This window comes from Medicago truncatula, chromosome 7 (genome assembly GCF_003473485.1).
Source record: "Medicago truncatula cultivar Jemalong A17 chromosome 7, MtrunA17r5.0-ANR, whole genome shotgun sequence".
NCBI classification, from domain to species: domain Eukaryota; kingdom Viridiplantae; phylum Streptophyta; class Magnoliopsida; order Fabales; family Fabaceae; genus Medicago; species Medicago truncatula.
Window position 1 is genome coordinate 29,480,765 of NC_053048.1, and position 72,089 is coordinate 29,552,853.

The following is a 72,089-nucleotide window of genomic DNA, read 5'->3' on the forward strand; positions in this document are numbered from 1 at the left end:
TGGGAACTTGTCAAGAGTTTGAGAAACATAGCAAGACATGCGTTGAAAGCTTTGTTTGTGACTGTTATTTGTAGTTATTTCATGCTAGTATATATAATAGTTTGGGTTAATTAAGTTTTTGGTCCCTATAAATATCTGCAGTTTTGTTTTTAGTCCCTATAAAAATAAATCACACTTTTTAATCCCTACAAAATTTTCTGTTAGTGTTTTTAGTCCCTGTTAAATTAATTTTTTTTTTTTTAATTATGCTTAAACTTCTAAATTTTTGAAAGATTTTTTACATACATGTTCATAACATCATAAGACACTCTTTTGTAAAAAATTTTTTTATTTTTTTAACATGTAATGAATTAAATATGAATTTTTCTAAAAGCCAAATTTTCAAGATTATATTAATGAAAATTTGAACCTAATAATAAAATTTTAAGTTACTTTTTTGCGGAGGAACTCTGTATAATATTCTAAGTAAGTATGTGAAAAATATGTTACAAATTTAAATGTTTAAGCACAATTAAGAAAATTTTAATTTTATAAGGACTAAAAGTATGTGTTGGTCCTTGTTAAATTGAAATTTGTTTAATTATACTTAAACTTTTATATTTTCAAATGATTTTTAACAGACATGTTAAGAACATTATAATAATCTCTTTTATAAAAAAATTAAAATTTTTTAACATGTAATGAATTAAATATAATTTTTTTAAAACGCCAAAAATTCAAGATAAAACTAACGAAAATTTGGACCTAAAAATAAAATTTTGAGCTAATTTATTGTGGCGGAACCTTTTATAATGTTTTAAACAAGTATGTAAAAAATCATTAAAAAATTTAAAATTTTAAGCATAATTAAACAAATTTTAATTTAACAGGGATTAAAAACACTAACGGAAAATTTTGTAGGGACTAAAGAGTGTGATTTATTTTTATAGGGATTAAAAACAAAACTGCACATATTTATAGGGACCAAAAACTTAATTAACCCTAGTAGTTTTGTATAGGGAATAAGGGTCACAAATCATTCACAAAAACCTTAAACACTCAAATTATCCATGCTACAGCAAGAAATGATTCCTGCGAAAATGTATGATTTTGTGTACCAGTATTCATTTATTTAATCAAATGCTTTTTCACTAAAGATTGTTTGCATTTACTGTAAGTTTTCCTTTACTTTTAAACAAATTTCGACTTAGTTGAAATAGTTATTTAAATTCATCTTTTTGCATTCAAATCTATGAACATGATGAACATTCAAACATTTCTAAGAAATATTGCACAAATATGTCCTAGGATTTACTAGTTTGATCAAGCACGTAATAAATTTAAAACTAGTGATTGCTTACCAAAAACACAGTAAACAAATTGGCGCACCCAATTGGACCTTTTTTGTGCAAACTTTTAGTAATTTCATTTCTCAAAAAGTTTTTCATTTTGTTGGTGTATTTGTTCTTGGCATAACTTATTCTTAAAAGTTCATGTGTGTATGCGCTTAAGAAGTGGTAAATCCCTTCCTAAAATGGCTCGCCCAAACACTAATAACGCTTCTACATCCAACACACAAAATAACCTTCAAAGTACACAAGAACAATCAACCCAAGTGTCAGTTGGTGGCGTTGATGTTTCAAATGCAACGAGGGTAACTGCTCTTATGCCAGTTTCGAAGATTATTGGGGTAACTGCTCCTGTATCAGTTTCATCAATGGCAACCTCGACGCATTCTAAACTAGTGGCATCTTTGCCACCACCAATGAGTTTTCCAATAACACCTATGGTTACAAATCCCATAAATAGAAACTTTATTGATTCTAGATTCCCTTTTATGCCTCATTTCACTAAGACAACAAATAGATGGAAGTAACACTGATATGGTTAACATAACATGCTTACTCAGCAGATAGGTACATTGTTAATATGCAAGTTTTTATTGAAAACAACAGTTACTTATTAAAAAGTTATATATTTAATATCAATAGTGTACAAGTTCCAGTTCAAAGTTATTATTTTAAATTATTAATATGTGCGAATTTGCATATGATAGAAAAACTCTTATATTATTATGTTTTATTGTTTAACAATCTCTCTTGATGTCTCCTGTTGTTGGATCACGAGTTTTATAATGAGTTATTATATTCATGTTGTTGAGTCTTTTAGGTTTCAAGTAAATGAACTAGCTAGTCCATTAAGTATTATCTTGTAACTCTTATATTATGTTAATGTAATCTTATGAAACCCTAACCCTTTTTTTTTAATTAACAAATTAATTACAGGTTGTGTGGCTAGAGCTGTCAAAATGGGCCGGGCCGTAAGGGCCGGCCCGAAAGCCCGAATAAAATGTAGGGCTTGGGCCGAATAATTGGAGCCCGAAATTGAAGAGGGCTTTTTAGCCCGGCCCGTAAAAGCCCTTAGCCCGTTAGGGCTAGCCCGTCCGGGCTCCGGGCTGCCCGGAAGCCCGCAAAAAATACAACTTTTTTTTTTTTTTTTGTGGTCTGTGTGTGTGAGAGACTGATACGGGCTGGCCCGTTAGCCCGGCATATTTATGTATGTTCCGTACTTAAAATAATGGAAAAGGGAAGAAAAAAATACGGGCCAGGGCCGGCCCGTTAGCCCGGGAGCCCGTATAGGGCCGGGCTCGGGCTCATTTTTTGCAGCCCATATTCAAACCGGGCTTTTTAGCCCGGCCCTTAAAAGCCCTTGGCCCGGTCGAGCCGGGCCGCCCGTTTTGACAGCTCTATGTGTGGCACATAGCATTTGGCGATAAGATTGGGTTTACGACCACACAGTTCCTGACAACACATTATATATAGAAGTATAGTTATCAACAAGATTTATTGATACTTCTTCACATACAAAAACAAGATTTAGCTTTAGCATCTCAAGTGTAGTTATCAACCGAAACATGGGTGAAACAAAGTTAAGCAGCTTCAAGGATAAAAGATGGTCACTACATGGTATGACTGCGTTAGTGACAGGTGGAACCCGAGGCATTGGGTAATTTTCTTATTTTAACTCTTAATGGCAAAATTAGAAGGAAAAAAAAAAATAGATATTGCCTTTTAAATTGATTTTGTATTTTATTCTTTTAAATTTTTGTTACTAATTTAATATGTTTGACATGGTAATTGATAGATGGCTAATTTTTAAAAAATTATATTCCAAAAAAAATTATATTCTTCTATAAAAACAAATTTATATGTTATTTCTTACATGTGTATTTTTCTATTTTTAAATTAGGTACGCAATTGTTGAAGAGTTAGCTGAATTTGGAGCATCTGTGCATATATGTGCACGTAATGAAGAAGATATTAATAAATGTTTGGAAGAGTGGAAAAACAAAGGGTTTAATGTAACAGGATCAGTATGTGATATACTATTTCATGAACAACGCAAGAAACTAATGGAAACTGTTTCTTCTATCTTTCAAGGAAAGCTCAATATTCTAGTACGATCCATTTTTATTTTTATTTATTTGTTTTGTTCTAAGTGCTCAAAACATGTATATAATTCTTTTTTATTTTTGACAAAATATAATGTATATAATGTTACCTTTTAGGTAAACAATGCTGCAAAACCTACCAGTAAGAAAATAATAGATAATACTGATGAAGATATAAACACTACATTGGGTACAAATTTTGTGTCTGGTTACCATTTGTGTCAACTTGCACATCCTCTTCTAAAACAATCTGGATATGGAAGCATAGTGTTCACTTCTTCCGTTGCAGGTTTAAAAGCTATTCCTGTTTTATCTGTTTATGCAGCCACCAAAGGTATGTTTCTTCCTCTTAAATAAATTGAATTTGATAATTAAATTTGAGATAAGATATAAAATAAAATAAAAAATTGATTCAGGAGCGGTGAATCAATTCACAAAGAACTTGGCATTAGAATGGGCAAAGGATAATATTCGTGCAAATGCTGTGGCACCTGGACCTGTTAAGACATCACTTTTGGAATCAGTCATGGTATGCATTTGTTCATGTATATTTATATAGGACTAGGGGTAGTTCCAGCATGTTATGAAAGGTATCGAGCAAAGTCTCCGTGAGCTTATCTCATTTGGTTAAGGATAATGTATAGTATATGTAAGGGTAAAGATACGAACCCTGGATACTCCACTTATTTACGTTTAAGGTGAATTTTTTTAACAGTTAAGCTATTCTTCATTTAGTTATGAAATAATTTTTGGAGTGCATCTAACATGAACTTCTAAACTTTTACTATTTTTCATAATTATTTTTTTTAGCTTATAAAATCCACTACAAAAAGTAGTAATACTTCACGTTTAGACTTTTTTATTTAGCATAGAAAGGATTGTATAAATTTCTTTTTTTACAAAGAAAGGATAATTATTGAAAGGATTGTGTATAATTATTCTCTTATATTGATTTTAAATTATATCCTAAATACCTTGAAACTTATACAAAATGTAATAATTCTAATCATTAATTTGATGATAATATTTAAATAATTACAATTCATTATAGGCATATTTAAAATTGAGAGTTGCTGATAAGTATAAATATGTTTATACTGTTTCTTACAGGATTATGACTCTGAAGGGTATAAAGCTATAGCTGGTATAGTCTCTCAAACTCCTACAGGTCGTATGGGAGAGACTAAAGAGATATCAGCATTGGTTGCTTTTCTTTGTCTTCCAGCTGCATCACACATCACTGGACAAATTATAGCTATTGATGGAGGTTATACTTCATAGATGAATAAATGTAATAATATATCCTGCATATTCATGTTTCTTATGAATGAAGTTTCACCTTCTCTCTCCTTTATCTTTTCTCTCTCATTTCTCTTTCTTCATCTTTCATGATTTTGTCGTTTGAGTGCGACATTATTTTGGTCGACGTCTTGTTAAAACATTATTTAGTTTTCTATTTTATTATAGTGTTTTCTTTTTGAAGAAGCTCACATTTAACCAGAAACTTAGTCTCTTAAGCACAAGAGGTGCTCGAGGTGAGTCAAGAAAAATATTTGTTACATAAGGTTACCAACAAGGAATTAAGTGTTACATCCATAGAGCAAGCATGCTAAAAAACACAAAAAATATATTGGAGTTATAATTATGAACTTCCAAACATAAAAGAGGAATAAGCCACCACATATGATAATTAAAAACAAAATTTGGATCATTTATCTTCAATCACCAGAAGGATTGTAGATTAACTTTGGCCATATGCGTAGAAGCGATGTTGGAAAACAGTAGCAATGTTGTCGCGCCAAATTGTCCAAACACAAGAAAGCCAAATCAAATAAAAAGCAAAACAAATGTTCTTTGAGAAGCCACCTAGTGGTCGGAATATTGTAGTGTTTTTTCTTGACAAAAAAAAATTACAATTGTCGTTTTCATTTAATTCAGATTGACATAGTAACTTTGATCTAATGCATATTTAATTAATGACTTGAACGTCAACAATAACTGATTCAAAATCATGTATATTTTGATCATTTTAATTTTATGACTTTTATATGAATTTTGTTTATTTATGTTATTAACTCAGATGATGTATGTTTGACTGTGCTTATTGAACCTTCATCTTCCTTGATCATAATATTTTTTAAAATTGTCTTTTTTATTCATATAAATATTAGAGAACCCTTTATTATGGACTTCAATTCAAAGAGATGGATCTCGTTAACTTACCCGTTATATTTCATCACATATAATGTTCAACGTTTTGAAACCATCCAGTTCCAACGGTTAGATTTTTATTTTATTTTTTGCTTTTTAAATTTTATGATAAGTTCAATAATTGTTTACATAGACAGGAAAAGGGAGCAAAATAACTCCAAAGGCTTGGTCTAGTGGTAAACGAGAGAATCCGGGTTCGAACTCCTCTAATGCCTTTAGAGGGATGTAAATGTAATTACCTTTATAAGTGTTTTTTGAACCCGAAGGCCTTCCCTACCTTAGACTGAGACACCATCCTCTCATCCTAAAATTTTGTAACCAAAAAAAGAAAACGGGAGCAAAATAATGGTTTGTCAATTGCTGTAAAGAAGATTATGAAACGATTTTCCCTTTTTGTCGTTTGGTGTTCTTTGCTTTTAGTCTCTTTCAGCCAAGAAAAATTGAAAAAAGGGAAGAATCTAGATAAGGGGTGGATGTGATTGAAATTTCGAATCTTTTGAGCTAGGCAATCAATTAACGACACATGCCTGATGTGGTGGTTGTTGTAGCCAATCGGCATCAATCCCTCAAAACCTCTTGGTGATAAAAGTTTGAATTTTAGAATCATTCATTAAATGATGCATGAAATCTTTTTTATTTTTGTTTGAATAAGCTAAATTAGTCTCCTAAAATGATGTATGTATTATTTATTATAGACTACATATATCATTTAATGAATGAAATCTAAAAATCACAAACTTTTGCTTATATCACTGACCGGATGGTATATTTAGGTTCCCTCCTAAAAAAGTTTTTCCTCCTAGTAGTTCACCCTCAAATAAGTATTCCAAATCCTCCTAAAACTTTACTTGGTGTGTTTGGATTGAGGGTTTAAATAAGGAAAGGAAAGAAGAGTTTATTTTTCATTTTTAAATTTGTGGACACCATAAAATGTTAACATATTAACATGATAAACAGTTATATAATATTTCAATACCTTTATTTTAGAAAAACATGTTATATAGTCTATAATTTAAAAAAGAAAAGTAAACCCTCTCTTCACCTCCTAAACCTTCAATCGAAACACACACATAAGATAATCTAATCTGTTAACTCAACCTGAGCTGCTTAGACACTAATAGCATTAAATGTATCTTGTTACACCACATATTTTAAGGGTATGATATTATCTCCTACCCATATCTCATACCTGAGCTGCTTAAACACTAATAGCATTAAATGTATCCTGCTACACCACATATTTTAAGGGTATGATATTATGGGTCTGTTTGGTAAGACACCACAATGAGCTTATAGCTTATAGCTTATAAGCTCGTCTGACGAAAATTAGCTTTGTTTGGTAATGCTTTTTCACCATGAGCTTATAGCTTATTTCACGAGCTTATAAACTATTGTTCAGAAGCTATTCCAAGTAGCGTTTGAGCTTATAGCTTATAGCTTCTCAATATTTCTTCCAATTTTACCCTTAATATTTTATCTAAAATCCATTTTTATCCTTTATAATTTAACTAATAGATATAATTACCTTATAAATATCCATTGCCTTCCTTTGTTGTAATAATAGATATAATTAATTATGTTTTTATGCAACTGCAGTATACGTACATCATAATATATATATATATATATATATATATATATATATATATATATATATATATTACATAAATAAAATGATCATTGTCTTTTGTTTAAATAAAAAAAATCATGACTTACGTTATAATTTTTCATAAAAAGGGCAAAAAAAATGTAGTGACGTTTAAATTCTTTTGGTTAGGCTTAACATTATTTTTATTACTTAAATTTACTAAACTCGTTATATTTTATTTCCATACTTTTTCTTTACGTCCAAATCTTTTACTCTTTATATTTTGTTTTCTCAGTAGATACTCTTTATATTTTTCTAAAGATAATGCATAAAAATATATTAAATTAATAAATTATAAATACTTAAATATTAATGAATATAAATTTTAATATGAAATAAGAATGTCCTTTTATGTCAATTTACATTTATAAGTCAGTTGAACCGTTAATTTTACCAAACACTTCAACTAGCTTATCAGCTATAAATCATCAGCTATAAGCTATCAGTCATCAGCTATCAGCTAGCTTATAAGTTATCCGCTATTTTTACCAAACAGAGCCTATCTCCTACCATATCTCATACCTGAGCTTCTTCTTCTAGTCCTTGTCAATAGTAATCCCTATCTCATTCTTGATCTATCTAACTTTATCTTTGTGCTAAATTTTAAATTCTGAACTATCTAATTTTTTGCATTTTCGCATATCAACTTAGTTTCTTGTATCCACGTAAAATTAATGGTTTAATTACATTTTTAGTCCCTTAAGTAATTATGTGGTTTCATTTTTGTCTCATATTTAATTAACGTTACAATCCAGTCCTATAAGTTCGCTCCATCCATCACTTAAATCCATTCCGTCTGTTTTAATTCAAAAAACTTATACATTCCTAAGTGATCAATAGAAGGTATAATTTAATACTTTCATTTCTATTTAACTATATATAAATCATTGTAGATTATAAACTCAATCCATAAAATAATAAATATTTTTTTATGTAAAATTAATATAAGTATTTGGTAGAATATTAATAATTATATAAATAAAAAAGAAGGAAAAAATTGAATAAAATGAATTTAACATAAATATTAATAACATGTTATAAACAAAAAGAAAAAAAATTAAAAAGAAACATAAATATTTTTAATTTGAGTCAACAATGATGGTCAACTGTATTAAAACCTATTAACTTTTTAGAAAAAAAAAACTGACTATTTACTTTAATAAATATAAATATACTAAAAAGAAGATTTGTTGCTGAAGTGGTGGCAGTCTAGTCAATGTCTAAGCTCCACCAACCTCCAACATGAGGTCATTGGAGGATTATTATTGGTTGTTAGCCGCCACTAGTGGCTAGGGTTGGATATTGGCCAAAACCAAAAATTAAACCACTCGGAGAACTCCAGTTTGAATCTAATTTAAAAACCACATGTTGAATCATAAAATGCTCCCCTAGGTCATCAACATGTTTGGGGTAGCCAATGTTACCCTATTGATGCGAAAGGATTCATCTATTGTAGACTCCTACCCATGTGACTCACGATTAAAATACGTGTGAATTAAGTAATCATTATGATTACGTAAAAGAAGTATTAAAAAAATGGTCTTGTTAACTTGTGCCTAAGTGCACAAGATAAGAAACTAAATAAAGAAATTCAACTTTGAAAATTGTGCATTCACAACCTTAAAAACTTAAAAATTTATCTTTTTAATACAATATTTATTGTTCAATTCTATTTTAAGATCATTATCTTGTGCCCTAAGGCAGAAGTTAACATTTCCCTTAAAAAAAATATGAAAGATGGTTCCTGTTAGGACACAAGTTAACATTTCCCTTAAAGAAAATATGAAAGATGGTTTCTGTAGAGGCAAAATTAAAAATGAAGAAACCACGTTGTAAAAATATATATTAAGAAGAAAGAGAAATTGAAAAAATAGAGAAGAGGAAGTATTGATCTGCATCATGGGCGGATCCAAGGCCCAACTAGCATGAGTAGTTGCCCAGACTTTGACCCAAAATTTTTACAATTTTTTATGTAAATCCCTCTGAAATTTTTATATAAACCTCTATAAAATTTTTATGTATATTTTTTTGTTGGACAATTTCTTTAGATTTTTTGATTATTTGCTTGTAATTTTTTATCTAAATCCCTTTGAATGTTGATTATTTTCTGACATCTCAAAAATTGCAGAGAAAAAAAATGTGTTGCAATTTTTTTCCTCAAACTTTATAATAATTTTGGTTCCGCCATTGATCTACATTAAAGAAGATGGTGCTTGAAGTTGAAAGAGATTGGAAAACCGCGTTGAGGAGCATGGATAAAAAGGAGAAAGAGAAAAGCTTACTCATGTGCAGTGGATCGTTGCAATTAGGAGAATTGTCAAGTTCATGAATATGAATATGAATATGTGAGTGGGTAGAACTAACAATAAGATAATGCTATAATTAAGGACGCACCACTATGGTTTAGGAGGAAAAAAAAAAGAAGTAAGGTTTTGAGAAGTGATTTAGGAATACTTAATAGTAAAGATGTTTGCTGTGCGGTTTGGTTCAGTGTTGAGGCTAAAAGTCATCTGAACCGAAAGATAAAAAAGTATGTGGTTTAGTTTGGTTCGGTTGACTTTTAAAATAAAATTTGAACCAAACCAAACCAAACCAATGAGGTTTGGATTGGATCGGTTGATACTGTTTTTGCGAGACAATACATTTTTTTTGTTTTCAACATGAAAATTCAGTTAAAAAGGTAAAACACAACATATTTCCAGCAATACTTCCGACAATATTTTTAATTTCATTTAACATTACTATTATTTTCAGCAAACAACGTAAACCAAATTAAAAATGTGAACGCAAAGTAATTCTATTATGTAAGAAATATAAAAGATTAAGATTTTATCATTCTCTAAAGTTCAAGTAGCACATAAATATATTTTTGAAATAAAAAGTAAAGAAAAAACTTAACAAGAGAAAAAATATTTCATTTTGTAAGAGTTTCCGTTGAGTTTCTATGAGTATTGATCTAGTGTCATATGTTTAATTAAAGTTTTTCTTATGTTGCGGTTTGGTTTGGTTCGTAAAACCGCAAACCAAACTAAACCAAACCATGCTGTTAAGTAAAAAAGTGATATGAATACATTCAAACCAAATGCGTTTTTTTGCGGTTTCGGTTTGATTTGTTTGGTTTGTGGTTATTCTATTGGATTGGTTCAGTTTTGAACACCACTACTTAGTAGAATTATAATATATACATAGATAGATAGATACAATTCCAGCGGTATGCTTTTTATTTAATTTTTTGCTTTTAAATTTTATGATAAGTTCAATCATTGTATTTCCGTGTACGATTGATTAATATCAAAATCATTGCTTACCTTATTGCTTTCTGAAAGATTTTTTCCTTTGTTTGGTGTTCTTTGTTTTTAGTATCTGTCAGCCAAGAAAATTTGGAAATAAGTGGTTATTGTTGTCAATCGATATCAATATGGCACATTTTCTTAGTTGAAGTTGAATAACATAGTAAGCGATAAAATGCTCATCTTTTTTCTTGATTAAAAGTCGTTGAAATCTCAAATGTATGATTTGATGTCGATATGGAAATAGATTCCATCTCCAACTTTGTTTCACACTGTATTTGGGAATATATATATATATATATATGCTTACTTTACAAACAAAATCAAAGACCTTCATAAGGTAGAAAAATGGGTGAAACAAAGTTAAGCAGCTTCAAGGATAAAAGATGGTCACTGCATGGTATGACTGCGTTAGTAACAGGTGGAACCCGAGGCATTGGGTAATTTCCTTATATATCTAATTAACTCTTAATGACAAAATTAGTAGACAAATCAATTTCTAATTAAATTTTCTCTTGAGTTAGCTTCTCTCTAAATTTTCTATTCTTCTTTCTTATAACCATCGTTGTTCCCCTTTTTTTTTTTATGTAAATAATTGTGGTTTCTATATGACAAATGATATTTGTACGATCATTTTATAATAACTTTTGTGATAATTTTTTTTCTTATACTCGCATTATATTTTTATTATCTCTCTCTCTCTCTCTCTCTCTCTCTCTCTCTATTGTTTTGGTTCCGTGATGATACATATTTTTTGAGTAGTGATATTTGAACAACTCTTTTGGTACAACTTTTGGGACAACCTTGTTGTGCTCTTTTCTTATTGGTCAAAAACAATAGAGAGAGAAAAAAGAAGAGAGAGAATAAGAAGATAATGTGAGTATGAGAGAATAGGTTGTACAAAAATTGTACAAAAATGGTTGTACAAATATCATTTCTTATATTTTTCTTTGTAAATTTATGGTTGTCCTGAAGTTGTCACACAAATGGTTGTTCAAATAGCCCACCTCTTTCTATATAAATATAGTTTTCTTTTCATAATTTTGTTGTCAAATTGGGACAATGTTTTGTCTATTGTCTTTGTGCTTTGTTGTTGGATTTTCTGTTTTTTTTAGATGTTTGCTTAACAAATTCAATGGATTAAAAAGTAAATCAATGATTTAGACATCAACATTTTAGATCCCAAGATGAGTATTTCAATCGATTTAAGTTATATTTGCTGTTTTATGTTACTTATTTTTTTTACAATAATTTTTCATTTTTTCTTACTTGGTTGTTATACATTTGTTCATATGTTCATTCTTTACGGTTTTAACGACGTTGAATCTACCTCTAAAAGAACATTGAATTTGTGTTTTTTTTTTATATATACCAAATAAATGAATATAGTCTTTTAGTTAAAAAAATGTTGTGATAATTCCTTGTTATTTCTTATTTTTCTATTATGAATTAGGTACGCAATTGTGGAAGAGTTAGCAGAATTTGGAGCAGCTGTGCATGTATGTGCACGTAATGAAGAAGATATTAATAAATGTTTGGAAGAGTGGAAAAACAAAGGGTTTAATGTAACAGGATCAGTATGTGATATATTATTTCATGAACAACGCAAAAGATTAATGGAAACTGTTTCTTCTATCTTTCATGGAAAGCTCAATATTCTAGTACGATCCATTTATATTTTTATTTATTTGTTTTGTTCTAAGTGCTCAAGTCAAAACATGTATATAATTCTTTTTTATTTTTGACAAAATATAATGTTACCTTTTAGGTAAACAATGCTGCAAAACCTACAAGTAAGAAAATAATAGATAATACTGATGAAGATATAAACACTACATTGGGTACAAATTTTGTGTCTGGTTACCATTTGTGTCAACTTGCACATCCTCTTCTAAAACAATCTGGATATGGAAGCATAGTGTTCACTTCTTCCGTTGCAGGTTTAAAAGCTATTCCTGTTTTATCTGTTTATGCAGCCACCAAAGGTATGTTTCCTTTTACTTAAGAATGATGAATTTTCATATTGATAATAAAATTTGAGTATGAGAAAAGATGATAGTTTTCTGTGTCTATGGGAGGTAGAGTGGTGTTAAGTAGTTTAAGAAAAGGTTTTGAATGAATAACTTTAAATTCAAAGCAAGTTCCTTTGAGTGGAGGATTGGAAAAAAAAAATTAATTGGGTGAGTTGGAAGAGGGAGGCCTTTGATTGAAAAATATTCCACTTTTTAATTTAGGTTTAAATATATCATTGATCCTTGCATTTAGTTAAAGTTTTGTTTTTGATCCTTCTGTTAAGTTCAAGTTATAAAAAAAAACCATAAATTTAGATTTGATGAGCATATGGTTATGGAGGTGCTTAAGGGATTTTAAAATATGAAGAAACCATAAATATTAACCTTGAACTATCACCTCCTTTTCAATTTGATCCAAGAACTATCGAAATATATAAATAGTCTCTAAAATATTATTATAGTCCCTTAAAATAATAATAATAATAATTCTTGAAATCTCTAAAGAACAAGAGAGTGAATGTTGGGTCCAAGACTACTTTGATGGATTAAGTATAGTTCAATGACTACTTAATATATTTGTATATTTTAAGGATTGAAGAGAATGTGATAGTTTAAAACCAAATTGATGATTTAATCAGAGTTAGAGGTTCTTCTTAAAAGCGCTATTAATGAGGCGCTATATTTTCCCAATTTTGTAGTAGTGTTTGTAATTTATTGCACAGAGATTTGATGTATTTTTTTTATTTTTGTTTTAGATGAAGTGGTAATCCATTGAAATTAAACTCACATAACTGTGAGGTTCTGAGTTCGAATCTGAGTCATAACGTCCGACCTTATAATTTTGACATTTGTCAGTTGAACTAGGACTTTTAGATAAAGTTTGATGTATTTAGTTAGAACATAATAATATCCATTTTAACGGAAAGGTGACGAACATCTAAGATGTGGTGAACAATGCTAAATGTTTATCTTCGTAATATTGCTTCATTGTAGGGACCGTAGAAATGAAACCTTTATCTTAAAGAGTCCGATTTTATTTCATTGTAGTGGGTTTTGAGTATCTTCTTCTATACTCTTTTCAATAAATTTGTTTATATTAAAAATGTCACAAAAAACGTATTTTAATATGAACCCAAAAAATGTTTTAAAGATTGTTTTCTTTACTATTTTTTGTAAAATAGTAAATTTTAGGCAAAATTACAATTTTAGTCCCTTAACTTAATTTTAGGTAACAGTTTAGTCTTTTATCTTTTTTTCATTTCAATTTGGTCCTTTTTGTCTATTTTCATATACATTTTTAAGCTTAAAATTCATGATTTTATTTTCTTATGATCTTTTGGTCTTCAAATCTATGATCCTCGTTTATGTTTGCATAAGAATATTAGATTTAAAGCTTGAAAATGTATAATAAAATGGATAAAAAGGACCAAATTAAAATGAAAAAAAAGATAAAGGACCAAACTGTTATCTGAAATTAAATTAAGGGACTAAATTTTGTCTAAATTTTATAATACAGAAGAAAGAGATAAAGTATAATGTTCTATTTAAATTAAAAGGTAAGTCTACCTTTACACTAATATTTTGAAGTTGATATTAGATGCACTCCACAAAATTAATCTATCTAAGCAAATTTAGTTAATCAATTCAGGAGCTGTGAATCAATTCACGAAGAACTTGGCATTGGAATGGGCAAAAGATAATATTCGTGCAAATGCTGTGGCACCTGGACCTGTCAAGACATCACTCTTGCAATCTATCACGGTATGTGTGACCATATAGAATTATACTTATTCACGAATAGAAGGTAAACGAGTAATAAATTGCGTTGTTAGGCCTTTTTGGAGAGTTAAGATTCTCTCCCTTTATTAGTCTCTCAATTTCTTTCATTTTGAGAGATAAAAATACAAAGAAGTTTAGAAATAATTAATAGTAGTGAGACCAACTGCTTACTTTTTTGTATCTATCTCTTACCAAATGACAAAATGGAGATGAACTTAACTCCTTTTTAGATGGCAAAATCAATCCTCGTAAACACAAAATTCATAGACCTAAGAGAAATGACATTGCTATGCATAACCCTTTGAACCCTACGTAGATGGTCAACAACCTCTGACGTTAGAAATTAAAAGTGTCAAAAGAAATGATATAAAAACATGTTGATTATATAAAACATGTTTTCTCATATTTAACTACTTTGTTTGACGCAACTTTTAAGTCTGTCTCTCCAACCGTAAAAGTTCCGACCCCTATTTATGAGTTGAATTTTAGAGAGAAATATCTTAAAGTGTTAAATCTATATTTCGATTTATATATTTATTTTTTTAAAAGGTCAAAAGTGATATATTAAAAATCACAATCACAACACGAGAAATGTAGAGATCGACAATATACAATAGTCAAGGATTACGAGGAGTCCAAACAAACATAGCCATCAAACCAAAACATAAAGTTAATCATCTAGTAGGTAAAACAACATTTAGACATATGAGAGGTTGAATTCTCCACCTATAGTAATCATAAGAAAACCATTAACTTTAAACTTAATTAATCATTGACAATTTGAATAGTTTAACCATTTTGATAAGTGAACCTAATAGGTAATCGTGATTACCGAAAAATCAGATGGTTGCGATTCTTTTAAATTGGGCGCACACAAGCTAACCCAATCAAACGATGATCATCTCTTACTTTCTTTCGATGAGATATCAAACCAATGAATTGCACCCCATGACAAAAAGGTGTGGTTTGTCAATTCACAACTTATTTCTAACCAAGATGAAGACCTGACCACAATCTTCCAGCAAACAATGAAATCTTCAATGAAATAAAATTGTTTCAAGTAACTCTATACAAGGGAAAATCAGCTATCACTTCAAAATTGGATATTAACCCATAAAATTCTTAAACTGAAAACAAGTCGTCGTTATTAAGCTTCCAAATCCATACTTAGGGTCTGTTTGAGAGTTTAGAGGTGTATGTGGGAATGACTTTGATAATATGATTGAAAAACATGAGAGAAATTAACAACTTTGGAAGTGAGAGTTGTGGTTACGACTTTAAAGGGTTTTGGATAAATTTTTAAAAATATTTATACGTTAATACCCTACAAATTAAAAATATATTAATCAGAAACATTGTTTTATACAAAAAAATCACTCTCTATAGAATCTTTAATAAGGATGAATTTTCATGTAGTACATATGAAAGGATTGGATGGTAGTAAATGTTGGAAATATCTTGAAAAATATACTGCAAATTATGGTAGTAATTATTCAGATCTTGATTATTAATATCTATTTAATGAATTAAAATAAGAATTTTCAGCAAAAGAGAAAATAATTTTAAATTAATTAAGATCTTTAATATTTCACTTTTGACCCTTAATTAATTAAGATCTTTAAATTATGGTAGTAATTATTCAGATCTTGATTATTAAGATCTTGATCAAAGAATTAAATTAATTAAAATAAATTAAGTTAAAGTTTGATTAATTAAACACTCTTACTCTAAAAGAACTTTGATTATGAGTAGATTGTTAATGATTTCGATACAAAAAGTACAATAATCAAATTTTTAAGTACTTCCCACATCCCATAATATTTGTCATATTCGACCATTTCACATATATTAACAAAATCATGATAAATAAATAAAACGATGATTTTATTCAATTACACATAATAGTAACTATTGATGCATTTTTATCGTCATAAATGCAGAGTAAAAGATAAATTTGGAGTGATACACAATTACACATAATATTCATTCAAGGATACAATTGAAAAATAATAATTAAAATTGCATTAAAACCTAAAAGTGATAATCTTTTTGACAAAAATTATTTGAGGAGTATTACTTGAAAATCCCAATTGACTATTGTCTTATGAGAATTGTGCATAATAAGTATCACTTATGAAAATAAACTTAATGGTATTAATGTTTATAATGTAACTACTTCTTACAGAATGATAATGAAGGAGATGAAGCTGTAGATGGTGTAGTGTCTCAAACACCTATGGGTCGTATGGGAGAGCCTAAAGAGATATCATCACTAGTTGCCTTTCTTTGTCTTCCAGCTGCATCATACATCACTGGACAAGTTATAGCTATTGATGGAGGTTTCACTTCTTAAATTGCTATTAATTTGATTTTGGCAAACAAAAAGACATACGACCTCCTATAACTCTAGATGAATAAATTTAATAATTTTCCAACATTCATGTTAGTTTTTTTTTTCTTCATAAACATTCATGTTAGTTATAGATCTTGAATGACATTGTTGGTTGGACTACTATGGCCATTATCTTTGTGTTGCTTAATATTATTGTAAACAATATTGTTTTTTTTTTTTTTTTTTTAAGGAAATAAGCTTATATCATTTCATTACTTAAAATGTGTTTAATATAATATGGTATTTCTACCAAAATCTGAAAACTTGCTAAAGATGTGGCCTCCTTAGTTAATCTATGGGCTGCCTCATTTGCTTGGTCTCCTTACAAACTCAACACTAGAGTTGACATAATATTGTTCAAAGATAGTTTTACAATTATGGATAATCATCGCAAATTCTGTAACATCCTGATGTGTAGATGAAAAACTGTCCACCACTTTTTTGGCATCAAGCTCAAAATCGATAGGTCCCAAGTGTAATGGATTAACCCATTCCATAGATGATAACAATCCAAGAGTTTCGCCAACATGTACCTCACAGACTGGAGTAAACCATTCAGTTTTTGCCAAAATAAAAGTGCCTGTATCATCCTTTATACAGACTCCTATTCCCACTCTATTAGAAAGCTATGAGAAAGAAGCATCAATATTGCACTAAAATCTTCCTTGAGCTGGTTTGATTCATTTCACATTTCCTTCTTGTCGCGGATGTGCACAAGATGTATTACGAAACCTACGTGCATCTTGCCAATCATGAAGGATAACTTTTGCTCTCTCCATAACATAGACTTGAGTATCAATTACCTCATTCCACACTTTGTTGTTTCTTTGTTTCCATATACTCCACAACACACAACAAAATAAAGCTGCATCTTCATTAGATAAATCCTGTAATGCTTTGAAAATAATATTCTTGCTATCCATATCTTGTTGTAGCAAAACAGAAATAGAAGAAAAGAAAGGAAGCATACTCCAAACATTTAAGCTACTTGGACATTGAAAAAATAAATGAAGTGTATCCTCACTGCCCACCGTACACAGAGTACAATCAATAGGACATGTGACTCCTTTATCTTTTAGACGTAAAGTTTTTTACCTTTGGGGGAATCTTGAGCTTCCAGATTAGATTCCAAGAGCCTTGTACCTTGAAATGAGATGTATCAAGTAATTCTTGCACACAAAAACGGTATGCACTACGAGCAGAGTATTCACCATGATTTTCATTTTTCCAGATGAGTCGATCTTCCGTCACTGATGGATAGAGTGGTGTGTTCACTATATTTTCAACTACCTAGTGATCAAAGATTGAATGTAGGAAAGGTAGATTCCATTCCTTGCGGTCATGTAGCATGCAATATTGTTATTTACCTTTTCCCTCATGTTATTTTATTCTGTTAATTTAAATTTAAATACTTAAATCTCTTACCACTATTTAAGGCTTCAGCTAATTTTGTGATGTTTCAAATGTGAGTTAAAGTCCCACATTGGATATAATCGTAGAATTTAAGCAACATATAAGTAAGAGGATGCATGTACCTAATACCTTAAAGTTTTGAGAGAAAATGTGGTGTCTAACTCACTTATGTTGATTTTTCTTAGTCCAGTGTGATGATATGATCTAGTGAGACTCCCCTTCGTGGCAGAACATCAACATTAGAGTCTAATTAGACTTAGTGTGGGGGTATGGTGAAGTGGGTCTGATTCCTGAACTTGGTTCAAGGACGCAAATAGTATCACACTTGAGGGAGAGAATGTTGTGATATGTCAAGTGTGAGTTAAAGTTCCACATTAGATAGAAGGGTAAAATTTAAGCGATATATAAGCAGGAGCGGATCCAGACAGTTGATATTGGTGTGGCAAAATTTGAAAAGCAACTATATATATATTAACAAAGTAAAGCTTTAACAACATAAAAACTATAGCAAAGTGGTTTGGGTGAGAGCATTTTACCATGGTGTTACAGGTTCGATTCCTTGCCACACCAATTTTAATATTAATAATTTTAAAAAAATAATAATCAAAAACTGCAACTCGTCGAGAGTTGATCAACACAGGATCTACAAGCCAACCATCACATCATGTTTCACAGTACTGTATATAAGTGAGAGAACTCCTATACTTGATGTCTTAATTTTTTGAAGAATATCATCTATCCAACTCACTTCTAAGGTTGCTTTTATCCCAATTGATGATCCAACCTAGAAAGGCCCCCCTAATGGTTCAACAACCGCTCCCCTTCCCGACCCAAAAATTGCACTAATTTTTTATTTTTTTTTGGGAGCAGGAGATATTCCAAGTGTTGGATGGAAGATGCAAAGAGTCTCACACTTGATAAAGAGTTGATATGATTTGTCAAATGTGAGTTAAAGTCGCATATTCAATACCAAGCAAAAATAAAAAATACAATCATATTATACTATTCAAATATTTTATTAAGGGTGACAATTTTGTTCAACAAAAAGATCGGCCTGACAATTTGATTCATCTATTCCCGCATTAATTCATCCATACCATCCAACCAACAAACAATTAGTTAATGGTTGGATTCATTGCATCCATTCTATATTATAAATGGATCAGAATCCATGCACTTATTGTTTAGAATTCAATAGATCAATTAAAATTACGGTATAAATTCAATGCATGAAATATAAAAATATTTTATTTGTATAATTAATATAAGTAATCTTTTTTTGTAAAATATTAATAATTATATAAATAAAAAACTAGAAAAAAAAGAAGGAAAAAATTGAATAAAATGAATTTAAGATAAATATTAATAACATGTTAAAAACAAAAAGAAAAAAAATAAAAAAGAAACATAAATATTTTTAATGTGAGTCAACACTCAACAATAATGGTCAATTGTATTAAAACCTGTTAACTTTTTTATGAAAAAAAAGCGACTTTATTTTGATAAATATAAATATACTAAAAGAAGATGAGTTGGTAAATTGGTGAATGTATGGGCTCCACCAACCTCCGACATGAGGTCATTGGAGGATTATCATTGGTTGTTAGCCGCCGCCCGTGACTAGGGTCTGATAGGCCAAAACCAAAAATTAAACCATGCAGAGAACTCTAGTTTGAATCTAATTTAAAAACAACATGTTGAATCATAAAATTCATCATTAAGTACTTGCAACTAACTTTACAAAAATCAAAATAACCGAAGTATTTTGTTAAAATTGCATAAATTTTTTGCAAACATCGTAAAAAATAACGAAAGTGGAAGACCATAAATCAACTAAAGTTATGACTCACAAAAATAAAAAGGTTGCAAAACCTAAATGTATCATTAAAAGTTAGTCTCAACTCTCATGATAATCGTGCAACACTTAAAGAGAAAAACACAAAATATTCTATATCTCATAGAGAGAAACTTTTTGTGCCATTGCTATCATCATGAGATAAATTGGCACCCTTCAAGAAAACTTGCCTTCATGCAAACCAACATGGTTTGAAAATGATTGTAAAGTATAAACACCTTATGCATGAAATTTTCAAGAGTAACTTCTACCAAACACTTGAGTAAAACAATTAAAAAAGCAAACGAATTTTCAAGGGTAATGGTCCCCCAAAAACAACACCTTAGCAAATAAGGCATTTTATTCATAAAAGCAACAAGTCTTTAATTTCCCTAAGAAATTCAAATACTCCACGGTGCATGAAAATATAACACTTCAAAATTTCTAGAATTGTTTATAGTTTGAACTATAACTAGATTTTATTTTGATTATAATTATGGGGTTCTCAGGGTGAACCAAATCCCTTCTTAATGAGCATATCATAAACCATGTCAACTTTCATGGTATCCATCTGGAACATCCGATGAGCATCGGATTTTGAAGAGACGTTGCCAGCAATCATTTGTATCGACAGGTCCTCCTGCATCTTCAGATACACAGTTGGAGGCAACCCTAACTCGCAGCACAAACGTTTCTCCTGACAGAACAATACAATCGACGGTTTCAGAAAACAAAAATATAAGAAGCAATGTACAGATTTAAAATGAAAACTTGACATAAGAAAAAAAATTTTACAGCTTCAGAAAGTAAATTTGCTCCTGTTGCATCCATTTCATTGACAGAACTTGAAGTAGCTCGCCCTGCAGGTCTAGGATCAGCAGAGTCTGGAGACATCAATGCATTTGGAACCCCGCGATTTCTCGGAACAACATAAGCACTTTCTCTTGCCCTAAGGGCACTTTCTTCAGCTTCAGTTCTTCTCCTTTTTCCAGCAGCACGAGCTTCCTGCAACCATGTTCAACAAATGTCAGAGATAACTGTTCTATTTTCCATGCATTGAAAAAAGTGAATGTCATCCATGAATCAAACCTTAAGCTCTTGAATTTTTTTCTTAAGTCTGTGTTCCGAGATAACGGTTGTAAGCAATTCTTCGTGCGCTTCCTTAGTATGAAAGTGCATGAACACATCATATTGACGACAGATTGCCTTTTCCTCGGGTGTTAAGTCCTTCTCAAATGGATTTGGATAGAGCAAATTCCTTTCAAGTATGAATTTCTTCCTGCGCTCTCTTTCATCAAGCCTTCAATGTTTTTCAATTCAAAGATACGAATGTGAGAAATACTATGCAACAAATATCATTACTTTTTATGATTTCGAGTGTGGATGACACAAGAAAAGAAACCAACAAAACTAAAATGGTTGTTTACCTTCTATTATAGATACGTATCATACGAAGTTTGATCTCTATCTCGTCCGCAGTGTCAGAGTCATTAAACTCCATATCGGCGAGTAATTTCTCAGCATCATTATCATACTCAATATCAAATTCCTGCCTTTTCGGGTTATAACCACTGGCTTCAACCAAAGAAGGGCTGTCGTTTCTTGAGGATTTTGGCTTATTTCCTCCAGAATTTCTTGAGGAGTCTGTCAATGACAAAAGAACTTGGATTAAATACAGAATGTAATGTCATGAGATGAGATGATATAAGTTTCCTCAAAGAATCAGTATTGTGTAATGTCAATTGGGATTTAGGATCAAATATTAAATGCACACCTTTTTCGCGGCCTCTACTGGACGCCTTTTGGTTAGTCCTAGCTGCAGCATGTGCCTTCACTGAGAGCCCAGAATCCGATCCTACAACATATAAACGATGGATATCGAAAGAAAAGGATAATTCACATTGGAAGTCATAGATGATTCTAAATACATCTCCGAAACATGTTTTAGTAGAATGATAAATGAGACATGCATTATTATTTCGAGGTACAATATATTAATATAAATCAATCTATAAGAATGATAAATGAGACATGCATGATTTATAACAGTATGTTATGTAATGAAATCACTTTTTTCACAAAAACTAAAAACTACAAACCTTTCTTGTTATCAGCCTGCTCTTTCCCCATAGCAAGAAGTTCTTCCCTACTTTTTCCAACAACATGAGACATGTCCTAGTAAATAAGAACGATTAGTATTTAAAATACATTTAAATGAACGAATATGATAAGAAACACCGATTTCAGCGTCATTTGAAGCATCTCATACCGGAAGAGGGAAGCACGGAGAGTCCAAGTACACAATCCTATAGTGTTCAGTGCATGCCTCTTTGTTCTTTGTTCCAACATGCTCAGCAACTTCTGCCCAGTTATTCATGCCATACATTTCAAGTCCCTAAAACCAAAATATTATTGCTAGAAAAGTCAGATATTAATAAGATATTTCTTCTTCAACACCAAATATAATGCTTTATCATATTACACCACTAGTCGCGTCTACTTTAAACCAAAGTACCTCTAGAAGCAAAATTTCTTCATCTGCGTTCCAGTCCGGGCAAATGAGAGGGAAAGATAAATTATCCTGTCAACAGGGAACCATATTAAAAACTGATATAGAGAAACAACGCAATAATGTTGCCGAAACCAGTGCTAATGCAATTATATCAACGGTGATTTGGCAGATTCACAATGTTAAGGAAAATATTTGAAAGTAATGGTTACTGACCATGACCCTGTAAGCATGATTGCTTTTGTGGGGTGTCAGCTCAGCTCCAACCGAAAAGCACTCAACACATAAGTCGAAATCTGAGCACACGACACACTTAATCCGGATTTTTCCTGTAATATCGAAATTACAGTAATTGCAATGATACAAATGCCTTTTTGCTTCCCCAGCTCCTTGACCTGACTCACAAAATCCCCAGAAAATTATGTTAAGACATTATCCATGAATGCGTGCGTTGGTAGACAATTCCAACGTGTTGGTACAAATATATATTATACTAACAACTACGCTATTCCTTACGAAGATCGAGCAAAACTTACACGAAACCAAAGAAGGAAAATGTGGCTATATGCAATTGGTTTTTAAACTTTGACTTCGATGGAAATGAACAAGTTTGGTCATGTGTTTTGCATTCGTAAAATAAAACATTTCTCATTCTAAACATAAAGATAGTAAATTAAAAAAGATGGAAACATAATAAATACATTTATATGCTACAATCTCATAGAGCATGATGATTGAAAACTGAAAAGGTACCTGCAGCTCCAGATTCTGAATTATTTCCACTTGCAGCATTCTTGTTTTTCCTTGACCTACACAGTTAATAAAATTAACCACGTAAAACATATAGTTGCATTATGACCTAAAAAGATATTAAAGAATAGATATGAATAAAAATAAAACCCTTTGCATGAGGGATCATCATCGTTATGATGAATTTGAGTTTGTTCAGACGCAAAATCACAATTCAGAATAAGGGCAGGTGAAATTTTAATCTTTTATTTACGAAAAACTAAAAAAAAATTAAAACCCTATATTTTTATGATTACTCAGTTTTTTTACAAAATAATAAATAAAGCTTCTTATAGTGATCATGTGGATAAGTGCGACGAAGGAACGAGGTTGTTTCAGTTTGAGTGTGCAATAGGTGGGGTCATAGAAATCGAAATTTCAAACCGAACCAAATAAAAAATGTATCGTGTGTTGTGTTGTTATGTTCAAAACCTAACCAAACTGACCTAACTCGATTTGGTTTGGTTTGGTATTCAAGTTTTGATTTTGTGATCTAGAATAACCGATGGACCCGACTGATACTAACGCGTCAATGCTTTGGAAAAAATGTGTTGTTAAATTCCTTAGCTTTTCCAATTGAGAAACGGTAACATGTGTCTTTGAGACACCTTAACATACCATGTATTCAAATATTTCAAAAGATTAATTTTTTTTTTTTTATACAATTATTTCACTTTGAGTATTTTAACATGCCTTCTTAAAACAAAAGTTAGTAAAAACAATATAGTTTGTTTTTAGTGAATTAAGACCATTTTAGTTGAAAGCACCCAAAAATATCGTTTTAAAAACGTAAGCAAGTAGTAGAGTAAAAAAAATGTAAATAAGATTTAATTTAGTCTCTCAAAACAAATTGATTTAGTTTCACCTTAATGAGAATTGGTTTGACCAATTGATTTTCATTAAAATAAATGATTTAGGATTGGATGAAAATAAGGAAGTTGACTCGGTTAAGTAAAATGTTTATGATGTTTGACCAATGACGAATGAAGATATTGCATACCCAAAAACAACAACAAATAATATAACAGAGGGAATGAAAATAAACAACATCAAAAGAAAAAGAAAATGGAAAACGCATGAAAGTGAAAAGGAATACATGAAGTTTGTTTAAATTGTTTCAAAACGCAAGAGAGAATACTTACAACTCCTTTAATGCCTCGATGGATGCTTTTTTCTTAGGATAAACCTCCATTGATGATAATGGAGGAAGAGAGTAGCACAAGAAAAATGGAACAAGAAAGATGGGATAGTTGGAGAGTATTTTTTTAAAACAACAAAATGAGGAAATTTGTATGAGAAAAGGACTATATTTTGAGTGAGAGAAAGAATATATATTTTTTCTTTTAAACCTGGTATTTTATCTAAACGACATAGACTAATCATTCGAGTCTTTTAAAACCCGATATTTTGACGAGAAAGAGTTTTAATATTGTTGTATGTCCAAGTCCTAACTTTAACTTAAGAATTTCGTTAAGTTAAAAGAGACGGTCATTTTATCCAAACGCTCCTGATTAGACTATTCTTTATTTAATTATAAAAAATTCTTAAATTGTAGATTAACTGTATTATTATCACTTCACTTTTTTTTACAAAAAATATTATCCTGCGTTGAACATCTTTATTATAATAATACATACTTAAAATATTTAATCATGAATTTTAGTAAATATAATAATTTTTTAAAAAATCCAAATACAATCATTTTATAGTTCAATGTTTCAACATTTTTTTTTTGTTACATGTTTGAACATGTATTAAAATATCATCCTGCGTTGAACAATGTTTGACCATGAATTTTAGAGTGCTTTGATTATGCTTAATATTAATTTATATCAAAATTAGGGAATACTTTCAAAGGATTAAAATTTGTATTGGTTTATAATTTAAATATGACATTTTAAGGGAAATTAATATAGTCTTTGTTGAGCTATAAATTATTCAATAAAATTGACGAAATATATTATATTTTGAGGAGTGTTATTTGAACAACCAATTTGGTGACAACTTATTTTACAACCATAATTTACAAAGAAAAAGTAGTATTTGCATGAAAACCAAAACAATAGAGATATAATATAAAAAATAATGTGAGTATGATTTAGTTCGGTTTGATTTGATTTTGATAAAGTGATCTAAAATTTGATTCAATCTAGGAGATTTTCATAAAACGTCATTCAAACACATTGAATGACTCAAAAAAAAAAAAAACATTGAATGATATTCTAATTGGATGGTTATTTTTTTTCAATCTTAATATTTGGACCATTTTGAATTGAACACCCCAAAAAATAATATATTATAAGTAATGATTTAGACTCATCACTTATTCACTTTACATTTTTTCGATTACATGTTAGAGTAGTAAAATATCTATAATTCTTAAATTGATAATAAGTAATGTTCAAAGAAACTTACGCTGATCGTGTTACTGGTGGTTGTATCTTTGAGCACATTGCGTCATTCTTTGAAGTAGCCATTAAAGCACCAACTTTTGAGTTTGCCTAATGAGACTATTCGCACGAGTCACGACTATTATTGTTGGGTAGGTTATTTTGATATGTCGTAATTTTTCACCGGTTTCTTTTAAGCACGCGCATCTATATTTAATATTTAAAAAATTATAGTAAATTTAAAAAATTTATTAAAATTTATTAGAAATAAAATACATTTTAGTCTATTGGTCAACTAAGAAATTTTGTAGGATATGAACCGAGACACATCTATTGTTGGTTCAAAACTAATTTTTAAATCCCCTCTAATAATTAGGGTCAACTAAGAACTTTTAAAGTTTAGAAGGACTCTCTTAAGGGATAAGTCATGCAAAAATAAAATAAAAAGGTAATTGTATTAAATTTTTCAGAGATTTATTAATAATTAATAGTAGTAGTAATAATAATGTATAAATATATAAAAAAAAGGTTAACAGTGTTTTTCACCCCTATGATATAGGCTATTTTCGGTTTTCGTCCCTGTAAAATTTTCGGTTTGATTTGCATCCTTGTAAAACTTTTTTTTATTCCAGAAAACACCTCTCCCCCAACCAACTAAGCAAATTTGCTTACGTGGCGCTGATTTGGCATTTTTATATTATTTTTAATTGGCTATGTGTAAAAAAATATTTCACATCAGATTTTATTTTTAAAAAATAAAAAAATCATAAAAATATTCAGTTTTTTTTTCAAAAATTTTAAAAAATCGAAAAATAATTTTTCAAAACTTCAAAAAAAATATTAATATTTTTTCCGAAATATAGAAAAACAGAAAAATAGTCATATTTTTTTGGAAAAATCGAAAAAAAAAAAGATTTTTCTTTAAAAATTTTAAAAATTAGAAAAAAAAACTATTAAGATTTTTTTTTATTAAAAAGATTTTCAAAAAATCTGATCTCTTTTGTAATTTTGAAAATTTGCTTCTTTTTTTTTTTATTTTGTAAATTAAATTCCAGAATTTTTTTAAATATTTTTACTTTTAAAAAAAAATCTGATTATATTTTCTAATTTTTGAAAAAAAAATATAATTTTTTTGGAAATAAATATGACTATTTTTTTGTTTTTTTTATATTTCGGAAAAAATTTAATATTTTGAATTTTTTTAAAATTAATTTTTGATTTTTTAAATTTTTTGAAAAAAAACTGAATATTTTTATGATTTTATGGATTTTTTTTTATTTTTTAAAATTTATTTTCAAATATTTTAAAAATAAAATCTGATGTGGATATATTTTTTACATGTGGCTAGTTAAAAAAACATGTCAAATCAGCGCCACGTAAGCGAATTTGCTGGAGTTGGATGGGGGAGGGGTGTTTTCTGGAAGAAAAAAAAAAGTTTTACAAGGATGCAATTCAAACCGAAAATTTTATAGGGGCGAAAACCATAAATGACCTATATTACAGGGGTGAAAAACACTATTAACCTTAAAAAAAAAAAAAAAACTTCTTTCAGCTACTTTAGACTGACTTTTTCTCTTTCCAAAAATATCCTCAATTTTAAATACAAATAATACATGTAACAAATAGAAAAGAGTTGCTTTCTGTCTCTTAAGCCATTGTTAATTATTATTGCGAAATCTTTTATATTTAAGGCGTCGAAATGATTCAGAATGTTTATTGATGATTTTGGTGGATTTGATGAAGATGAAAGCCATGTTACTGGTGATGTTGACTTTATGCAATTCCAATGACTCGTGCTAAAAGTTTAACAGGTTGTTGCCCTTTTCTTTTTCATTTTCTTATATTTTCAGTTTTTGAGGGTTTTGGTCTAGTCCCCTCTCTTGTGTATATATCTCCCCCCCCCCCCCCCCCCCCCCCCTTTATTTAGTTTGGCGGTATAGGATGGAGGTATCACTGGATGTCAACCTAGTTGGGATGCTGTTGTTTCCTCTTGATACATGTCCTCTCCCCTGGCTTACAAAAAAAAAAAGAATAAATTTAAATATTAAAAAAAATATAACAAACACGATATAAATATATATGTCTGGTTTTTTCCTTTATCATCTAAAAAGCGTAACAAATTAGATCAGTATATTTATACTTACTTTTTCATTATCCCAATTATACCCTTAAACAACTATTTTTATAATAAAGATTGTTGTTTGTGTCATTAAAAAAAAGAATTTAGATTTTTTTTTTGTTATATTGTTGGTGTTATTGAAATAAATAATCATGATTAGTTTTGGTTTGTTATAACTTGAAAGCAACAAAGATTTATATTTTTAGTTTTAATCCAAATCAAAGGATGATTTCAATTTTGCATCAAGTGATGCTTGCTCGCCTCCAGTTTCTGTGGTGCAAGGGGTGTTGGAATTGGATGGTGATACTTTTTTAAAATTCGTCGTTTTCTCTAATGTTGGGGGAGGTCGTGTCTTCTAGGAAACAGAGAATCAAGTCGTCTTCATCAGCTATAGATGTTACCCAGTCTTCGAGGTCAGAGCCGTGGAGTGTGGAGTGGTTACATAATTTACAACATGGTGATGTCGGTCTTATTTCATCAAAAAAGAAACGGTTGAAGAAAGCAATGAAGGTGGGCGATGGTAATAGGAGGAGAGGGGCTCAATTCACAACAAAAAAGAAAGCGGGGGTCCTTCAACATCCGGTGCTTATTCTTAAGAAAGTAGCGGGTGACCTAGTAAAGATAGGGATGAGATGATGAAAGTTTTTAAGAATACCGAGGTTATGAAAGCTTTGAAATCTAAGATTCGAAAACGTCAAGTGCTAAGAGTGAAAGTGGCAAAATCAGTTGAGGAGGTAAATCAAGTTTCTTCTAATGAAGCATCATCTTCGACATCTATGAATAATGATTGGAAACACTGGGTGACTTTAAATGCAGATGAGAAGGTGGTGGAGGACGACATTACGGGCATTGGAAGAGTGATCAGTGTTTCCTTTAAAAACGATTCACAAAATAAATTTAGTGTGTTGTCCCGTTCTATGAATGATAGTCTTGGGCGGGTTTTGGTGTTGGAGGAGGTGTCTGGAGGAGCAGTTGAGGGAGGGGAATAGGTGTGTTGGTTCGGTGTTGGTGTGGGGCGGTGAGGGTGGTTGAGATAAAGTTGGTTTCTTGGAATGTTAGGGGGTTAAGGGGGATGGAGAAGAGGAGGGAGGTGAGATTGTTAGTTGCGGAGAAGCGTCTGTGGATTGTTTGTCTTCAAAAAACAAAGTTGATGGTTTGTGATATTGCGTTGTGTTCTTCTTTGTGGGGAAGTTTGAGCCATGAGTTTTCCTTTTGTCCTTCATTAGGGGCGTTAGGGGGGTTGTTGACGGTGTGAGACAGTGCGGAGGTAGAAGTCTGGTCAATTGTTAGTGAGGAACATGTTCTTTTGATTCATGGCAGGTTTATCAAGTCAAATGATACGTTCTTTTTGTTTAATGTCTATGATCCCTGTGATAATAAAGCGAAGGAAGAGCTATGGGGGTCTTTATATGTGTGTTTACAACAGTTGCGGGGTAATAATGTTTGTGTTTGTGGGGACTTCAATGCAGTCCGTGTTGAGGAGGAAAGACGCTCTTGTAGAGGCGGGTGTTTTCTCTAGATGCTCATCCGTTTAATTTGTTCATTGAGGATAACATGTTGATCGATTTGCCGCTTTGTGGTCGTCGTTACACTTGGTTTAAGGGTGATGGTCTTTCTATGAGCAGGTTAGACATATTTCATTTATCCAAAGACTGGTGCTTAAGATGGCCAAACTGCCTTCAGATTGCTCTTCTCCATGGTGTATCGGATCACTGCCCTCTTTAGTAGTTTGTGGATAAGGAAAATTTGGGACCGCGTCCGTCTCGAATGTTGAAGTGTTGGCAAGAGATGCCTGGTTATAAGCAGTTTGTTTTAGATAAATGGAATTCTTTTTCTGTAGATGGATGGGGCGGTTACGTTCTTAAGGAGAAGCTTAAATTGATAAAAGTGGCTCTAAAAGAATGACATTTGTCTCATTATTCAAATATTCCAGCAAAGCTTGATTCTCTAAAGGCTCGTTTATCCTAGCTTGATGACAAGGGGGGAGATGAGGAGTTGTCTGCGGAAGAGATTGATGAAATGTGTGGTATTTCTTATTAGATTTATTCATTGTCTCGTGTTACTACTAGCATTAGTTGGCAGCAGTTTAGATTTCTTTGGCTGAAAGACGGTGACGCGAATTCAAGAAAATTTCACTCAATTCTATATAGTCGACGACGCAATTCAATTGTTTCATTTGTGGAGAATGGCATTATTATGGAGGGTGTTACGCCTATTCGACACTCCGTTTTTCACTCATTTTAGTAACCATTTTAAAGCAAGAAGAATGAATAGATCTGGGGTTGAGAATTTGTCTTTCAGGACTCTTTCATTTGTGGATGGGGGGTTTTGATAAAACCTTTCTCCGTTGATGAGGTCAAGGCTGCCGTTTGGGATTGTGACAATTTCAAGAGTCCCGGTTCGGATGGTGTCAACTTTGGGTTCATAAAGAGTTTTGGCTTACTTTGAAGGATGATATTATGCGGTTTATTATGGAGTTTCATCGGAATGGTAAGTTAGCGAGAGGAGTCAATTCTGCTTTCATTGCTCTTATTCCAAAGGTCAAAAATCCTTAAAAGTTAAATGATTTTCGACATATTTCATTGGTGGGTAGTGTGTACAAAATCTTGGCCAAGGTCTTAGCAAATCGGCTTAGGTTGGTAATATCTCAAACTCAAACAACATTTGTAAAATACAGACAGATTCTTGATGGGGTACTTATTGCAAATGAAGTAGTAGATGAAGCTAGTAAGTTAAAATAAGAGCTCTTGCTTTTCAAAGTAGATTTCGAAAAGCCTTATGATTCGATGGATTGGAACTACTTGGATGCAGTGATGGGTAAAATGACTTTTCAAGTTTTATGGTGAAAGTAGATCAAAGAATGTGTTTCCACTGCTACTGCTTCAGTTTTGGTTAATGGTATCCCTATAGATGAGTTTACTTTGGGGAGGAGGCTCTGGCAATAGGACCCTCTCTCTCCTTTCTTGTTTTTATTGCCTGTTGTGGACCTTAATATAATGATGTCTGCGATGGTGACTCACAATTTTTTTTAGGGATATAAGGTTGGAACGAGTAACCATATGGTTGTTTCCCATCTTCAATTTGCTGATGACACTCTGCTTCTGGGTATTAAGAGTTAGGAAATGTTCGCGCTTTGAGGGAGGTATTGGTATTATTTAAGGAGATGTCTGGTCTGAAGGTGAATTTCCACAAAAGTTTGCTGGTTAGGGTTAATATTTCTGACTCTTGTTTGGTTGAAGCAGCATCCATTTTGAATTGTAAAGTGGGATATGTGCCGTTTTTGTATTTGGGCTTCTCCATAGGATGTAATCCTCGTCGTCTAGCGTTTTGGGACCCTGTGTTGCTATCATAAACTCTAGACTGTCTCGTTGGAAAATTCGTTTTCTTTCTTTCGGCGTCAGCTTAACTATGCTAAAATATGTTATGATCTCTCTACCTGTCTATGCACTTTCCTTCTTTAAAGCTCTGTCAGGTATAATCTCTTCCATTGAATCTTTTGCTTAAATTTTTCTTTTGGGGAGGGAATGAGAAACATATAAAAATTTCTTAGATTAATTGGGAAACAGTTTGTCTTAGAAAGGAGTCTGGAGGGTTGAGGGTTAGACAGTTGGAGGAGTTTTATTTATCTCTTTTAGGAAAATGGTGTTAGAGGATGTTAGTTGATAGAGGAGGGTTTTGGTATAGGGTGTTGGCGGCTAGACATGGTGAGGAGGCAGGGAGGTTGGGGGCCGGAGTGTTTCTTATAGGTGGAGAGAGGTGGCTAGGATTAGAGATGGAGTTGGTCGTGATGGCGCATGGTGGTTCCAGGAGATGGTGTCGAGAAAAGTGGGAGATGGGGTTAATACCTCATTTTGGTACGACCGGTGGTTGGGAGAGGTGCCTTTTTGTCAGCGCTTTAGGTGGTTGTTTGATTTGGCGGAGAACAAGTTGCTTTCGATTGCAACTATGTTTTCTCTAGGTTGGGGGGAGGAAGGGAATGCTTGGCAGTGGAGGAGGAGGTTGTGGGTGTGGGAGGAAAAGATGTTAGCGGAGTGTAGGATATTACTTTCTAACTTTATTATGCAGGTTGATATTTCGGATCACTGGCAGTGGCTTCCTGATGTTGTGGGGGGCTACTCGGTGCGCTCAGCATACCATTTGCTCACTTCTCATGATCCTCCATTGTTACATACTTCCGAAAATCTAATTTGGCATTCTAAGGTCTTAGTGAAGGTCTCCATTTTAGCGTGGCGGTTACTTCATAACAAGTTGCCTACAAAAGACAACCTTCTTGGCCACGACATCATTACAGGCGCAAGCACATCTTGCTTGGCGGGATGTGGACAGGTCGAAACAACTCAACATTTGTTTTTACTGTGAATTAATATCTAGTTCTCTTTGGCAGCAGGTTCTATCTTGGATAGGTGTTTCTGGTGTAGACCATCAGAGTATTTCTGATCATTTTGTCCATTTTACAAATTACCTTGGTGGTCTGAGGGAGCGTCGATCTTTTATGGAGTTAATTTTACTTCTTTATATTTAGCTAGTTTGGAATGAGCGTAATAATAGGTTATTTAATACTTCTCATAGTTCCTCTTAAGAACTATTGAAGAAGGTTAACTTTCATTCCTACTGGTGGTTGAGGGCTAATAATGCCTCTTTTGTTTTTGGGTGTCAGCAGTGGTGGTCGAACCCCTTGACATGCCTGGGTATTGGCTAACTATTATTCTTTTATTGTGACAGATACTGTGTAACTTTGGGAGCCCTTTTTGATACGCCTTATGCCAAGGAGGAGTCTCTGTTTATGTGAATATAAATTTTATTTTTATTTCTTCAAAAAAAAATGTCTTTCTTGACACAAGTAGGTATAAAGTTTTAACCTCTATTTAGCATAAACTAATTCTTGACGGAGATTATCTTCTGCACATAAAGTGAATTATTTCTTCTAAGCTGAATTTTATTAATACGCAACTTCTAAGCTGAATTTTATCAATAAGTGACTATTGTTTTGGATCAATGAGTGTGACTATTTTGTTGGTATATACTTTCCGTCTTCATTTAAAATAAAAAATACAAGCTATTTTGATGGATTTATTTTTCTTCTGTTTTTTAAGATGGCATTGTTTTTTTCGTTTTTATTTTCTCTTTGTTACTATTCAGTTGGCACTTGTATAACATGGCCGGTCTCATTCGTTTATCAATATCTATAATACTTTCTTTTAATACTCTAAAAAGAAAAACTCTAATACTTAATATAATTGTACACTTTTTTTTTTCTTTTTATTTATGAAGAAAATATTTGTTAGTCTCTCGTATAAAAAAATTGTATTATTTCATCAACCTTGCCACCAAACACGGGTTAAGTTTGTATCTTATATAAGGATTTATCCATTTATATATGAGTATTTGTATTTATATGTTCTTGCATTTTGAGAGCTATTAAATCGTAATTTGCTTTTCCTTTCCTCACTGATTATAGAAGCAAGAAATATGGATGAAACAAAGTTGAAATTCAAAGATCAAAGATGGTCACTCCAAGGGAAGACAGCTCTTGTGACTGGGGGAACCCGAGGCATAGGGTCAGTTATCTTATCTCTTATGTTCATAAATTTGCAAATTCTTTTCTCTTTTTCCTTTGATTTCTTATTGTTAATAAATTCCTTTTTTTTTTCAATTTCAATTGTGAATCAAGGCATGCAATTGTGGAAGAATTAGTAGAATTTGGGGCAAGGGTGCATATATGTGCACGAAATCAAGATGATATTAACAAATGTTTGGAAGAGTGGAAAGGCAAAGGATTTTGTGTAACAGGGTCAGCTTGTGATTTATTATCCTGTGACCAACGTCAAAATCTAATGGAAAATGTTGCTTCAATCTTTCAAGGAAAACTCAATATTCTAGTAAGATCTCATAATTTATATTACATTTTGATTACAATTAATCAATTGTTACAGTTGACATGGTGAAAGATACATCACAAATATAGTTGAAAGCTTGATAAAGAGATATGCTTAGAATTCTCATTGATTGATTGAGGATGAGATGCTTTGCATTTTGAAGTATGGTAAAGAATCAACAAACTAACTAGCATTGAACAAGCTAACTAACTAATAACAATCTATAACTAACTCTTATTTCTGTTTGATAAAAAATAGCGGATAGTGATAAATTAGTTATAGCAGATGTGATTATAACAGATGACTTATAAAGTAGTTTATAACTAATAACAAATAAGTTATGAAATTCTGGCACGCTAGCTTCCTGATGTTGTATGCAATGTTCCAACACTGAGACACAGGTGGTATGTTGATTTTAATGTTTCAACATCGAGCCAACGATAAACATACATAACAAGAAAAATATAAATGATAGAAACGTAAATGACACAGATTATTTGTTAACCCAGTTCGGTGACAAACACACCTACTCTGAGGGCTACCAAGCCAGGAAGGAAATTCACTAGTGTAGTCCTAGTTCTAAGTTCTCTGCAAACTCCAAGTTTACAACTTATCACCTGGATACTATCCGTACTGACTTCAGCCGAGGAACTCCTAGATTTGAGATCTCATCTCACTTCCACTCAATCAAACACCCTCTGATTATACGAATACAATCAATATGATGAAGACACCTTCAGACACAAACTAATTCCGTACTTCAAAGCTTAGGAGTAGTTTACAATATTACAACTCAATAAACAAAGCCCTAAACTTGCATCAAGGAGACACAAGAAAGGTTCACAATTGACAAAGACTCAAAACCCTAAAAAATCTATTTTTGATATGATGGCTTCAATAGTGAATTAGGTTTTTCGTCCTTCCAAACAATCATATATGCGACTGAAATTCGGTTATTATTTTAAAATTCTCCCATTTATCTAATTTTCAGTCAAATCACGGTTATAAGTGATGTATTTTTATATTTATTTGTTAGGTAAACAATGCTGCCACATGTACACATAAGAAAATACTAGAGTATACTGCTGAAGATATAGTAACTACAATGGGTACAAATTTTGAGTCTGGTTACCATCTTTGTCAACTAGCATACCCACTTCTAAAAGAATCTGGATATGGAAGCATAGTGTTCATATCTTCTGTTGGAGGTTTAAAAGCATTTGATGCTTGTTCTATCTATGCTGCCTCTAAAGGTACGTTTTCTTATGTTTATAGCCTTTTAACATGGAAATGATGAAGGAGAAATTTGAGTTGCATATGATAATTAAACATTTAACATATAGTATTTTTTTTAAATTTAGGAGCCATAAATCAACTCACCAAAAACATAGCATTGGAATGGGCAAAGGATAATATTCGAGCAAATGTTGTGGCACCTGGACCTGTTAATACTGACCTTTTGGAATCTATCCTGGTTTGTGATTTTTTTTATATTTTTTTTTATGGTTTGTTATTGTGATTTTTTTTATATTTTTTTTTATGGTTTATACTCCACCCGTCCCGTAATAATTTAACATTTTGTAAACAAATATTGTCATAAAATTACTGACTCATTTCACTATTTAATACAATATTAATTAATTTTTTCTAGTTTTTTTTGTTTTTGTTTTTTTTTCTAGTTATAACTCTAATTAATACTACTACTTTAATCACTCTTAATTTAATATATGGCTTAATGATGTGTTTCGTCCTTGCAATTAAGAGTCATTTAAAAATTAGTCCCTGTAATTACTAATCCTGGCAATATACCATTGCATTGTTTAATCATTTAAAATTTCGTCCTTTGACCAACTTAATCGCCACCAAGTCATCAAATTAGCAAAATGTCATGGGAATGGACAAAAATACACTCATCTTTATTATGAGAAGAAGATGAAGACAGGGGTAAAAATGTCATTTTGCGAATGGATGACAAGGGTATTTTTGTCCATTCCCATGCCATTTTGTTAATTTGATGACGTGGCAGTAATTAAGTTGGTCAAATGACGAAATTTTAAATGATTAAACAATGCGAGGGTAAATTGCCAGGATTAACGATTACAAGGATTAATTTTTAAATGACGCCGAATTGCAAGGACGAAACACATCATTAAGCCTTAATATATTTCACTTTGCATTTATGATAGTGGAGAATGCACCAATACTAACAAGAACACTTAAAACTATTTTTCTCTCTCTTTCATTTATATATTTTTCTTAATACGTGTGAAATGTTAATATAGGACAGATGGAGTATTATATATTAAGTAATGTAGAAGCAAAGAAATTTCAATAAGAATGTTAGTTTTTTGAAAAATTATAAATATTACATACTCCCTCCGTCCCAAATTGTATGTCACTTTAGAAAAAATATTTGTCCCAAATTATATGTCGCTTTACAATACCAATAAAAAATTAATGTTACTTTTCCTATTATATCCTTAACTATTTATTACTCTCTCTTCTTTCAATTCCTTCATTTATTTTTCCCATATCATTTATTGAGGATAATTTTGTAAAAACAACTCATAATATCTCTTTCCTACACAATATTAATTACATTTCTTAATATGTGTGAAATGCCTAAAACGTCATACAATTTGGGACGGAGGGAGTATTAGTTAAATCTACGTTCTTCAAAAAAATAGTTTTATTTTGAGAGCTTCAAAAAAATAGTTAAATCTACGTATTTCAATTTTATTTTATTTGTTGACAAATTTTATTTTTTTTTTTGTTCAAATATATATATAATTGAACAGATCTTAACATTAATCCTCCAGAAATTCAACTGTACTAGGAATAATGTGCAATACGGTCTCTATTCTCTGTTTTTTTTTTGGTACAAACAATCTCTATTCTCTAGGATTAATATTTATCAATGAAGGATTTGAATATAGTTCTCTTTTTGCATAAAAATAAATTCGTTCAAAAAAAACATTAAAAGATTTTAATGGTAAATGAGAGGATTTATTACGTAGAAAAAGGAAGATAGATTCATATTCACATACATAAAAATTATAGAGGAACAAAAATAATCTCGGATTACTTTTTGAAAAAGTAGAAATCGAATTTTTGGTAGTAATAAAACTATTCCAATTACTAAAATTCTAAAGAAACAATCGTAATAAATAAATAAAAAAAGGGCATCTTTCACCGAGTATCGAAGGATTTGAACTAAAATTTCCAGATGGATAGGATATGATATTTGTATTATCTGACACATAATTGAAATATGTAAATTTATCCTCCAAAAAGGGAAAAATGGAATGAATTGATCTCAAATTTTTATAATATGAACAGGAGATACAACTTATAACATTTTTTGACACTCTAGAATGAAACATTTTTTGGATTAATATTATATGTACGTACTTTAAATTTAGATATCCCTGATAAACTACTTTTTGTTGTAGAAATCTAAGCCTTTTGAGAAGATCACCATGGATGATATAGCATCTAGTGCACCTGTTGGTCGTGTTGGAGAACCTAAAGACATCTCAGCATTGGTTGCTTTTCTTTGCCTCCCTGCTGCTTCATATGTCACTGGACAGATTATCGCTGCAGATGGAGGTTTTATACTTTAAAGTTTTATTGCCTAAAATCAGAAAATGATGAAAATAGCAAAGTCTATGGATTAACTTGGTTTCATGGTTTGTGTACAATCTGCAAAACCAAAATTATTTGTGATTGTTCAAACTTATAAGTATATGTGTTATTCAAGACTTAGTTTTACAAATATACTTAGATTCTGTTTGTGATTTTGTCGTCTTAGTTCGACAAATTGTTTAGTTCCTCGTCTTGGTGTAATATTATTTTGATTTTTTGTCTAATTACAATGTTTGCATGTTCAAGTTGATAAATTAATTTTGATTCAATGCACATTAACCAATGACTTTGGAGTCTTCAACATTATAGATGTAATTAAGACATGATTCATGCATACTCAAATATCGCTTGGTCCAGGGGGAACAACGTTTGACCAATGTGCATGCCTACGCATGAGTCGGATTAGTCGTTCACCTTTGGTGGATAAAAAACCGGTGCGAAAGAAGAAAAAAAATTATACTCAAATTAAAATAACTTCATTAAACAAACTAAAATTAAAACATAGCTCTATCCCGAGATACATCCATCAAACAAACTTCATCAAATAACTTCATCATCACCATAGTGTCATAGAGCAAGACATTGTCATTCATCACCATAATAAGATTGGATATTTCCAAAACAATCTCAGACGTTTTTCCAAAAATTTCATATCATCCGAAAGTTTTATATCTAATCTAATTAGTCTACTAACACACAAGCAAGACATTGACGATAAATGTTTTGTTTTTCTTAACTCTTTAATGTCAATGGTGATAAGCTTTTCCTTATAGTCATAAAGAGGAGTTTTCAAATGGTTGATTAAATATAAATATTAACCAAGATATGGAAAGATAAGAGACAATAAGAGATGGAGAAACATGAAGAAAAAAAATCAGGTGATGGACGAAGGTCATGTGCAGAAGGGACGGAGAACTTCAGTCAAAGAGATCAATGAAATATGGGAAGTTAGTTTGAGTGATAAGATGAGATGATGACGATGATGAAAGAAAATGAATGGGAATGAATGGATTAGGGAGAATTTTATGTTGGTTTTAATGTTGGGTCTAATCTTAAGTGTGCGTGAGGATGAATGATATTAGTAAAAGGGGGTGTGATTAACATTGTTTTGGTACATTTGTTATTTGGATATTAAAACCAAAAACCCGAAAGTCGAACGTAACCAAATTGGTTTAAGTCGATTCAGTTTGGTTTTGAAACGAACCAGACATAGCCGGGTACTCTTTTTGGTTTGATTCGTTTAAACATAAACCTTTTAGAAAAGAGAGTATTGTCGTCGTTAATATTAATTTTAACATAAATTAAGTATTTATAGTTTAGATTTATGGTTTTCTTCCTTGAACCTTTACCTGGATAGCTTTCCTTGATGGACAATTGTAGTCCTAAAGGAACAAAAGTGAGAAGATTAAGAAAAGATGGCCTTGGATCCATAATGGAGGGTCCAAATTTCCTTCGGGGGTCATTATTCTTGTGTGGTCTTGAGTGAGGTCAATATATCATGGTCCATGTGGACCTTGTGCAAAGAGTCACTTGTAACATAGCTTGGGCTGGGCCTCAGACCAGACCGGAACCATGAAGGATTACATGTTATGTGTTTAGTTGTAGGAAATATGACAACAAGACTGAAATTTGTCTAGATAACATGCTTTTTGACGTGAACAAAGAGATGGATAAGGTCCCAATTTCCAATCCTTCGAGGGTTTATTCTCATAGGAAAATGCAGTCTTCCATAAAAGACGCAATTTTGTCCCATTTTCACTAGCTCATTAAAGATATCTAAAAAAAGATGTTAGGCGTGGAGAAAAGAGTAATTTCATTGTCACTGGTCCAATTAAAGTTTTGTGTCGGTCAAAGCCATTAAGAAACTCATTCCAGTACATATCGAGTAGAACTATTTGTTGCAAAATTAAAAAAGAATCAAACCATAAAACAAATAGAGGATCAACAAAATAACACATTTCCTGATATGTGTATTGTTAACACTTGTAGTGATGCGATGAGTGAAATAATATGAATGACATCTTTTTTTTTTTTGTTGAAAAATCTAAGAAGATATATTAAACAAACAAATAATGTCCCTCTTGCATAAGGTGTACTAGAGAAACAAAGACCCAAAGTATATTACAACACAAAATTATTGTAAGCGCAACAACAGAAAAAAAACATAGGAAAGTGTCTTTAATCACACCAAAGGATTCAACCTCCAAGTAAGGTAATCAAAATCAAGCAATACATAACACACTTTTAACCATCAATACAAATGACTCTTGACCTTTTCGAATAAAGATGTGAGAAGATCAATCTTTTGATTAAAAATCCTCTCATTCTCGTCCTTCAAAATAGTATACAACACTGATATCGAGATAATATTGATAGCCAAATGAGAGTTTTTTGGAAAACCCCCTAATTTTTCCAAAACAAAGTATTATTCCCATCACTCACTCCTCTAACAACATTATCCAACATCCACCTCTCATTCAACACCACCCCACCCCCCCACCCCCACCCGATTAGGTTAAACTTCTGCCAGCAAACCGATCCTATAACCTCTCATTCACTGTACTTCGCACGCAACACCTTATGCCACAAACTATCTCTTTCCTCCAACGCTCTTCACAAATTATAGGAATAACATCATTATAAGAAGATCATTTTAACTTTATTCTATTTTTCTTGTCCTTTTTATTCTATATAGTTAGATTTCTGTTCTTCCCGTCCATTTTTTCGCATAAATAAATTTGTGCACTTAATTAAAAATAAAACTAACAGAAATACACAAATGTTTTGACTCAATAAAAAATACACACTTGAAAACGATTTTATAATTTTTAATATATTCAGATATTTTAATGATATTTTACTGATTTTTTATAGTGCCCAAGAAAAGACTGCCTTAATTGCCACTTACCATTACCATACAACTTTGGTTTAAGCTTCTTTCACATCTGCTTATTGCCAGCTTGTAACCTATCTATTTGTCGACATTTTGTTAGGCCACTCATTCGATGTACATAATTTGCACAAACATATTCTCTTATGCATTTAAGAATCACAAAATGACATAATTGATTTCCAAAGTAGGAAATTCGATACATAAATAATTAATTTTTAAATTCACAACTAAACCATTCACAAGTATTATATATTTTGATTCTTTCATTCGAAGAATCCACTCACACAAAATATGGTTGACACAAAGTTGAATTTCAAAGACCAAAAATGGTCACTTCATGGAATGACAGCTCTAGTAACTGGTGGAACACGAGGCATAGGGTCAGTTCTCTAATGCAAATATCTTATCACTAATGAGAACATGTAATGTAATGAATCATGTTAATTTTGTGATTAATCAATCAGGTATGCAATTGTGGAAGAGTTAGCAGAATTTGGGGCAAGTGTGCATATATGTGCACGTAATCAAGATGATATTAACAAATGTTTGGAAGAGTGGAAAGGCAAAGGATTTTGTGTGACAGGTTCAACTTGTGATTTATTATTTCATGACCAACGTCAAAAGTTGATGGAAACCGTTGCTTCGATCTTTGATGGAAAACTCAATATTCTAGTAAGATTCCAACAATTAGAGGAATACCTTTTTTTTTAATTGTCATTTTTAGTTTAATTTTTTTTTTCCAATTTTTCTTCTATTTTAAATTTGTCAAATTCTTATTGACCTATCAACAAATGGTGATAAAACTGCTCGTACTGAGTTTGCACTAATAGAAATCATTTATTTGTCTTTTCCTATTTACAATGGAAGACAAATAAATCATTTTGTTTGATTTCAACTCAACATGCATAGCTTCACTCACCTTTTATCGATGGGTAGTGTAGTTGTCAACTTTAAATTTAAATTTTAATCATTATGTCATTTTATTTAGGGTTAATTAAGTATTTGGTTCTTATAAATATCTGCAGTTTTGTTTTTAGTCTCTATAAAAATAAATCACACTTTTTAGTCTTTACAAAATTTTCCGTTAGTGCTTTTAGTCCCTGTTAAATTAAAATTTGTTTAATTATGCTTAAAATTTTAATTTTTTTAATGATTTTTTACATACTTGTTTAAAACATTATAAAAGGTTCCGCCACAATAAATTAGCTCAAAATTTTATTTTTATGTCCAAATTTTCGTTAGTTTTATCTTGAATTTTTGGCGTTTTAAAAAAATTATATTTAATTCATTACATGTTAAAAAATTCTAATTTTTTATAAAAGAGATTATTATAATGTTCTTAACATGTCTGTTAAAAATCATTTAAAAATATAAAAGTTTAAGTATAATTAAAAAAAATTCAATTTAACCGGGAACAACACATACTTTTAGTCATTGTAAAATTAAAATTGGCTTAATTGTGCTTAAAATTTTAAATTTGTAACATATCTTTCACATACTTACTTAGAATATTTTACAAAGTTCTTCCGCAAAAAAAAGTAACTTAAAATTTTATTATTAGGTCCAAATTTCCATTAATATAATCTTAAAAATTTGCCTTTTAGAAAAATTCATATTTAATTCATTACATGTTAAAAAACTAAAATTTTTTTTACAAAAGAGTGTCTTACGATGTTATAAACATGTATGTAAAAAATCTTTCAAAAATTTAGAAGTTTAAGCTTAATTTAACAGGGACTAAAAACACTATAGAAAATTTTGTAGAGACTAAAAAGTATGATTTATTTTTATAGGGACTAAAAACAAAACTGCAAATATTTATAGGGACCAAAAACTTAATTAACCCTTTTATTTATGTTTAATTAGTTGCATATGACAAGGACATAAATATACGAAAAAAACAAGTATATTACAACTGCTAGCTCTAGTGTTTGCGTTGAGACATGACATGATTCGAAAAGATATTTCATGACTTTTATTTGCAAGATAATTTTTTTTATAGAAAGCGTTAACTACCACCTGAAATTAATATAGACAATTTGGAGGTTTTGATTTGAACCTGAGGGAAAGATTTCAACCTAACAATATCAACGACATAGTCAATTAAACAAGTTTTTATGGAGCAAAATGATTTTTAACCATAACTATTAACACAATATTGTAGTTAACGACTAATATTTGTCTATATAAAGGTACATACAAACTAAAGAAGAGACTAAAATGAAATCAAAATACTTATATAAAAGGAACCATTTCATTTTTTTTACAAAAGGCTAAATGAAAAACGATAGTATATTAATTACATGGAGAAAAATATTTTAAGGAGAAAACATTTTATTTAATATAATCTAGAGTTAGATTGCTAATCGCAGCTTGTTTATAAAATTCTATCTCAACCATTGAATTAGTAAATGTGTGTGTTCAAATTTCAAACGTATTTTTTGTTTGAAGAAGGTAAATTAGAACCCGAGATATTGAGAATGACCATACTCAGAGGTCCCAAGCTAATACCACTAGGTCAACCTAAGTGGATTAGTTCAAACCATATTATAAGAAGGATATCATACTTTAGCTCTCAAGAAAGAGGCATAATATAAAATGCATAAGAAGAGAAAGTTATCTTTCAAAATGGAAGCATTCTTGTATTTGTTCGATATCTACCAACATGAATTGGGTTTGTCTGATAAAAGGGCAATCCGGTGCACCAAAGCTCCCACATATGCAGGATTCGGAAAGGGATCCCATCATATGGTGTATTGTACGCAACTTTATCCTGTTTTTTAAACAAGAGTTTATTTTCAATGGTTTGTCTAATACTCTATAAAATAATTAAAAGTTAGTCTACTACGAATTTTCTAAAAATGGTCCGTTGCTATTTATAATAAAATAATGAATTTTATATTACTATCTCTGCCCTTAAATATATGACTATTTTGAAGAAAAAAAAAACAAGACGACTTGAAATGGTTGGTTGTTGATTAATTTCGTTAACAATTATGATTGTTTTACAACCCTTAAAAAAAAAAATTATGATTGTTTTACAAGTTTAGCCCTTATCAAAGATATTTAGTTAATGTTTAAAAAAATTATATTGGTAAGAAAAATAATTAATGTACTTTAAAATTTGAAAGAGGTCTTACAAAAATGAAGGATTAATTAAAGATATGGTCCTTATAAATATTGACAATTTTGTTTTTAGTCCTTATAAAATAAAATCACACTTTTTAGTCCTTGTAACATTTTCCGTTAGCTTTTTATGGGCCAAAAGTGTTGACATAAAATTTTTATAGGGACTAAAAATGCTGATGAAAATTTTTACAGGACTAAATATGTTGATGGGAAATTTTACAAGGACTAAAAAGTGTGATTTTATTTTCTAGAGACTAAAAACAAAATTTTGAATATTTATAAAGACCATTTACGTAATTAACCTAAAAAAGAATAAAGAAAAACACAAAAGAGTTTTATCTTCAAGGATAAAGGTAGTAATAAAGAGAATATATAATATTTTCACTACGCCAAAAAAATGTTTAATAGCACTTTTTTTTTTATCTTTAATAGCACTTAAAAGTGCTATTAAACGCGCCGTTATTGTAAATGCATCCTCTTTAATAGTATTTTTAATGTGCTATTAAAAGCCTGGTTTTTAATAGCTTTTCTTGAAAGAGCTGTTGTAGTATCATTATAGTGCTATGAAAGAGATCCATTGAATAGGATTTATGCTGTCTTTAATAGCGTTTTCTTTAAAAGAGCTATCATAATATGTGTATTTTTAATAGCCTTTCCTTTACAAAGTGCTATTAAAAGGCCACTTTTTTTTTTTTAAAGCTAGGTGCAAAATTATAATAATGATTGGTTTGTAACCCAAATGCAACCATATTCTTTTCAAATTGAGAATTTCAAAACAATGGTTAAAAACCTATATTCAATTTTTAATACCAAATAACATTTCAATAACTCATTGCATATGCAATATGATCAATTCATATGCATTAATCGAAAAATCTTGTCTACAAATATCATAACAAAGAGGGCCTTACATAGTCAAAATTGTGGATAAAACCACAATGCTAAAAATAATATTTCAAACAAATATTCTACTCATATTTCCTAAACTAAAGAATTACCACCTAAATTAAAAAACAAGGACAAAACAACAGCAACAAATGCACAAGTATTAGTGTCAGACAACTGTCAGCGTAAGTGTTCGACGCCAAAAACAACACCGACACCTATCATTACATTCAATCACTTTCAGTTTATTAAGTGTTGGTGTCAATGCAACCTCTCAAATTTGGAAAATTCTAAAACAAGGACAAAAAAACTAACCAAATTACATCACACTAATATACAAAAATATATCATAAAATTGAAAACAATTTCTTAAAAAAATATAAATCTACTATAAGTGCACCACCGAAACCGAAAAGAAAATCTAAAAAATAATAAAAAATAATAATTAATACTTACCAATACACCACCGAATCTGACGAATGTTGTTCGGTGTCTCTGCGGTGAGGGTGAACCCGGCGATGAGGGTAGGTATCTCAGCAAAGAAAAATACTATGATTCACAAATCACAATAGATTCTCGAGATCTTCAACTACAATAAACAATTTCGATTTTAGCATACATAAATTATATTGGCAGAGAATATTATAGGCAATAAATAAGTAGAATAGATAAACATTTGTTAATTCTAATTCTTAATTTATTGAAGAACCTTTTGATTTAATTCAAATATCAAACATCATTCAATGCTTCAACAAAAACCAGTTTGCGGTTCACCTCAAAGAAAAATAGTCTTTTAAATACCAAATTATTTATGTCTATGAATAAACTTCCATTTATAATTGACATTCAAGATGTAGAACAACACAATAATTACAAAAAAAAAAAAATTAACTAAATAGAGAACAAAATAGTATCACAAGAAATTGAAAAACAGCTCAGATTTTGGGATTAATAAAATCATGAAATAAATAAATCAAAGAAATTGAAAAATTCAATTATACCTGTGTGGGTGCATGCTTGTAATGAGATGAGAGATGGGTTCAATGGGTTGTGAGAAGTGGAGTTTAATTAGATGGGGGTCTGGGTATGAGAGAGATGGGGTTAGAAGTGGGGTTTGATGGTGGTGGCAGTTATGGGATTCAATGGAGGTGGTGGTTATGCAATTCGATGGTATTGAGATGAGAGAAGAAGGTGAGATGTGGGTTGATACAAATGAAGGTCGTGTGTGAAAGAAGAGAGGGAATTGGAAATTTGTTGAGCGCCAATTGCTAAAATTAATCCGCTTTGTTTTTTTAATTTTTCAAAAATCCTCTTTTTGTTAGGAGTATAGGATAGCGTTCAGCACAAAGTGCTAACAATACTATACACATATGTTAGCACTACCTCAAAACTGCTATCATACTCTTTTTTTATTTTTTTTAAATTGCCAATATTAGCACTTTTGGAGAAAGTGCTATATTTGATGTACTCTTATAATAGCACTTGCAACAAAACGCTATTGTACTTAACAAATTCAGTTTTTTGTTAGCACTTTTTTCTAAAAGTGCTATTAAATGGGCGTTACTAAATGTCAAAATTGGCGTAGTGTTTATTACAATTTAATAAAATAATAAGGTCTATGGTTTGACCCCTATTTATATGATAACTTACGAACTTCAAGGTTGAATTTAATCAACGACAAGCAAATGAGGTAACTCACGTTCTTGTTAGGGCTACTACGTTATTAGTTAATCTCACCAGCTACTTTATTGTACCTCGTTGTATTGAACATCTGATTATTAATGAAATGATATACACAATTTTATTAAAAAAAAAAAGGTTGATCTATTAGGTGAATAATGCTGGGACAATTACTCCTAAGACAATGCTAGAACATACTGCTGAAGATGTGACAAATACAATGGGTATTAACTTTGAATCTAGTTACCATTTGTGTCAACTTGCACACCCACTTTTAAAAGAATCTGGATATGGGAGCATTGTATCCATATCTTCTATTTTAGGTCTGAGACCTCTTCCTCTTTGTTCTATTTATGCAGCCTCTAAAGGTACGTTTTATTAATATTTTCGTATATACTTTTATTAAATCTAGTATACATTACAAATTAAAATATACTCATTCTGCATATGAAATTGATATATGTAAAGGAGCCATAAATCAATGCACCAAGAACATAGCATTGGAATATGGAAAAGATAATATTCGTGCAAATGTTGTTGCACCTGGGGCAGTAATGACCACGCTTTTGGAGTCTATTTTGGTATGATTTTTCTTGTTGTTGTAATTAATTAGTTCTCTTATGTTCAAGGTTTTTGACAAAAGATGTTTATTTACTTAAAATCATAAAACTAAAAATGTGTTTATTTACGTATTTTACCATGGCTGCATGTCTGATTGATTTTATCGGAACGGCCCTATTCAGCACACACCTATTGTGTGTTAATTGTGCTACTTACCTATTTGAAATAAAAAACACCGATGCTATTTATGTTCCGTTTGGATATACAACTTATAAAAATGCTTATAGCATTAGAGCTCACAACAAAGCTATATATATATACCTCCTCTGTCCTAAGTTATATGACGTTTTTTGGTGGTGTCCGGGGTTCGAACCCCATACCTTGCATATATTATGTGTTGTCTTTACCAACTGAGCTAAGCTCACAATGACAATTTATATGACGTTTTAACATGTGTAATTAATGTCATTTTGCAAAGAAAAATTATAAGTTATTTTACAAAATTATCTTTCATTAATGGTATAAAAAAGATAAATTAAAGAATTAAAAGAAGAGAACAATAAATTGTTTAGTATAATAGGAAAAGTGATATTTAATGTTTAGTTGGTATTGTAAAACGATTTATAATTTGTGACAAATTTTGTGTTCAAAACGAATTATAATTTAAGACGGATGAAGTGATATATAAATAAAGGATCTTGCTAACCAGTGCCCTAAGGACAATGGTTAAGAATTCCATTAATAGAAACTTTGTCTTGGAAATACAAGTCTTTACTTTTTTCTTAGCAATGATTACACCACTTTTCGATGCAAATTTACTTATTTTAATACTTTAATTAACAAATGCCCCAAGGGCAATGGTTAGCATTTCCCATAAATAAAAGATGTGCTTCGGAAAAAAAGTGTTACCCTTGAATCGCAAAGAGTCACATATTTGCATAAGCTCCCATGTAAGCTATAAGTTAAGCTTAGAGTTAGAGCTAATGAAATTTTGATATGCTATATTTATTAAATTAACCAAACACTTTTAAAATGGCTTATGTTAGTAGATAAATCAACATAAATTCAAATAAATCAATCCAAAATTTTATTTTTAAAATTAAAATAATATAATTTTACCTTTTGATGGAAATCATGTTAGAAATGGTGCTATTCTTTGTTGAGTTTTGCTAACAAAGCGCTCTGAGAACATGGTTTAAGGAATACATAAAGAAAATTTTGTCTTAAAAATACAAGTCAAATATTTTTCAAAGTAATAATTACGTTATCTGTGTAAAAGTTACTTATTTTGATTCCTTGTCGGTTCTATTTTCAAAAAAACAGTATAATCGAATACAAAAATATTTTTTCTTAATCTCTATACATACTAGTAACAATTTTATTTTTTAGCAGTAACAATATACTTCTATATATTCTTCTACAAATTATTATAGGAACACCCTGATGCTCCAAAGGTCATGGAAGTTGCATTGTCTCAAACACCTATCAATCGTGTGGCACAACCTAGAGACATATCAGCCTTGGTTGCTTTTCTTTGTCTTCCAGCTGCTTCATATATCACTGGACAGATTATAGCTGCAGATGGTGGTTTTACTAGTTAAGCTTTTCTCATAAGTTTAAACTATGTACAATAAGTGAAGACCAAAATAAAATCTCTATTTCAAGTTGGTCTGATATAAGCTTCAAAAATAATAATTATTTGTAATTGGCCCAAGAATAAAATTTCAAAGTGTTTTATGATTTTTCCAGTGATCCTTTACTTTCCAGATAGTATTTGAGATGTTTTATCAATGGTCTCATTCTTTTTCATCATTTAACGCAACTCATACCAAGTAGTTATCTTATTAATACGTTCAATGCTCTCTAAGTATTTCACCAATATGCAATCACTAAAACACTCATTTTTTAATTGGGCATTACTAACCAATCTTTTATAAACCTTACAACAAAAAGATAATACTCTCTATCAAACTCTTTCGCATAAACAAGCCAATAGCTATCGTACTTTTCTCCATTTGGTAAATCTCCAGTGTTCAAATTAGCTCTAAACCGTTTAGAAAATTCATCTCTAGAACCCTTCACAATGGACAAGTCTCTTTGGACCTTTTGTGACTAATAAGTCAATCATTTTAGAATCAAGAGCATCCTAATTTTTTGGATCAAATATATCAGAAATTATTCAAATTAACATCATCAATAATGGGCACATCACCTCTATTTTTCTGATCAACACTTTCATTCTCCATATTTTGTTAGGAGTCCCTCATCGAGTAGATCAAAATGTTTGATGTGGTACTTAAACCATGAAGTTCTCCCACCTATTGGACTAGTCTTTTGGGTTGGGCTCTCATCATGGGCTTAAATCCTAACAATTCGTGCTTCTTCATGCTTTCATTGAGAGTTGGACCACAGAAAGAGCAACCTATAGGTTGGATTAAGGTGTTCCACCGAGTACTGATAGGTGAGTGAAGCCGCCAAAAGGGAAATGGCTACCATCAGGTCAGAGCCGATAGAGTGAAAGCCGTCGTGGACGTTGGCTCTTAAAGGGCGTGGCAATGTTAGGAGTCCCACATCGAGTAGATCAAAATGCTTAATGTGATACTTAAACCATGAAGTTCTCCCACCTATTGGACTACACTTTTGGGTTAGGCTCTCTTCATGGGCTTAAGTCGTAAGAATTAGTGCTTTCATTGAGAGTTGGACCACGGAAAGAGCTACTTATAAGTTGGATTAAGGTATTCCAACAAGTACCGATAGGTGAGTGAATCCAACAAAAGGGAAATGGCTACCATCAGGTCAGTGTCGATAGAGTGAACGTCGTCATGGACATCGACACTTAAAGGGCGCGACAATGTTAGGAGTCCCACATCGAGTAGATCAAAATGCTTGATGTGGTACTTAAACCATGAAGTTCTCCCACCTATTGATAATTGTTAGGACTCCTAACATATTTTCAGGGGTATCCACATTTCCAGGAACTCCAACATTAACACTATGAAATTTTTTATATTGAGTTAACTTTTCAATTATTTTCTTTTTATTACACTTGGTTTTCAATTGAACCCATGGCTTGGTTTTTATAACAACAAAGATAGAAAAAAAAAATCATTCTAATTTCATGATTTCCACAGAGATAATTAAAAAAAATAAAAATTGCTTATTTTTGGTGGGAGAAAGCAGAAAAGACATTTTCGACGTGGCATTTGGGGCGACAGCAGATTTGGAGAGATGAGTGGGTGTGGTGGTGTAAGTTTGTTTGGGAATGGTGGTATTTTTCGGAGTTCTTACTGCTAATCATGGTTCTGAAAGTTGATTCAAAGATCAAGGTTTATTTCATTCAGAAAGCTAACAGCTCAAGACAAGGGTCAAACATCATAGTCTAAGGCAGAGGATTTCCATCCTCATCTTGCTCTCTTTTTATGGTGTATTTTTCTATTGTTTTATAATGATGTTTGTTGGCATGTGAAACTTAACCTCTTTGATTAGGGTTCTAAAATGAACCATTTCTTATTTGTTGGATTCCATTAATAAATTTTTTTATCCAATTATGTTTTTCTTGTGTCCGATTTAATTCGCTCTTGCATGTGCTTAATGCTTTTTCAATTGAGAATCCTTATCGGTAATCTTGAAAATTGATACTAATAGATTAGTAGGATTGACAACCCGACATTCTTCTTCTGTTCATGGCAATTCTAATTGCTTATTTCACAATTCTAGTTAATAAAATCAAGTATGAAACCTCATGTTTTCTAATTCTTCCTTCCGGAAACGCCGCAACGTTAACTAGATTAACTTACCGCACAAGTTGTCGTTAGGATTAATAGGAGTTCTAAAACTTGTTTCTTAAATCATAAGTAGACACCACATAATTGATGCTTTACTAAGTTATTTCCAACAGAGGTGAAGGAGGGACTAAAGGATTCCCTAATCGCTGTTAATTATCTGAATCAAAAACTATATCTTGCATTGGGAATGGAAATCAAACACTGCAACCCTCTTTTAATCTCTTTTCTATATACTCTTTAAATAAGTTTTTCTAATTACTGAGTTAAACGAAAACCCTTATATGGAGACGATAAACTTATTTTTTGCTAAATCAAGAGCAAAATGACAAGGTTAAAGGACGTCCCAACTGAATTGGTACCCCACTCTAATTGTAACACCCCGTTTCCCAAAATCAATTTAATTATAAATTATAAAATCAGAGTTCCACATTAAACGGCATGCCACACTACAAAATATAAATTCTTAAATAGATTAAAACTATTTAACAACATCCTTCATTAAACTGCAGCGGAATAATCTTTAAATTAAACTCCATTATCCAAAATAATCTTGGCATTAAGCCTCAACATAAAATATTCCATCAATCATAGGGCTACAACAACGTTAACCAAAATTTGATACATAGAATGAATTTAAACAATAAAATCCCATCCCACGTATCAGAGCCCTAGACACTTGAGCCACCACCAACTACTCAGGATCACCTGCAAGTTACCCATAGGAAGGGCAACATTTTCAAGCAGAAGGGGTGAGATTCACAACAAAATATAGATAAAGAATACATCAATTGAATCTAACACCCTATCATAAATCATCAACATTATTATTGTTTATATAACATCATTTTCGCATCTTATCACAATATTAATTCATACACCTCTCAACAATATATACAACTTATCACCACTCCACTAAGACTCCTCTAAACACCCATGCATGTGGTACCAAAAATCAGGGCCGTGACCCACACCGCTGTCGAATGGTTAAAGCATTCTCAACAGGACATAAGTCCTCACCACTACACCACTTTGAGTAACTAGTACTCCACCACTTTGAACGACTAAGCATTCCAGAGCCGAAGCTCTCCCACTGTTATGTTAATGCAACTAATCCCCATAGAGTATATCTACATACCAACCAACCTAGACATATACGTATATATGATTCACCAACCAACTTACACCTTTAAGGGAATTTAATTAAATACAACATTCATTCAGTCAGCATCCATTCATCAAAACCAACCAAAACATCCAGGGAAATATATATCAGCATACAAGCCATGCAATAATTCAACCAAATACACAATCCAAACAACAACAGAAATTAACCAACCAAATACTGGGCAGCTCGCCTCGCGAGCTCATCTACTCGCTATGGCGAGCTCAGAAAAACAGGTACTCGCCATGGCGAGTTGGAGGCGAACTCGAGGCGAACAGAAATATGGTGCTCTCGGGAAAAATGACATTTTTCTCACTCAAACCTCAATTCTAAGCTCCCTAATCATCTTTTACACTTAAAACTTGCTCTAGTCCTCTTAAGAATCATCTAGGTACACGAAACTACCCAAAATACGGCTTATAACAACTTTTTTCAAAATCCAGATTTTTACAAGGTTACTCGCCATGGCGAGCTGTATCACTCGCGAGGCGAGCGATGAAGTTGTTCACTCGCTATGGCGAGTAATGGCTACTCGCGAGGCGAGCGATGAACTTCTGTACGGGCAGAATGCAGGTTTTTCCCAAAAATCCCATTTTTCCTCAAATCACTCCCCAAATTAGTTTACAGATATGAAATGAAAGGTTTTATGCACCCAGAACCCATTTCTACCTTCAATTCTATGATTCCTACACCCAAAACTCCTTAATCAACAAAAACCCAATTTCTCCCAAATCCTCACATAAACCTGTTAGAACACAATCAACATTCAGAATCTATATAATTGCGGTAAACCTCACCCTTACCTTAGAATTGCAGAAAAAAAACAGCAGCAATGATTCCTAAGCTTCTCTCCCTTGCACTAGCTTTTCTCCCAAAACCAGACTGTTTTCACGTAAAACCGTTTTCTCTATTTTTCTTTCCTTTTCTCCACTCCCAAAATGTAACCTCCCACTCCCTAATTAGCAATTAACTCCCTACTAATTATGTTAATTATTTCATAACCCCCAAGATAATAATTAATCCTATTCTTATATTATTTTAATTATTTAATAAAATAATCATATAATAAATAAATATACACTACATAAATCACCAAAAATCACATAAATGACACCACACAATTAAAAATAATTAAATAAAAATTAGAGTGTTACAACTCTCCCCAAATTACTGAATTTCGTCCTCGAAATCTTACCTCAAACAAACAACTCAGGATAAGAGTCCCTCATCTTACTTTCCAGCTCCCAAGTCAAACTTTCACCAGTTGCTCCGCCCCAAACGACTCTCACCAAGGGTATTTCCTTGCCCCTCAATGCCTTTACTTTCCGATCATCGATCCTCAACGGCAAAGTCTCAACTGTGAGATTGTCCCGAACCTGTACATCATCTCTCGGAATAACATGTGAAGGATCTGCTACATACTTCCGAAGTTGTGACACGTGAAACACATCATGCAAGTTCGATAGATGTGGTGGCAAGCCAACTCTATATGCCACCGTTCCGATTCTCTCTGAAATCTGATACGGACCAATGAACTTCGGAGTCAACTTTCTCGATTTCAAAGCACGTCCTACACCCGTCATCGGAGTCACTCTTATAAATACATGATCACCCTCTTGAAACTCAAGGGCCTTTCTCCGCTTGTCATGGTAACTCTTCTGTCGACTCTGTGACGCTTTCATCTTCTCTCTGATCATCTTGACTTTTTCTGTAGTCTCCTGAACCAAATCCGGTCCCAGCACAACACTTTCTCCTAACTCAAACCAACACAACGGAGTCCTGCACCTTCGACCATACAAAGCTTCGAATGGTGCCATTCCTATACTCGAGTGATAACTGTTGTTGTAGGTGAACTCTATCAATGGTAGGTGACTATCCCAAGCTCCACCCTGTTCAAGCACACACACTCTCAACAAGTCTTCCAATGATTGGATCGTTCTCTCCGACTGACCATCTGTCTGAGGATGATAAGCCGAACTCAGCCTCAACTTCGAACCCAAAGCGTCCTGTAAACTCTTCCAGAACCTAGAAGTGAACCTCGGATCCCTATCCGACACAATACTCGAAGGAACTCCATGTAGCTTCACAACACTATGTATATAAATCTCAGCCAACTGAGCTACCGGATAACTAATGTTGATAGGAATAAAATGTGCCGACTTCGTCAACCTATCAACCACAACCCAAATCGAATCATGTCCCCTCGGAGTGTTTGGTAAACTCGTCACAAAATCCATAGAAATGCTATCCCATTTCCACTCCGGTACATCCAATGGTGTCAACAATCCTGCAGGTTTCTGGTGTTCAACCTTAGACTTCTGACAAGTTAAACATGCATACACAAAATGAGCAACATCTCGCTTCAACCCAGACCACCAAAACAGCTTTTTCAAATCATGATACATCTTCGTAGCTCCCGGATGAATGCTTAAGCTACTCTTATGACTTTCCTCTAGGATTAACTTTTTCATTTCTTCATTATCAGGAATACAAATTCTACCTCTGAATCTCAACACACCCTGATCATCAACCTTGAAGTCACTATCTTCAATACTATTACCAGTAACCATTAGATCAACCAACTTGACATCCACTTGCTGTGCTTCTCGAATACTATTCAGGAAATCGCTGTTAATCTTTAGCATCCCCAACTGTATGCTTTGAGGCGACAACTCACACACCAAACTCATGTCTCTAAACTGTTCCAATAAATCAAATTCTTTCATCATCATAGCAGACATATGGAGTGTCTTCCTACTCAACGCATCCGCGACTACATTAGCTTTTCCCGGATGGTAATTCAACCCAAAATCATAATCTTTTAACAGCTCAAGCCATCTCCTCTGCCTCATATTCAATTCCTTCTGGTCAAACAAATATTTCAAGCTCTTGTGGTCACTGAACACTTCAAATCTGGAACCATACAAGTAGTGTCTCCAAATTTTCAAAACAAAAACCACCGCAGCTAACTCCAAATCATGAGTGGGATAATTCTTTTCGTGCACCCTCAGTTGCCTAGAAGCATATGCTACCACCTTGCCATCTTGCATCAAAACACCTCCTAAACCCAGCTTAGACGCATCACAGTAAACAACGAATGGCTCTTCCGGCTTAGGTAAGATCAAAATAGGAGCAGTTGTCAATCTTTTCTTTAATTCATTGAAACTACCCTCACACCGAGCATCCCACACAAAGGACTTACCCTTACAGGTTAACTGAGTCAACGGCAATGCTAACTTTGAAAATCCTTCTATAAATCTGCGGTAATAACCAGCCAAACCCAAGAAGCTTCTGATTTCAGTCACCGACTTCGGAGTCTCCCATTGCGATACTGCATCAACTTTTGATGGATCAACCGCTATACCATCACCAGAAATAATATGACCAAGGAAACTCACTTCACTTAGCCAAAACTCACATTTCGACAATTTGGCATACAACTTCTTCTCTTTCAAAACTTGCAGCACAATTCTCAGATGTTCTGCATGCTCTTCTTCAGTCTTCGAATAAATCAGAATATCATCAATAAATACCACCACGAATTTATCCAGAAAAGCATGAAAAATTCGATTCATATACTCCATGAACACACCGGGCGCGTTAGTAACACCGAAAGGCATCACTTTGTATTCGTAATGACCGTATCGTGTCCTAAAAGCCGTCTTCTGCATATCTTCATCTTTCACCTTAATTTGATGGTAACCTGACCTCAAGTCAATCTTACTGAACACCTTTGCACCCACTAGCTGGTCCATCAAGTCATCAATCCTCGGAAGCGGATATCTATTCTTAATTGTAACTTTGTTCAATTGACGATAGTCAATGCACAACCTCATACTACCATCCTTTTTCTTCACCAACAACACAGGTGCTCCCCACGGCGAAACACTGGGTCTTACAAACTTCTTATCAAGTAAATCTTCCAACTGTTTCTTCAATTCAGCTAACTCAGAAGCTGACATACGGTACGGTGCCATCGACACCGGCTTTGTTCCGGGAACAAGGTCAATTGAAAACTCCACCTCCCTTTCTGGCGGCACATCAGGAATCTCATCAGGGAACACCTCCGGAAACTCATTCACCACTGCTAGCTTGTCAATCACAGCTTGGTTTTCTAACGACAGATATGCCATTAGAGAAAACATCAGAATTCCATCACGTTCTAACTGCTTCATCTGCTTTGTAGATAAAATTTCAACTCCACTCTCTTCTTCAGCAGAAGAAAAATGCACAGTCTTGTTAAAGCAATTGATATGAACTCGGTTATACTCTAACCAATTCATCCCAAAAATAACATCCATTCCCATCAGCGGCAAACAAACTAAGTCTACTTCAAAATCTCTACCAAACATAGAAATTGGACACCTCAAGCAAACAAGAGAAGTAGTCACTGAACCCTTAGCTGGAGTTTCAACAACCATTTCTCCTTTCATATCAGACACAATCAAACCCAGTTTATAAGCACATTCTAAAGCAATGAAACAATGAGTAGCACCAGTGTCTATAATAGCAATTAAAGGAGTACTATTAAAGAAACAAGTACCTCTGATGAGACGGTCCTCATTAGCAGTCTGTGTACCAGTCAAAGCAAAAACTTTTCCACCAACTCTAACCTTCTTCGGCTGTGTGCACTGAGTACTGATGTGGCCCTCTTCATTACAATTATAGCACACAACATCACCGCGCTTGCAATCGGCTAGCATGTGACCCTTCTGTCCACATCTGAAACACTTCTTCTCATCCTTGGTACAAACGTTACTCTTGTGACCTTTCTCGCCACACTTAAAGCACACTATCTCAGCAGGAGCATCCCTCTTACTCGGCCTCCTCTCATCATTAAGTCTCTGCTTACCCTTATCAGTCGGGGCACTATACGGTTTAGGACGATTCTGATGTCCCTTACCTCTTCGCTCACTCATCACTTTATAATGAGCTTTGGTGTCCTCCTCGTAGATCCTACAGCGACTCACCAAATCAGAGAAAATTCTAATCTGCTGGTATCCTATGGCTCTCTTGATGTCAGCTCTCAAGCCATTCTCAAACTTTATGCACTTGGAGAATTCAGCTGTCTCCGGGGCATAATGGGGATAGAACTTTGCAAGCTCCACAAATTTTGCAGCATACTCAACAACAGACATATCACCCTGCTTCAACTCCAGGAATTCAATCTCCTTCCTACCTCGAACATCTTCCGGGAAATACCTATTCAGAAATTCCCTTCTGAACACTGCCCAGGTCACTACAGCTCCATTCTGTTCCAACACTGGTAACAAACTTACCCACCAGTCGTCTGCCTCCTCAGCCAACATGTGCGTCCCGAACCGCACCTTTTGCACTTCAGAGCACTGCATGACTCTGAAAATCCTTTCCACTTCCTTCAACCATGACTGGGCACCATCTGGATCATACCTTCCTTTGAATGCTGGGGGATGATTTCTCAAAAAGGTCTCCAGCATCCTCACTTCTCCATTACCAGCTTGCGGTTGCTGTTGAACAGCTTGAGCTACAGCCTCAAGTGCAGCAGCAATAGCAGCGTCGTTTCTACCAGCCATCTTAAGATTCTACATAATGAACAACAGTTCAGAACAACAATAACAACAACACAACAACACAACAATGTTAGAGTTGACACTCTATCCTAGGTGGCTCAACACGACTCTACTACTTGGCCGGACGGACCAACCTGCTCTGATACCAATTGTAACACCCCGTTTCCCAAAATCAATTTAATTATAAATTATAAAATCAGAGTTCCACATTAAACGGCATGTCACACTACAAAATATAAATTCTTAAATAGATTAAAACTATTTAACAACATCCTTCATTAAACTGCAGCGGAATAATCTTTAAATTAAACTCCATTATCCAAAATAATCTTGGCATTAAGCCTCAACATAAAATATTCCATCAATCATAGGGCTACAACAACGTTAACCAAAATTTGATACATAGAATGAATTTAAACAATAAAATCCCATCCCACGTATCAGAGCCCTAGACACTTGAGCCACCACCAACTACTCAGGATCACCTGCAAGTTACCCATAGGAAGGGCAACATTTTCAAGCAGAAGGGGTGAGATTCACAACAAAATATAGATAAAGAATACATCAATTGAATCTAACACCCTATCATAAATCATCAACATTATTATTGTTTATATAACATCATTTTCGCATCTTATCACAATATTAATTCATACACCTCTCAACAATATATACAACTTATCACCACTCCACTAAGACTCCTCTAAACACCCATGCATGTGGTACCAAAAATCAGGGCCGTGACCCACACCGCTGTCGAATGGTTAAAGCATTCTCAACAGGACATAAGTCCTCACCACTACACCACTTTGAGTAACTAGTACTCCACCACTTTGAACGACTAAGCATTCCAGAGCCGAAGCTCTCCCACTGTTATGTTAATGCAACTAATCCCCATAGAGTATATCTACATACCAACCAACCTAGACATATACGTATATATGATTCACCAACCAACTTACACCTTTAAGGGAATTTAATTAAATACAACATTCATTCAGTCAGCATCCATTCATCAAAACCAACCAAAACATCCAGGGAAATATATATCAGCATACAAGCCATGCAATAATTCAACCAAATACACAATCCAAACAACAACAGAAATTAACCAACCAAATACTGGGCAGCTCGCCTCGCGAGCTCATCTACTCGCTATGGCGAGCTCAGAAAAACAGGTACTCGCCATGGCGAGTTGGAGGCGAACTCGAGGCGAACAGAAATATGGTGCTCTCGGGAAAAATGACATTTTTCTCACTCAAACCTCAATTCTAAGCTCCCTAATCATCTTTTACACTTAAAACTTGCTCTAGTCCTCTTAAGAATCATCTAGGTACACGAAACTACCCAAAATACGGCTTATAACAACTTTTTTCAAAATCCAGATTTTTACAAGGTTACTCGCCATGGCGAGCTGTATCACTCGCGAGGCGAGCGATGAAGTTGTTCACTCGCTATGGCGAGTAATGGCTACTCGCGAGGCGAGCGATGAACTTCTGTACGGGCAGAATGCAGGTTTTTCCCAAAAATCCCATTTTTCCTCAAATCACTCCCCAAATTAGTTTACAGATATGAAATGAAAGGTTTTATGCACCCAGAATCCATTTCTACCTTCAATTCTATGATTCCTACACCCAAAACTCCTTAATCAACAAAAACCCAATTTCTCCCAAATCCTCACATAAACCTGTTAGAACACAATCAACATTCAGAATCTATATAATTGCGGTAAACCTCACCCTTACCTTAGAATTGCAGAAAAAAAACAGCAGCAATGATTCCTAAGCTTCTCTCCCTTGCACTAGCTTTTCTCCCAAAACCAGACTGTTTTCACGTAAAACCGTTTTCTCTATTTTTCTTTCCTTTTCTCCACTCCCAAAATGTAACCTCCCACTCCCTAATTAGCAATTAACTCCCTACTAATTATGTTAATTATTTCATAACCCCCAAGATAATAATTAATCCTATTCTTATATTATTTTAATTATTTAATAAAATAATCATATAATAAATAAATATACACTACATAAATCACCAAAAATCACATAAATGACACCACACAATTAAAAATAATTAAATAAAAATTAGAGTGTTACACTAATCCAATGTTAACTGCTCATATATATTATTAGAAAAAAGGAAAAAAATACAAAAAGCTTGGGGGATATAAAACTTGACCCAGTAGATCCAAGTGAATCAACCTTAATAGATAATACAACCAATAAGAACAACACCGTGGATCAGAACCTAATTGCTAGCCAACCAGGTCTGTATTTGAATGGATGAACCGACTTTCAACACAAGAACGAATCACATACTATCCAACTCGTTGCAAGAACATGAATTCAAGGCAATAATGACTCTTTCAAGCCCCCAAATAGTCCATGTCAAACAGAAAAAGAATGGCGTGTGGTAGAGGCGAACCTGAAACCTCGAAATCTGCCGATCTCAACAAGTTTGGACAATGAGAACCAGAACCAATCATACTTACATGCAACTTTACGGCTATTCCTAACGTTTGGTCTGAATTTCAACAAAATAAAGGATCCTAACGCAAACATGTGTACAAATCCCGCATCTATAACTCACTATGTCGTAACACAGTAAGTTCACGGGCATTTCTAGCCCATACAACCAGCAATCAAATCAACAATTTCAAATGGACAAACCATACTTAACCACCCGATTCTCCAAGAATCGGATCGTCTCCTAGAAGTAATAAACGCACGAGGAACGCGTTTTTGAACCACGGTAAGCGGTGCCACCCATACTAAAGCAGCTTTTCATTCCGGCGCGGTGGAAGCATGTCCAGAAATCAAAATGAATTAAACAAACACCACGAACTGGAAAACCAGTAACACCGCCAACTATTCAGAGAAATATGAGATGCAACACAAATTCTCAACCCTTTGCAGACCTTGAAACAACAACACCACAGAGGACGACGAAAGGTTGGGAAAAGGGGAAGAAGCTTAGGCCGTCGTGAGGGAGAAGGATACAACGATGGTGCAGAGAATAGATCTCATCGCACCACCGTCTAAAGAGACTAGAAGATGAAGGAAAATTTTGGATCTGATAGGGATGGGGTTTGGCGGCTGTTAGGCTACAATGATATACTTACTAATTTATTACTTGTTAGAATAGTAATATATAAGAATTATTTTATTCACTTCAATGAAGAAAAAAATGTAGAAATAAATTCAGAGAGAAGGAAGAAAGGATGAGGAAGAGAGAAGAAAATTGTAAAAGATGGGTGTGATGAAAGGAGAAGAAGTATTTATAGGACACAATAAAGGTTTCGATGGCTTTTTAGCCGTTTTCGGCAGCCCTATAACAAAAAATGATACAATGTTTTCGACAGTTGAAAACCACTACTAATGTTAAGGAATCATTTGCTCACATTATGATGAGATAAAACCGCAAGTGCACGGTCTTACCGAAGTAGTATAAAAGAGTATTGTTCCGACAGGGAGTAGTTCAATTCAATTAACTTTTTAGAGATGATTAGAAAAGAGAAGAGAATTGTAAGTTGGGGGTTTTCAAGCGTTTGAAAGATAATAATAATAAAAGGAGCCTTGGGATCGTTGGTTTCCTCTAAATGACAAGTCCCTCTCAAACCAAAACTATAAGCTTATAATGTTATGTTAGACCTAATTTCTCAAGACAGTTTCTCTTATGTTCCTCTAGCAACCAAGCCTATTTCGCTGACTTGATTACTATTAGATTTTGGTTCCTCTAACAACCAAGCCTATTTCGCTGACTTGATTGTTATTAGTTCCCTTGAAGATCGAAACTATATGTCTCAAAGATTGCAAAGCCTATTTCGCTGACTTTGCAATCCTTGTCTGAATTCACTTGTTCGAATATCAAAGCTCCACTTTCGTTTTATGAATTGATATTTGGAATAATGGATAAACAATTATCAAACCCTCAACTTTCGTTTCCACAGTTTGATAATGGTTGATCCATGTTAAGACGGTGAATTTAGATAAGAAATTAGGGTTACATAAGATTAAGGCTTAGAGCTTGGTTTGATTAGGATTATGTCATTTAGACTTATCCAACAATCCCAAGACAAGGAGAAGTCTACTCACTCATGTTCATCGTAGACATGGAGGAGAAGAGAGAAAGCATAAAAGTAAATGACAAGAAAGTAAAGGAAAAGAAAAGAACTTTAATTAGAAAAGCAATTGTCACTTATTGTATTCCAAGTAAAGATGAATATTTGTGATGGATGGCTACTCTATTTATAGCATTTGATCGACTTAAAATCTAAGCTATTACATTTTGGCTAAAAATAGAGTAGCTTAAAATCTAAGCAAAAGCAGCAAAAGACACTCTAGAGGGCGGCACGGCCGTGTCAAGGCTAGCACGGGCCGTGCCAAGCTTCTGACTTGTGGGAGACATATTTTGTCTCTCAATCTTCATATTTTTGTGTCCAATCGGCTCCAAGTCCCTTTCTTTTGCTCCAAGACTCAATCCATCCAATATTCTTTCCTGAAATATAATAAAATGCAATTTAAAGTAAACTATCCTAAAAAGGAAATAATACTAATATAAAATTATATAAAATCTAAATAAAACTAAACTAAAAAGCATATTAAAATAGTCAATAAATGACTCATCACATTACCGATGGTCGACGGATTTTTACATATCCATGAAGACCAATTAATTCAAAATAAAAATAAAAATAGGCGGGAAATATTACTGGAGGCTTTACACCGCCACAAACCGTGAAAATTTTAGTTGAATTTACAGAAGGTTTAAAGCTGCCACAAACAACAATAATCATCCACTAAGTGATAAAAACCCATTGAAATCATCACGCACGGCTTTAGCCTCTCTAATGATGAAATTACAGTTGGAAACATCTGAGGGTTTAAGCAGTCGATAATTTTTGCCGGTACATCAATGATTTTTTGCAGTGTGCTTCTGTAACTTTCATAAGTCGTTGCGGTTGCCGAATTGCATAATATAGCAATAAAATGACTCTAAATATCTATGAAGTTGTTTGGTTAAAGAAGAAATAGAATTACAACGACTCAAAGCAAAACAGACTCAATAAAATCATGAATAACTCACTTTAAAACCTCTAAATTGTCTTCAAATGCTTATTATTCGATGAGGCGTCATCATAGATCAATTCATGGGAGGTATGTTTCAGGATTATTCAATACACGTGGATAATTTACCTATGGCTTCTGAATCAGAATTATTTCTATTATTGGGTCGTAGGTAAATCCTCCAACGTAAGACATGTTTGCCTCCATATTATTGTCATAAGGCGAGACAAACAACATGTCAATTTGTCTTAATTCATATGTGGCATTCCACACCATATTTACTTGTCCTACTTGAAGATTAGCCTGGTTATATGCGTGTTATTCTCCATTGGGTGCCTTCAAGGGTTAGAAATCCGAAGTTGGGAGTTGTAAGAAGTAGAAGGTACATTATGTATATTTTCTGAAGCCCGGATACGAGATACAATACGGATACGATACTGTACCGATACATCGATACGAAAAAGTTTCAAAAATCGAAATATGATATGGCTGGGATACGTTAATAAAAAAAATTATCTAATTAAATGTACAATATAATTATAACCATTTTTTTAATATGCAAATATATTAACAAACAAAAGAAACCAATCATAGGCTCATAGCACATCAACATAAATATAAATAATATTGACGATTAAGAGAGTGATGATTACTCAATTACATACACAATATATCCCAAAAAGAGCATCATCAGTGCTATACTATATCAAAAAGGAACATTGTTAGTGCTATACTATATCGATCCAAAAAAGAAGCACTATATCCAAAAAAGAACACATCAGTACTTAAGAGTTAAGTTATTTTAATTAACATTAATTGGGAAATATCGGGACAGGTATCGGTACAGGATAACTATCGGATACTCTCCTGATACGTATCGGGAAGTATCGGGTAGGTATCGATCCAGGATACGCAGGGGATACGGTATGTCATCCATTTTGAAGTATCGGGGCTACACATGTATCATTTAAACCTGTTGAGGTCTTATCTTTGATTAATACCGCCTGCCAGACTTTGGTTTGCTTGTACTCCTTGTGGGGGATGTAGATGACATAATTGTCAGTTGAATCGGCTAAACTAGCCCAAGTCTTTGGCTTGTTTAACCTCAATATGAACCACTGGTTTAACAATGTCATGTATCCTCGTGTCATTTCAGTGTGTAATGAAAGATTTTGTCATTACTATTAGAGTCTCACATGTATCAATCAATGGTGCTTCATAAACGTTAGATGGAACAACATATATTGTGTCATTCCTACCGTTTATGAAGGCTCATTAGAACTGTGTTAGCTCGACCTTCTGGTTGCTGATGATGACGGTTGATCCATAAATAACAAGACTCTTTCTATATCTTAGGTACCTATACCAAATTCGTTGATGGAACAATAACTTATCCAAAGTATCAGTAGATGTTCTCAAGCGTGATTCCCTTTTTTTTTAAGCAATTTACATTGAGAAAGGAACTATGTCCATAAGTTTTCAGTTCCTTAATTGCTCGAGTAGAGCATTAAGTACAATTGTTTTTAGATTTTTGTTACAAGACTACGAAATGCATGTAAAAAGTAAGTTAAATGCAAATCGATAAAAAGATAAAATAATGAAAATAAACTTGTGTTTAATTGATTGTGTGTTTTTCACTTAGTACAAAATAGCTATTTATAGGCGAATCTTTTCCTACTAGCCAAAAGGACGTGGTCTACATGTCTGGCATTAGTTGGCTATTTCCACCGGTAATGCATTGGTTTTTCTCAATGTTCCTTCATTAGTTTTCGACCACACAATTGTTACATTATGATAAAAAAAAAAAAATCCAACATTGTTCTTCACGGGAAATATATCAACAAAGTACTACTTTGAATGATTAAGCTTGTATGCATGTATCCAACTTTTTATCACATTATTTGTTAAAATATTTCAGCTATTTTTCAAATTCACAACCAAGTCACACTGATTAGGAACAAAATAATATGGCAGAAACAAAGTTAAGCAGCTTCAAAGATCAAAGATGGTCACTCCAAGGAATGACAGCTCTAGTGACTGGTGGAACACGAGGCATAGGGTCAGTTCTCTAATGCAAATATATTATCTCTAATGAGAACATGTAATGTAATTTATCATCATAATTTTATTTTGTTTTGTTTCTTTTGTGAATAATCAATTAGGTATGCAATTGTGGAAGAGTTAGCAGAATTTGGTGCAAGTGTGCATATATGTGCACGCAATCAAGAAGATATTAACAAATGTTTGGAAGAGTGGAAAGGCAAAGGATTTTGTGTGACAGGTTCAACTTGTGATTTATTATTTCATGACCAACGTCAAAAGTTGATGGAAACTGTTGCTTTGGTCTTTGATGGAAAACTCAATATTCTTGTAAGATTCTCATCCGTCTCTAACTATTATGTCCTTTTGGGAAGGGTATTGGTCAAGTAATCTACGAATACTAAAAAAAAAATTTAAAAATATAAGATGTTACTTTTGATCAAGTAATGATTACATAATTTTTTCATAAAAATTTATTTATTAAGGGCATTGGTTAACATTATTCTATCTTAAATTATAAGTCGCTTTATAATTCCAATAGATCATTAACATTATTTTTTCTATCAATAACTTTTTGGCTAAACTGCACTTTTTGCCCCTTAAGTTTCAAAATATTGCGATTTTAAACTCCTATTAAAAAAATGGCAATTATATTGCAACTCAAAAGAAAGACAAGCAAATAAATTCTTCTGTTTTTTTTAGTTCATTATATTGATTATGTATATTTATTTGATGAGTGAATTTCTCAAACTGTTAGGTAAACAATGCTGGAATATTTACTCCTAAACCCATCATGGATTATACTGATGAAGATATAACAACTACAATTGGTACCAATTTTGTGTCTGGTTATCATTTGTGTCAACTTGCACACCCTCTTCTAAAACAATCTGGAAATGGAAGCATTGTATTCATATCCTCAATTGCAGGACTCAAAGCCTGGCCTTTTGCTTCTGTCTATGCAGCCTCTAAAGGTAATTTAATTATATATCTTCATATATTTTTTTTGAGATGAATTATATATCTTCATACCTGGAACTGAATTGCAGAAGATAATTAATTAGTATTCTTAATATGATAAAAATCTATCTATGTAGGAGCTATGAATCAATGCGCCAAGAACTTAGCATTGGAATGGGCAAAGGATAATATTCGTGCTAATGTTGTGGCACCTGGAGCTGTGATGACCATCCTTTTCGAGAATGCTGCGGTAAACATTTATTTAAAAAATGCTAGAAATACACTCTATAACACAGATTGGGATTTGGTGCTGTAGAAATGGCCGCAGTTTCACGCGGTAATAAATCCTAGCCGCCATTGATATGAGAACGGACGGTTTAGATTAAACAACAGTTTAACACAGTTAATTTATCTCAACCGTTGATCTAAAATGAACGGTCCTGATCTCTTACAGCATCCTGCTGTAACAGCAGGAAATCCCAATCCCTATAGCACATGCATTTTAACACACTTTTATGAGTTTCATCAAACTATGTAGGTGTTATATAAATTTCGTCGAACCCATATGAATGATTGTGTGTACAAAAAAAAAAAGTGTTAATTTCAAAGTAGGTTTGTTGAGATGCTTTCCTTTCCGAGCTTGCTAAGGTAAACTTCTTAACAAATCGGGTATAGTCATTCTTGCTAATGTAATTGTGGCATATCAACCTACTTAGACCATCCACAACAGAGCACCCCACATAACCTCTTTAGTCCCTAGAGAGAGCATGCTTGTCTTTCTAAGGATCCCCTTGCCTCCAATCACCCTTGGACTTTTAGCTAATTTGTTGGGTATTTGTATTGGCTGCATTATTGCTAAAACAAATATCCATGATTGTGATGTTGGAAACTATGTTCCAACATGTTTTAGGCATTTCTGTAAGATGTTGGATATGATGTTCCAACATCCTGGCACGGTTCAGTGTGCCTTATTTTATGCCTGATTATACGCGCGCTTTATCTTATTAAGGAATCCACATTCTCATATCTTGTTGATCAAGCAACGCGCATATCTATTCAGAATCAGCTGTGATTTTATTCCTAAAAGAGTAACAATATTTTAGGGAATATTTAGATATGTTTGGAAGTTCCTAAAGATGTTCCTACATATTACGACTTTCCTTATTTGTTAGTGATTCTTGTTATGTAGATCACCTGAACGATCTACTAAGTTCTGAAGCCCAACAAGGTTAATAAGCCCATATTGCTTCAGTATATAAGGAAGACTTGAAGACCTAATTAGGTATTCAAGCCGCCATTCTAAAAAAATAGTTTTTAGGGTTTTGAGTCGTGTTCTTTGTGTGTACTTCTTTTGTATCGTTTGTGATGCAAGTCTAGGATTGTTTGTTATTTGTGAGCCTTTCTTGTATCACCTTGATACATGTTAAAGACTGTTTATTGAGTTGTAACTCATGTGCTACACCAATGCTTCGAATCAAGGTTGTAGTTTGTGTTTGAATGTAACTTCACCATTTTGTGTTTGAATCTTATAATCATAGGGGTTGTGATTGGTTGTAGGACAGTGACATGGGATCTCAGATCTATGAGTTCCTAGGTTGAAGTCTAGACGGCTAGATCCTACGTCTTAAGTTGTAAACGTGGTTTGCTGAGAACTTTAGAATAAGGACTACACTAGTGGATTTCCTTCCTGACTTGGTAGCCCGTAGAGTAGGTGTGTTTCTCACCAAACTGGGTTAACAATTGTCTTGTGCATTTTACTTTTCTTTTCTTTATTTGCCTTGTTAATTTTTGTTTACTGCTAGCACGATGTTCAAAAAATCACACTCAGCATCTGTATTTTGTGTTTGATGTTGCAACATCGTATAAAACATCTGAAAGCTAGTGCGTCAGCATTTCAATCGCACAAGTCTTTCTATACCTTCTTTAACCCCCCCCCGCCCCCCAATAATGTGTCTCTTCGTTCTCTTGAAGAATACATTTCTCTTCTTTAGAGCATGGCACTCACAATCTCTATAGTTGTACCACTCTAGTGCTATTATTAGTTTCCACCTAGTCCCACTAGTGAAAGACTCCACCTCAAGATGAACTTTATGCACCTTAACTTTCAAGTGCATACATTCATTATGCCTTTCACCTTGTATCCTCCACCTCTAGGATTGACCACGACTGGTATTACCTTCGTCTTTCGAGACTAACATTTAGTATTCTCTCTAGACAAACACCCCTTCTACATGAAGGTCGATTTGCAAGTTTCGTCGTTTCCAAGGTGAGATTATCTACCTTCTTAGTCATCCCAAAAAGACACCACCAAAGTAACCGCATCCTCATAGTCCTCTAAGGCGATGACAAATATAGCATAATCATCATGGCCCCCTAACTCGGAACGACCCCTCTTGAAGTGACCGATCTTATGACAATTGAAGCACTTGTTCTTTAACTTTGTCACCAACCTTTGACTTCGCTTGGTTTCCTATACTCCCACATCTTCCTCTTAAGACACTCAAACCTTCACCAATATTGTCAACCTTCAAGTTGTTGAACTTGGTTAACTCTTTCGTTCTCAACACAATTTGGACTTCCTCCAAGGAGACAGTGCATTTTTTACGATAAACCATGGTATCCTTGAACTGATCTAAGGAATGGACACAACAAGTGAAATATTTTTCTTCATCTTCAACTTTCACTTCAATGTTCACCAAATTATCAAGGATTTCGTTAAAAACCCCTCAATCACTTCGTGATGGTTTTTGACTCCATCATCCTAAGTGAGTAGAGTTTTTGTTATAATAATTGCCTATTAGCCAAAGACTTGTTCATATACAATAGCTTCAACCTTTCCCATATCGCCACCGCAGTTGTTTGCTTTGCGTTTTCACTCAAAGCTATATCTTTGAGGCAAAAGACAATAACATTCTTAGCCTTATCAACCATCTCGGTCTTGTTTTCTTGTGACATAGTAGTTGGAAACACAATCTCTCCCTTCAGTTCCTCTAAACACCTTTGTTTAATCAGTATGAGATACATCTTCACCTTCCAAAACCCGAAGTCATTGTCTACGTTGAATTTCTAGATATCCCACTTGGTACCCATGATGCTCGTCTAATAATTTGTTTTGATTACCTCACCGTAGGCGCCAATTGTTTCGAGTTCATATCAAAACTCACACAAATACTTTGATACGTGGAGTAAAATTAGAAGCAACCCAAAACCAAAATGAAACAAACACAAACAATAAAACAATGTAAAGAAGAAGAATGAGAACACGACGATGTTTGTTCACCCAATTAGGTCCAAATTTGACATACGTCTAAAGACGACATCATATGGTTCCAAATATTGCCCACAATGAGATAGGTGCAATAATACTATATTCACTCATTTTTCTACTCAAAGCATATTGGTTGAAGATTTGAACCCAACTATGCTTTCTCCCGTTGAAGATACAGGGGTTTGGATTTCCAATCTGAATGTTAATATACTACAATAAATGGTTACTTTTGGCTTCTCTCTTGACAAAAGGGTATCAGCGAGGCTCAGGAAGATAGATCGATCTGGATTTGGAAGTTCCCAATTTTGGCCAACGTTCAAATTTTCATTTGGCAAATTTGTCACAAGTCCATCCTTACTAGAAAAGTTTTGAGTCATAGGGGAATCCAGGTGGATACCTCTTGCCTATGTTGTAGAAATGAGGATGAGTCCATCGTTCGTTGCCTAGTTTGTTGCCCTCATGCACCTTCTGTTTGTTGTGGTCGTAGGTTCCTATATGTGCTCACTCTTTTCTTGAATATTGTCTTAGGTAACATACCTAAAGTAATGCAAACTTTAGTCAAGGTTCTAGTTATTATTTTCCCTTTGATCATGTGGAGTATTTGGTGCTTTGGAAACAAACTTATTTTAGAAGATCAACAATATGTGGCAAGTTCGATAATAGCTACAATATTTGCACAACAACAACAACAAAAGGTTGCTTGACAAGCTTTTCGTGTTATGACTTAACCCGATGCTCCTCAACTATCTCGTCAGTGGGAGATCTTGAGATTTTTCATTGGGGGTGCCATATATATTTGGAATATATATTAAACAATTTCAAAGAATTAACAAGATAGGTATCCAAAGCACAAACTCTCCCTCTCCAACAAGCCGACCCTAATTTTCTCTCTCTAGGTTTTCTCTTCCGTTTCTTCATTGGGGGTGGTTTTGGGTCAATTATTGACTTGAAATCACCCCCTCTTCATCTTTTTCTTTCTATTTCAATCTAAATAATTGACTTTCACATAGATCTAGGTTTTTTTCTTTGTGATTTTATCATCTAAGTGTGGTGGTTTGTTGTTCGTCGTCATGTGCGGCATTGTTTGCTTTCCCGTCTTCTTGCGGTGTTCATTTTATTCATATTGAAAGATCGATTATTCAATCAAAGATTTGAACGTCAACGTTGCAGATCTGGAGACCATGGATATTCCGGTGACTTTAATTTTATCATATATTTTTGTAGGCATTATGTCGTTATATGCTATTAATTTGGATACTGTGAGTTTGTTCGCAGATTCATCCTTTACGTTTTTAGCGGTGTTGAATGATGTAATCTCTCGATTTGAATGAATCAATATAATTTTATTTTTGTCAAAAAAAAAGAATTAACAAGATTATGGATTGGTGTAGTGGTTCATAAATATAACAATATATGAATATAACATGGGTGATGGTGGTTCAAGTTTCCACGAGAACATTTTTTTGAAGAAAATATTATTAATACGATAGAAATAATAAAAGAGAGTGTGGAAGGATCAAACCCACGCCCACTAAGAAACTTGGAGACTTTCTATCCACTACAGCAAGCAAACATCAATGCAAATAATACGCCTAGTATTGTATTTATAATAAATCTGGGGGGTGCAGTGGCACCTATGGATCTCCAAGGAGATCCACCACTGTATCTCGTGAGATCTCATGGCAATATGGTGGCGTGGAGACAATGATACTTAATGTAGAAGGTAATGCTCTTACAACCCAAGAAAAGCCGAGTTTGGAGGTTTGGTAAGGAACCATGAAGGATCCTTTCAATTATCCTTTTATAGTAGTGTGGGAATATCTAATGTGCTTCATGGTGAGAAAAAAGCCTTTATGCTTGATATTAAACTTTGTTGGAAGACAAGTTTCAAGAAACATTTTTTTTCAGAACCCCTTAATGTTATTAAGTTGTTAACTTGTGAAATTGGCGCATTACTTATTTCGAGAAGGAAACTATTGTGCTGATATTCTAACTAATCTGGAAGCTAACAGCTTAAATAAACCCATAATATATTACATCAAGTATTATATTTGTTTCTAATATTATCTTGTATGTATTTTTTTTCTTTGTTGAGGAATTTTATGTATTGTGTTATGATTTTGCTTTATAATCTCTTGTTATAGAAATTAGCTGGAAGAGTGGATAATGTTGTCGAGGATATGGTGTCTCTAACACCTAGTGGTCGCATTGGAGAACCTAAGGATATATCAGGATTGGTTGCTTTTCTTTGTCTTCCAGCTGCATCACACATCACTGGACAAATTATAGCTGCAGATGGAGGTTTCACAATTTAAGCTTGATATTTTAAAGCTATTAGTAATTTCTTTAAAATAACTTGAAACTTTCAAGTGGTTATTTCTTTGTTGCAATAAGTTGTGTATTTTTATCCCTTGCCTTGGATGAATGCATGTATGTCTAAATGAGAAGAAGTTTAATTCTTCTTATGTCACATGAATTTATCTTATTTTTATAGTAACAAACTAGTACTTCGATCCGTGCGATGTACAAGAAGTTGATTGAACCATTGATTAATAAATGTGGTAGTTGATCATGAAATGAAATAATAGTTGTTGTTGAGCATGAGTTAATGCTTCCAAAAGACAACAACAATAACAACAACCAAATATTATCGCACAAAGTGGGGTCGACTACATGGACCAAAATACGTCATATTGTTCTATCATAAAATCATGTTTAGTTCTAACTCATTAATCCATAAATCTTTCTGAATAGTTTCTCTTGGTAGTTTTTTTTAGAGCTTCCTACATCTCTTGTAATATGAATATTCTCTATTTGATCTATTCTTTGTACTACATAATTTACAAATTTTCTCTCTACATGTCCAAATCACCTAAACCAATTTTCCACAATATTTTATATTATAGATGCTCCTTCAACTATCTCTACAATATTGTCATTTCTAATCTTATCCAATGTAGTTTTACCACAACTCCACCGCAACATCCCCTTCTCCGCACAATTACTTTATTCTCGTGTTGGTTCTTAACTGTCCAACACTCTGTTCCATAAATCATGGATGTTCTGACAACTCTCAGATATTTTTTTATTTCAACTTAAATGGTACGTTTGTATCACATAAAACAGACGAGGCTCTTTTCCATTTCAACCATCTAACTTGAATACAATGATTTACATACACTTTTATTTCTCCTTCATTTTGTACTATGAACCCAAGAGATTTACATGCAAGATATTTAAAATAGTGTAACTTGTATGATATGATCTCAACCTTTCACCTCTAAGAAAGAACTTATTCTCCTTTTGCTGAAATTATATTATATATACTATGTCTCATTTCTACTCAGACGACAGTCATACACTTTTAAGACATCTCTCCAAGTCTCCAACATCCCATTCAATTCCTCCGTCAACTCGCCAATTAAGACTACATCATCTGCAAAATACATACATCTCAGTGCTATCTGTTGGATGTGTTTTGTAAGTATATCCAAAACTAATGTTAATAGATAAGGGATTAGGATTAACCCTTGGTCCAATCCTCGTTATGAAAAAAATTGATAATGCTTCTAAAAGATAAATTTACTTAAGATACGAAATTCATAAAAACTTTTTTGGCTCCAAAAATTTACTTAAGAGACTTAAAAACCTTTTATATATAAGATAAGTACTCACCTTAATTAATTTAAATTTTGAGTATTGATTGCATGTTCATAGAAATAAAATGGTTGTCATGTCTTACTTTTCACCACTATTTGTAGTATCTTCTCTAAT

At 32.8% G+C, this 72,089-nt stretch overlaps 3 protein-coding genes and 1 pseudogene across 4 annotated transcripts; 3 read left to right on the forward strand and 1 right to left on the reverse strand.

Moving 5' to 3' along the window:
* The first annotated feature begins 2,836 nt into the window (after window positions 1-2,836).
* On the forward strand, window positions 2,837-16,885 carry LOC25498562 (tropinone reductase 1). The gene is made up of 11 exons (XM_013593492.3): window positions 2,837-2,985; window positions 3,229-3,436; window positions 3,548-3,764; window positions 3,847-3,953; window positions 4,541-4,697; window positions 5,163-5,166; window positions 10,966-11,019; window positions 12,033-12,240; window positions 12,348-12,564; window positions 14,240-14,352; window positions 16,556-16,885. Exons 1-11 carry the CDS (start codon window positions 2,894-2,896, stop codon window positions 16,721-16,723), a joined length of 1,545 nt encoding a protein of 514 aa, XP_013448946.2. The 5' UTR covers window positions 2,837-2,893; the 3' UTR covers window positions 16,724-16,885.
* A 3,623-nt stretch (window positions 16,886-20,508) lies between these two features.
* Window positions 20,509-25,784, reverse strand: LOC25498564 (transcriptional adapter ADA2b). Its single transcript, XM_039827958.1, has 11 exons — window positions 25,723-25,784; window positions 23,272-23,327; window positions 22,735-22,913; window positions 22,525-22,590; window positions 22,279-22,404; window positions 22,109-22,184; window positions 21,784-21,864; window positions 21,437-21,653; window positions 21,099-21,309; window positions 20,805-21,014; window positions 20,509-20,706 (listed from the first exon to the last, which is right to left on the reverse strand). The coding sequence occupies exons 1-11, from the start codon at window positions 25,782-25,784 to the stop codon at window positions 20,515-20,517; spliced, it is 1,476 nt and encodes a 491-aa protein (XP_039683892.1). The 3' UTR covers window positions 20,509-20,514.
* Window positions 25,785-33,162: 7,378 nt separating this feature from the next.
* Window positions 33,163-48,233, forward strand: LOC25498566 (tropinone reductase 1-like; annotated as a pseudogene). Its single transcript, XR_003006826.2, has 10 exons — window positions 33,163-33,374; window positions 33,488-33,695; window positions 34,729-34,945; window positions 35,054-35,166; window positions 37,145-37,316; window positions 40,550-40,610; window positions 40,695-40,902; window positions 46,076-46,292; window positions 46,393-46,505; window positions 47,919-48,233. The product of XR_003006826.2 is annotated as a tropinone reductase 1-like (transcript).
* A 15,599-nt stretch (window positions 48,234-63,832) lies between these two features.
* LOC25498569 (tropinone reductase 1) lies at window positions 63,833-70,816 on the forward strand. Its single transcript, XM_013593500.3, has 5 exons — window positions 63,833-64,106; window positions 64,210-64,417; window positions 64,845-65,061; window positions 65,185-65,297; window positions 70,460-70,816. Exons 1-5 carry the CDS (start codon window positions 64,015-64,017, stop codon window positions 70,628-70,630), a joined length of 801 nt encoding a protein of 266 aa, XP_013448954.1. The 5' UTR covers window positions 63,833-64,014; the 3' UTR covers window positions 70,631-70,816.
* The last annotated feature ends 1,273 nt before the right edge of the window (window positions 70,817-72,089 follow it).

Excerpts from the sequence above, each read along its gene's own strand:
- LOC25498562 (XM_013593492.3), top strand. The coding sequence starts at position 2,894 with ATGGGTGAAACAAAGTTAAGCAGCTTCAAGGATAAAAGATGGTCACTA. Across the intron at positions 2,986-3,228 it reads GGTGGAACCCGAGGCATTGG|GTACGCAATTGTTGAAGAGT; the intron begins GTAATTTTCTTA and ends TTTTTAAATTAG. Across the intron at positions 3,765-3,846 it reads TGTTTATGCAGCCACCAAAG|GAGCGGTGAATCAATTCACA; the intron begins GTATGTTTCTTC and ends AAATTGATTCAG.
- LOC25498564 (XM_039827958.1), bottom strand. The coding sequence starts at position 25,784 with ATGGCTACTTCAAAGAATGACGCAATGTGCTCAAAGATACAACCACCA. Across the intron at positions 22,405-22,524 it reads AAGAAATTTTGCTTCTAGAG|GGACTTGAAATGTATGGCAT; the intron begins GTACTTTGGTTT and ends TTTTGGTTTTAG. Across the intron at positions 20,707-20,804 it reads CAAATTTACTTTCTGAAGCT|GAGAAACGTTTGTGCTGCGA; the intron begins GTAAAATTTTTT and ends TTGTTCTGTCAG.
- LOC25498569 (XM_013593500.3), top strand. The coding sequence starts at position 64,015 with ATGGCAGAAACAAAGTTAAGCAGCTTCAAAGATCAAAGATGGTCACTC. Across the intron at positions 65,062-65,184 it reads TGTCTATGCAGCCTCTAAAG|GAGCTATGAATCAATGCGCC; the intron begins GTAATTTAATTA and ends CTATCTATGTAG. Across the intron at positions 65,298-70,459 it reads TCCTTTTCGAGAATGCTGCG|AAATTAGCTGGAAGAGTGGA; the intron begins GTAAACATTTAT and ends CTCTTGTTATAG.